This window comes from Megalops cyprinoides, chromosome 19 (assembly GCF_013368585.1).
Source record: "Megalops cyprinoides isolate fMegCyp1 chromosome 19, fMegCyp1.pri, whole genome shotgun sequence".
Lineage (NCBI taxonomy): Eukaryota > Metazoa > Chordata > Actinopteri > Elopiformes > Megalopidae > Megalops > Megalops cyprinoides.
The window spans coordinates 15,038,671-15,103,160 of record NC_050601.1 but is presented as its reverse complement, the minus strand read 5'-3'; the positions used below and the strand labels follow the sequence as shown (position 1 = coordinate 15,103,160).

Genomic DNA, 64,490 nt, shown 5'->3' with positions numbered 1-64,490 from the left:
TTCTTAGTGGAAAGCCCACAGAATAGACAAGGGAGAGAGACAGGACTTGGCAACAAGAAGGGGAAAGACAACATCCAGGAGATTGACTCCACTCGACGGTCAAAGAATGATTCAGGAGGCAGGAGGGAAAAAGTGATCCCATCAGCTGCTCAGAAAGAGCCTGTGTTCAAGCATAAGCTAGGGAAAGGAGGGCCTAAGGAGGAGGAAGACCACAGAATTGATAAAACCTTAACCCATCCAAGAGAATCGTGCCGGAAAGCTGTGCAACCAGCAGACAGTGGGTTGCTTTCTTTGCCAACAGTAGCATATGACACTCAGAAGGCAGTGATGTTCAAAAAAGAGAGCAACCTAAAACCCAGAAGCAGCAACAAGCTTACCCAGAAAGAGGCCCAACACTCTCCAACAAGTCCAGAAAGGCTAGAAGGAGAAGAAATAGCACACCAGCATTCCAGCAAGTCTGAAAGCACTCAGGAGGAGAGCTGGACCAATGGGGCTGTGAGACAGAGTTGTGTGTGTGGTGCGACTGGAGTGTCTTTGACTTGGACAGTTTGCGGGGTTGTTCTGTGCCCAAAGTGCCTGTTAGCGCATGTTTATTGCAGAGTCTGCCCTGGAGTGGAGGAGGTTAGGGGCATCAGGGGCACTATGAGGTGGACGGAGTTACCCCTCAGTCTACCTGGGCACACCAAGGACACAACCTTGAAGATCACCTACACGATCCCCGACGGTCTTCAAGGAGTAAGGGCCTTAAATCATTAATGACACTTTACATTACATGGCATGATCGTCATTTAGCAGATGCTGTTATCCAGAGCAACTTACATAAGTTACAATTTTTTACATGTTACCCATTTATATAGCAGGATATTTACTGAGACAATTCTGGGTTAAGTACCTTGCTCAAGGGTATAACAGCAGGGCCCCAGTGGGGAATCAAACCACCAACCTTTCGTTTACAAGTCTTGCTCCTTGCCATTATGCTACACTGCAGCCCCATCAAAGAGTCAGGGACTTAAATCATTATTGACGTTGTACTCCTTTTACATCCATTCTTTCACATTCTCCTCTGTAGTACCACTAGACCAAGAGACAGCAGTTATGATCCAAAAGGGTTGTGGCTCAGGCAGGTGTTGCATCTCTCCTGAATTTCCAACACAAAACTTGTTAAGTGCTGGTGTGAAAATGCAGATGTGAAGAGAGCTCTAGCCTTCTCCAGGGGCTAGACAGAAATCATGAAGGAACGTGTAGAATCATAAAGCAAAAAAAAAAATACTCCATCAGGTTTAATATTTTATCTGATGTGGGTTTAATAGTCGTGTGCAGAAATTTATGGATGCACACTTAGAGCAAGTGATGTCTTAAAAACCCTTAAAATAGCAGTTTTTATCATTGACTCATGCAACTCTTCCTGTCAAAGATGCTTTCTCAGCTCGTATACATTTCACCATTGCTTTCAAAAGGATGTCTGGCCCAGTGATCCTATGAGTCAGGCAAAGTGAAATTTCTGAATTCCCCCTTCTGAGCATTTGCCAGTAACTGGGAAGTCACAATTGCTAAATCCTATTGTCTCTTCCCTCCCTTCCCAAAGGTTGGTCACCCAGCTCCCGGGGATCCATTTCAAGGGGGCATATTTGAAGCCTACTTGCCTCTCAATGAGCAGACTCGGAGGCTGCTGCCACAGCTGAAGAGGGCATTCACGGAGGGCCTACTTTTCACTGTGGCAGCAGGTGACAGAGGAGGCCGAGTGGTCTGGGAAAGTGTCCCTCACAAGACCAGGGTGGATGGGGGGAAGTCAGGGTGAGTGGAGTCCGCAGATCACACTCAATGGGAATGCATCCCTGAAGACAAGGGGTGATACAGCTTCTGTATATTTTCTTTGGGTCACAGCTACTATTCAAACCACAGAGACAAATGTTACTTGTGTAGGACAGGTTATTTACCACAGAGGTGGATGTTTGGAAGAAAACATTGTTTTTTGGTGATTTTTCGAATCTTTGGTGTTCTTGGATCTACATTTATTTTTGTTTTGGAAAAAATCTTGTAATGAATTTGTCACCTTAAATCTCACTACTAAGATTAGCTTCCTCCTTGACCAGAAGGGCTGTTATCAAGTTCCTCTGTTATCAAGATTGCTTCCTTGCAGCACAAGGAATCTTAGAAACAGCTGTGTTCCTCCCTCATTGAGTAGCTCCTTACTAAAACAACAGCAGTGAAAATACTCATGTGAAATAAAACCTTGGAAGCACAACAGTTGTTTACCACCAGGACTCATTTTGGAATTATGTATTCAAAATGGATTATGGATTTTGCTTGGTGCTGTAATCCATTTCAGAATTTATATGAGAAAGCCCATGCTAGTTTACCCCTTCTGTGTACCCATTCTTACCTGTGCTCTCATTCTTCTCCACTACAGGAATGGCTACCCAGATTCTGGGTATCTCAGACGTTTAACTGAAGCTCTGAAGTCTCTGGGCATTGAGGATGGTAGGGCCATGTCTGAGTCTCAAGACAAGACCAAGAAATAACATTCATCACAAACATGCATTTGTACAATTTTTTCCGATAATGTGTGCATTTTGTCAAAATCTGAAACGGTAGAATGAAAAGTTGTGAATCTGTTTTGTAAATGTAGCATTTTTCACTATGTCCCTAAAATTTCAATTAAAAATTAAAGTGTTTATATGTCTTCAGAATTTGTTGTTGAACTGATTGTCATGTTTTGCTTTGAAAGTGTATTGAAAACTGTCAGGAGGATAATAAGAAGAATGATGGTATGGATTATTGATTGTTGGGGATTGCTGTGATGATCTCATTACATTTAGCAGCATAATTAACTTGGTCATGTTCTATGCAGTATAATTTTCATCCATCAAAGCTCAATTCAAATGATGAAAATACTGTAGCTGATTAGCCGATTTTCCAGGAAGCCCTATGGATGTAACAAACAAAATTTCATCAGGAACAAAACTGTTAACCTTAACACTGTATGACCACTCTACATCTGAAAATAAGGACTCTCCTTGGACAAAGCTATCAATTGGACAATGTAACTAAACAAGACATTTTTATAGGTGTGTATCACATATTTGGTTGTGTTCTTTAACTCCTTGGTGCATATTGTGTGCCCGGACCAAAACTGGCCATTATGGAGACATGCTGCTGGTCATTGTTGGCCCCACATCCTTCATTTCAAATAGTGAACACATCTCAAAATTATATGCTCCCAAAAACTCAAAAATATATTATTATTTTTCTTTTGAGTCCTCAAACTATGGTGAGGAAAGAATAGTGAAATAAAGACAGTAGTTACTTAATCTTTGTGTTAAGCTTTTTATTAATTGGAGAAAACATGTAAGGCATATGGTAACATTACGCAGATAAGCATTACAAGTTCTAGTCCATGTGAACAGCACCGCACCACGTGGTTGACCCGGATTCAAGCACAGAAGCAGCATTTCTTCAAAGGGTTTAAGTACTAAGCGGACACATTTTGTACATGGGAAACGGATAAAAATAGCTTTTAAAAAAAGCGCACACACACAACATGAGTGGGAACGAATGTGAAAGTTCCTAAAGCACACGGGTGAGTCTGGACTGCAGAAGTGACCCTGAAACGCTACGGCAACATGAAGAATGTTTCATTACTCTCAACCACAGGTCAGTAACACACACAATATTGTAAGCAAAGACTTGGGCAAGCGACCCTGTCTTTCATCTGCAATAGCAAACGTGATTGAGCTGAAAAAAAAGGAATCTGATCTCCTGTGACTAACACATCTTCATACAGGAAATGACCTTGGTGCAATACAACTGCTCTACGCGGTGAAAAAGTACTTAGTGTAACTTCTGTCAATTTAACATGACTCGGTACGCTTGTAACACACCAGCACACACAGAATCCTTTCAACACTGCCATAACATACCAATGTCACCTTCTGGCAGTGTTTCATGCTTGTTGGGAAGTACCTGTGACAGGTTTTCACTGGTGGGGAGGGGCTGCAACTGAGATTGTGCTGCAACAGATCCTTTATTTTTCTCATTGTTTTGCATCTACACCTTACACAGACACGACTGGCTTAGCAGGGAGAAACTGATGAGATGGAACCAGACCGTGACCGAAAACAACGAACGCTGTACAGTCACTCAGACGTGAGCTTGAAAGGTTCTGACATTTGTCTGACATTTCTGATCTTGCATGCAGACTACCAGGAACTGCATGCATGAAGACAGACAACTGCATTTTAGAATGATGCGCATCACTTAAAAAGGAAACAAATAAACAGAAAAAAAAACTAGCAGCCAAAAAACCCCTGGCTGTGGTGGTCACTGATCCTACACTGAACCTGGATGAGCTTCAGTTGTTTTCACATAGTTGTTGGGTTTAAGATTATGGTTGGATCAGCTTATCTTTGGTGTGTTGTTGGAGGCAAAAAGTACCCGGAGCCCAGAATGTGTGGCCTGAAACAATGAACTCTGGATCTATCAGCGTATTTGCGGGTACTTGTAAACAAGTAAACACAGAATCTCCAAAAACACACCAAACACTACTTCACAGACATACAGATGTTTGCAAATATGTTCCAACAAAACGGTATCTGCTGCATAATTTAACATTCAGTTACTGATTGCTTTAAACTGATTTGAGCTAATTAAAGGTACACATCTTTTTTTTTTCCTCAGAAAATGGATTAATTTCAGTTTCATACTTTCTAGAAAGACTAGAAAGGTTCCATGCAGACAGCTGAGTCACTGTGGTTCTAACTGAATGCAGGCCTAGAGGTTCAGTCTGAAGCAAACTGCTATTCAGGCTGACTCCTGCTGCAGGCTCACAAAGCTGGAAAATCCATCAGGCATTAGGAGTCTGGGGGAAATTGGATCATCCAGCAGATCAGCACTGACCCTTCTGGCATCCAATTGCACTCCTACCCCACCCACCTGAACCACACGGCCCAACTCCTAGCTCATCTGGCAGCCATTTTGTTTCAATTAAAAGAGGAAAATTCCACTTACTGCATAAAACAAATCATGCTGAAGGCATCCAAAATTTCACCCTTTTTCGATCCAGATGTAAATAAATCTTATTTTTTTCTTTCCTCCTTGTTTTTAAAGTCGAAAACGACAAAGAATGCCGTGTAATGGAGGAAAGCTGGAATGTGTCGAACTGGCCATGACTGGATATTGAGATTAGCTTCCTAGCAGCTGGGCTGCAGTGGTGACATACCACCGCAGCTGGAAAGAGCATCTGCTTCCTCGCTTGCATTACTGAGGGACTTGGACCTCATCCTGACAGCGACAGGAAAAGGATGCGATGGTATGGAAGCATGGCATGCAACGAAACGCTTCAGAGAGGAACGCGCTGGAGCTCTTGTACGCTTCGTCTCGCCGCGGCCGAGCCGCACGTCAGCGTGCGAGCGCGCTGTGGTGACTCACCCTTCACGCACCCACACGAGACAACATTCACTGTGGCACCAGCGTGCAGTTTTATGCTGTAGAAATACATAGGGTTACCAAGTGCCAGAGCCAACAGCTTTTTTTTTTTTTTTTTTTTTTACTGTGAGCTGAACTGGAGGCAGTGCAGTGAAGTTCCAGAAGGATGAAAAGTAAGAGGAGGTAATCTGGTATTTGTCAGAGCTGAGGCACAGGGAATACTTTGACAATTCAATGGGGGAGAATTACAACAATGGCACCAAATTTAATGCTAGTAAGAGGGTCAGCCAACATAAACATTTGAGAGAGAAACCATACAGGGTGCAACTTTTTTTTTTTTTTTTTTTGCACAACGTCATAAAAAAGCATCCATGTGTTGTTTAGGCAGCAATTCAAATACATTTTAGAAAACAAAAAAACTTGATTTGGCTTTTTTTCTGTGTTTTTTCTTCAACAATTGGATAGTTGTCACCAAAGCAATGCCAGAGGATTTCACATACAATTTGGCACAATTTGTCAGGATGATAAAGGAAGAAAAGTATCGCTTTAAAGGAATGTACTGTAGCAGGTCCCCATTAAGTGCACGTGACATTGAATTCAAAAATAACAATATAAATCACAACATCCTTCACTTTAGCACTTGTTACTCACAATATACTCGCAACAAAACCACTGTCCACAGGAACACAGGGGAAGGCAGCAGATCAGAACAGAACATAACTGGACAAAAACACAGTCACTCCCAAACCCAGGGGTGGCAGTGAGACTCCCAATGCAGAGCACTTTAGGCCAATCCAGGTTTTTACAGCCACAGGCTAATGCACACGAACAGCCACTGGGGGCTTGTGTAAATGCTGGATGTTTGTTATCTTCGTCTGAGTGAATCAGCAGGCACTGGTGCATGTATTGTGCAATGCGATTTGCTGACAATATCCTGAATTTGCAAAAACCTGAACGGACCAGGGTCAAACTGCCATTCGGAGTGTGAGTCAGCCCTGGAAGTGCAATACGATCAGCGAGAGGAGTGCAAAATATCCAAACCAACCGTCTTCACTCAGACCTCCAACCAGAAAGAGAGAGGAGGACAGGGAAGGGGCAGAGAAAGAGAGGGGAGAGAGAAAGGGAAGATGCAGCGGAGGCAGAGGGGCCAAGGGGAAGAGCGTTTTAAGACCTGAGCACATGCACAACTTCACACACGTATCAACGCACAGGTAACTCACAAAACATGAGTGAAGACACTCGTGCTAATACAAAAGGCAAAACACTTTCTTCACAAAGTCACTGGGCAGACCTGAGCCACCGCAGACCAAACAGAGCCAGACTCACAGACAGACAGACCCCGCAAAAATATTCAGTCAGAGAGTGGCTGAGCTCTCACATTGTGTGCTTCTTGCAATGTAATGACGTGCTATTGTTGTCGGGGCCACTTCAGACTGGACCCCTTAATGTTTGATGGTGGGGGGAGGGTAGGAAGCGGAACTGATAGACTGGTTTGAACTGAGGTTTATATTACCACCTTTTACCACACACTGCTTGGAATAGTCCCTGTATGTAACACTGTATGACCGGTTTCTTATCTAAGGCAGTGCAAATAGCCTCTGACGTTCTCGCTGGGCAAACCTGTGCAGCTCTCCAGAGAGGGAGGCAATGGGAGGGAGGGAGACCTCACCACCACCTCTGACGAGCTGGACGCCTGTTGCTATGCCGACCAGCTGAGAGAGACAGAGAGAGGGAGAGAGAGGGACAGAGGGGGAGACGAAAAGATAAAAATGCGAGAGAGGAAGAGGGAGCGAACGACCGAGGAAAGGCGGGGTGGAGACTGCCCACTAGGTACACGTTTTTGTTTGCCTCTCCACGGCCGCAGCAAACGGCAAATGACCGGTCAATGTGACAAGATGTGAATATTACGGGAAACAGTCCGGAGGGCGGACTGCTGGAGGAGGACAGGAGAAATGGGACTCAGACATAGGAGATATAACCACATTCCTGCCTTCTCAACATACCAGCATGTGCCTAACTTTAGCAAATGACTATAATGAGCAGTAATTTCTCACCCTGTATTGGCTAAAAAAAACACCATAATATGCAATGGTGAATTTGTCATCAAGCTGGCACAGCAGCCCATGGACAATAAAAGCCTGAGCTAGAGGCTGATCTCAACTAAAAACGGAAAATTCCACCTTCACATTATAGGGCAAGAGAGACAATGTCATTTGATCAGAGAAGAAACATGATAATACAGTGAATACGGTAATACTGCCGATATGAATATAATACAGATACACATAATTCTGTGATACTGATAAAAGCAGGAGGCAATTATGAAAAAGAGATGGACGGTTCTCATCAGTCAGCCGGCTATTACATGCTGAAGTCTACATGCCAGCTCTCCAGGCTGGAAGCCAATAAGCTCGCATGCAAGTAAATGTCTCTGGGCAGCCAACAGCCAATCATCTGCAGCATTAATTTATCCACTGCTATATCAGACATACAAGGTCCTGTGTGGGTCTTCAACAGGACAAGGAGGCCAGGGGCAGAGCTAAGTGGGGGGGGGGGGGGGGGGGGGTTGTCTGTCTGTGAGTCTGGACCAATGCTTGTCAAGGGAGGGGCAAGGTGGATGATGGGATACCTTTGAGGTATGAGGGGAGGTCAAAAAGGTATAAATTCACCGCAGAGCAGTCTAAACCAATTTTAAAGGAGTGGGGGGTCAGGGTACTGTGCAAGAGGGAGTACAGTTGTCACAGCAACGGTCATCAGCCTTGGGCCAGGATATCACCCACTATCCTTGGGGTTTTTCTGTTTTAAGTGAAGAAGATTGAACAGTTCAATCAATCAGAGCATTACAGTCATTTTCCTTTTTGTTCTTATGAAGTAAGGTGAGTATTTGATGATTAAAGAGCTCAAGCGTAATTATAAGGTGAATGAGTGTGAGCCTTAGAGGGAAAAATTGATTCAGAACACTTAGAAACCCGGTGGATGGGTGGGAGGCCTGAGACCAAAGCTTGGTTGCCATGACCAGAGAGGATATGGGGAGCTGAGAGTTGGTCTGGGTGACTTGGACTGCTGTAAAATTAGACAGGGACCCTCCCCCCACCCCCCAAAAAACAATACCTTGCCCCCCCAAAGAGGGCCTCCTAATTGCCTGCTTGAGACCCGTAATTCTCAATTTTCCTCCTTCTTGGGCTCCTCTTTCTTCTTCTCCTCCTTTTTCTCCTCCTCTTTCTTGGGCTCCTCCTTCTTCTCCTCCGTCTTCTCCTCCTCTATCTTGGGCTCTTCCTTCTTGGGCTCCGGGAGGAGGATCACCTTGCCAATGTTGTTTCGCTCCTGCATCCTCCGCATGGCGTCACCCACCTGGGGGAGAGCAGGGGCAGAGCAAGAGTCAGCGGCTTTCCGAGTCAAAGCATGTGAAGGAGAGAGAGAGAGCGAGCGAGTCACTGAATGACACAGTGAATGAGTCAGTGTATAAGTGAGTGACTGAATTAGAGAGTAATTGAGCGACAGAGGGAATGAATGAGTGAGTAATGATGAGCGAGTGAGTGAATAAATGAGTGAGTAATGATAAGCGAGTGGGTGAGAGAATGAGTGAGTGAGAGTGAGGATTTTTGTCAGGATTTTCACTGCCATTGATCCAGGGATCTCAATGGCAAATTTGCTCCATAAAGCCCCAAAATGAGTAGACAGACACTTCAGAGCCTGACTCCATCAGTCTCCATCCCAACCCCCCACCCACAGCCAGACCACCTAGCGACCAGTGCCACGGCAACAGCGGCCCATCTCCTAGCAACAGCAAATCTCTGAAGCAGGCCCCTGACGACCGTTAGATACGCACATAGAGAGAGGTGGAGTGAAGGAGTGTGGGGGGGTGCGCTCTCCTGAAGGAAAGAATGCTTGAGAATAGAGGGGAGGTCTTCAGAGGTGTGGTGTGTGTGTGTGTGTGTGTGTGTGTGTATGGGAATGAGGGAGGCTGTAGAATTGTACTGTCAAGTTGCTTAATTATGAAATAAAAATGAAGGTTACAACAAGCGCCGCCACTGTAACTGCTGCATCAAGAAGTAGCTGATCTTGAGGTAGGATCTCTCCTCCACTTCAACAGCCAGTGCAACAAATGGAAGTTAAACATCACATGACAGCTTCAACCTCACCTGGCGACGTTTTTACAGATAAGTGCATCAGAATGAGTTTCAGTGGTAAGGGTCTTGTTTGTGTATGCTTTATATGGTTATCTAGGTATTTAACAAAACACACAGTCCATGGAGGTCACCATGGCAACAAAAGAGAGTATGTGTGTGTGTTTTTTGAGCTTGTGTGTGTGTTGTGCGTGTTTGAGAGTAAGAGAGACAGTGAGAACGAAAGAAATAAACAGAATGAAAAATATAACAATGTAAAGGGAGTTCATTGAGAGCATCCGTTGAAAGACATTCAACAGAGATGTGCTGCCCTAGCAGCAAGGTATATAGCGGATTGATACTGGGTGGTGGTGTATGTAATCCATGCATACACTTTATGTTGGGTTTTTAGTTAAATTCTTCTTCTATGTTTGTAGAGTGAGTATGAGAGAGAGGAATGCGCATTAATTGGATCTGTTTGTTTGATCTGACACACTAACACACGCACATACACACCCACTCGGTTCCCCCACTCTCACCTGCTCGAAATGCCATGTGGAGTCCACCCTGGGCTTGACCTTGCCCTGGTTGTAGAGCTCCAGCAGCTTGGCCATCACCTGCGAGATCAGTTCAAACTCCCCGTCCAGATAGCCGAGGTGGTAGCCGCAGACAGACTTGTTAGCGTGCATCAGGCTGAGAGCGTTGATGGAGAACTGGTTGTACCAGGTCTTGGCCACGGCCAGCAGGTTCTTCCTCTGCCCTGTCAGCACGTTGGCAGCACCTGACAACGGCAGACGAAAGGTTTAAAGTCCCTTCACCTTCCCATCAGTCAAGCCTCATTTACAACCATGCTCATTTGTTAAATGCACCTCTGAAATGCAATTTGTAGGGTCTAGGTTAGTCAGCATGGACTGGCCTCAGATGTGTGTGTGTCTGGCAATCAGGGCAACGAGTTGGCTAATATTAAGAACAGTGCTGCTACTTTGCTTGTGCCAGGTCACCAGCCTTGGTGTTGTCCGTCAGCTGATGGAATGACCATTATTGTCACCTTCCTCTGGAGTGTTCGTAATACTAGGCAAGTTACTTGCTGTTGTAATAGTTTCTTTTCTAATTATTTATTCAGAAATTTGTTTTTCTTGTCTGACTGCAATTGAGCTTGCTGTAAGGTACACCATGACCAATGGGATGACATATTGAAAAGCTCTGATATTGGCAACATTGGAAGCATGTACGTTCAGAATGTTGTGATCAGCTGTTTTGTTGCAATCTTAACTAGATTTCTGGAGCATATGATGCTACGACAAGGGCACACAAATGTTGAGACGCTGCCTCTGCCCTGGCCTTTCTGGGCCCCTTTGGATTCAGCATTATTGCCATTACCATTCAGAATCAGATTCATTAGCTCGAAGATCTCCCGTCCCAGTTCTGTCTCTCTTTCTCCCTCTGTCTCTGACTCTCTTCTCTCTCTCTCTTCTCCCATACACTCTGACCACTCTCTCTCTTGCCCCAGTTTCTGTCTCTTTCTCTGTCCCCATATTCCATCTTCCCCCTCCCTCCCTCCCTTCCTCCCTCATTCTCTCTCTATCTCTCCCTCCCTCCCGCTCTCTCTCTCTGTCTCTGTCCCTGTCCCCAGATCCCCTCTCCCCCCTCTCTCGGGCTCTGCTCCCCCTGTAGACAGGGGACAAAGGCAGCTCACAGAGCAGAGCGAGCTGGAGAAGAACCACTGCGCTACATTCAGACACATTCCAGGTCGGGGGACAGAGCGGCCATTGTTTGTCGGCGCATACTTCTGATAAAGTGCAGGAGGAGATGGGGGGAGAGCCGTGAAGGGAGGGGAGGGGGGGGGGGAGCAAGTCCATGTTCACGGTGCGAGGATATGACCCTGTTTCTTTGTGGTTATCTCCTCGGCCTACCACTGCGTACGTGCAGCTCTAAGCTCAATGCCTGACAAAAAACCCTCCCACAGAGACTATATAGTAGTCAGAGAGCTCAGTCTTAGATCAGGGTATCTTTATACCCCGTTTTATAAGTATGCAAAAGGTGCATGTCAGCCTGATTTATTAATAGGCACTTAATAGGGGTCGGACTCTGAAAATTGATCTGCGCAGCAGTGGGTATTATCATCCCATAGAACAAGTCGTGTTGCATTTTCAGTGTGCTGCTCTGCATGACAAAGGTAGACAAGCAGCAGCTGCTCCCATGGACCTGGTGTCCAGGCCTCTCGCCTCAGGGGTGGAAGGCTCAAAGGTGCTGTCTCTCACCGTAAGTGATGAGCTTTCCCATGGGCTTCAGCAGGTTGAAAGCCTTGTGAGTGTCAGAACCTCCTAAGGGGTCCAGCACTATGTCCAAACCTAAGAGAGAAAGAGGGAGTTAGACACACGCACACACATACAAAGAGAGAGAGAGAGAGAGAGAGAGAGAGAGAGAGCGATACAAAGGAAATTTACTTTAAAAATTCTACTTCATCCAGAGCTCCTTGCATTGCAGGGTATTCATCACAACTGCCCATCCTGCATGCAGAAAAAAGCAGCGCACTGCGCTGGCATATCTACAGCCACCTGTCACAACCAGAGGCACACTGAGTGCAGCCCATAAATCAAGCTTCAGCTTTAAGGTAATTTAAGTCTAACTTGGAATGGTTAAAATAGTTATTTATCGTGTAATCGAATTACACTCTGGGTGTGGAGTCCTAAACAAATCATCTATTCACATAACAATGCAAACGAACCTACTTTTTAGTTTTTTTATTTATTACTTGTTAACTGCACTTCTCAATATGTTTTATAGTGTTGTACAGCTACACCATTTTTCTTTGGGTACACAGATATATTTCCTTCCCATGTCAGTAAAGCCTGAATTTAGCTCGGAAAGAGAAAGGGACAGAGTAGGAGAGAGAAAATGACAGGCAGAGAGAAAGAAACACAGAGAGAAAGGGAGGGCAAAAAGAAAGGCAGAGTGCAAAGAGACAGACAGGCAGAGAAAGAGGTACAGAGAAAGTGAGAGCAAAAGAGAGTTATGTAATGTTTATGCAGTGTGCATATTGGAGAAGGAAAGAACTGCGTTGCATAAAGGGAGGTAGAGGGAAAGTTGGAATATCTTATATATCCTGATAAGGGAAAATGTTGTTCAATTAATGGTAATTTATATGCATACCTTTCCTCACAAAATAACCTTAAAAAACTCAAAACGTCAATTTTGGAGCCATGCAGCCGACTTCAACCAGACTCTTCTAAAAAACCAGATGGGGTTTTTAGACATGCTCCTATTGGCCAGATGTCTACTGGTCATTGATCAAAAGATCACAACAACTCCCACTTAGCTTTTGTTTTAGCAACAGAGAGGTCTGGCAGAGAAAGCTTCCAAATTAGTCCCTTGAACATAGCCACATCCAGCTATGACACCGTTTGGTTTATGTGCGAAAGAGTTGTGGTGCTCTTGATTGTAAGCAACATGCTCGGATCAAAGTACAAAATAAATCCTGGAGATGCAGCTGACATTGGTTTAGAACAGTGATGGACAAATTGCAGGTCCTGAACAACATCTGGATCAGGATGAGAGGCAAACAGCGTTGTGATTATGATTTATGGTGGATACTATCATACAGAGCTCTGCTATTGCACGACTCTCTACTCCTGTATTTTTGTCGTTCTGTATTACCAAGTCATATCAGTATTGTCACATTAACAAAGGTTTGTCAGCAGTTCCTTAGGAGTGGCAATTGTGTGATTATGAAATTATGATAACTTCACTTGAGATGGGCTGCATTAAGAAATAATACCTGGCTCAACGTGTGGTGTCGCCAAGGAAAAAGCTTATATAAACAATGGTTTACACAGAGTTTGTGCCTTTTAGAACTTTAATTCCCATGTTTTAAGATTAGGATGGGATGAAAGCTAGACACATCAGCACATAACAGAGTTTTAAGAAACTGCAACAGTAAATAAAACAAAAGTTAAATAAGATACAACCATTTACTTTCTGCCAATACAAGTAAAATATGGTTATGAACAAAAAACAAATGCCATCTAATATAGGCAGTGGCTGGCAATACTGTACCTGAAATAGGACACTGTGGCAATGGCAACTGTCAGGCTATAGGACCTGAAACACGAAGCTGCAAACTCTTACCTTTGGGGCTGATCTTCCGGATTTCATCCACATAGTCCCGTGTACGGTAATCAATGGGGTGCGTGACCCCGCCCTGGCTAATGGCCTCGTGCTTGCTTGCCGACGCCGTGCCGAACACCGTCACATCCTTCACTGTGTGACACAGCTGGGTGGCTGCGATGCCCACACCGCCTGGGGAGGGACACACGGAGAGGGATGTGAACTAGGAAAAGAACACTGAGACTCAGACAGAGTGCAGGAAAAGAACACTGAGACTCAGAGAGGGTAAGGGAAAAAGAACAGAGAGACTCAGAGAGAGTGAGGGAATGGTACACAGACTCAGAGAGAGTGAGGGAAAGGAACACTGAGACTCAGAGAGAGTGAGGGAATGGTACACAGACTCAGAGAGAGTGAGGGAAAGGAACACTGAGACTCAGAGAGAGTGATGGAAAGGAACACTGAGACTCAGAGGGAGTGAGGGAATGGTACACAGACTCAGAGAGAGTGAGGGAAAGGAACACTGAGACTCAGAGAGAGTGATGGAAAGGAACACTGAGACTCAGAGAGAGTGAGGGAAAGGAACACTGAGACTCAGAGAGAGTGAGGGAAAAGAGAAAAGAGTGTGAAAGGGAATGGAGAGAAGTGAACATTGAGATTCAGGGAGTGAAAGGTGAGCAGTGGGACTCAGACAGAGAGAGAGAGGGACAGGTTTTTACAGGAAAAAGGTGCCCATGAACGTCTGAGACATACATGCCAAGTGATTTTCATGGCAAAGGACATTTGATTTATTTTTCAAGTAGTTCAGTCCTATTCTTTGAGTGTGACCATATTTGCTCACATTTGTTGATCTTGGTGCAGAATGCTAATGTATGTTTCCTCAAATAAACAAATGTATATGGATTTGGTGCAGCTGATGAAACAACAAATAACCAAACCCCATTGAAGTATTTCTGCAGGAAATGTCAGTGCATTATGTGCTGTCATAGTCAACTAAGCAAATAACACCACCATTATATGTTACTCTGAGATGGGAAAAACAGATCAAATGTAATTATTTCGTGTCCATAGTGAGGAGATGTAAACAGTTATAAAACTGAATGCTAGCAGGAATGAAAGACCCATAGATAAACACAGACCTGAGAAAGTGACCATTGTCTCTTACAAGGTACTACTGTTTCAAAAATGCCTTTCCCAAGGGGGGCCTGTGCTGCCCTCTCCAGGGAATCTGATTTACTATGTAGCTGAGCTATTTGAATCACAAACTCAGGAAAATGACAGCTGTTGTTCTATGCAGAATTGGGAAACACACAGTAACTCAAGTGACTGGAGTTCATAGATTGGGGTCCACGCGCACGGCATAACTTCACAATCAGAGTCTTTCCTTCTCCTATTGCAGCATATCACACAAGGGCTTGTGGGTAATCACAAGAGACCTGTAGATCAAAGTGACACCGAGATTAAATGGTGAGATTCCACAGGAGACGTGAAGCAGCGAGGCTGTATAAACACACGGGAATTAGACGTCAACGCACGGTCAAGAAGTCAAATCAGGTTTTGTTAAGTGACTTATAAACCAGTTGCCGGGAAACCAGAAGAGACCTAATACAGCTTGAGGCCCTCAACTGACAGAGGTCTCTCAGGGTTGGCAATGTCTTACAGTGAAGTTTTTTGCACCTTGGACAGAAAATGGAAAAAGGGAAACAAACAATGTTCAAAACCGTTTGATTTCTGATAATACATACTAAGCACAAAATGAATCACAAATGCAGAAGAATATTTCTGATGTGGAATTTGAGTTAGAATTTAGAAGCGTGAAAGACTTCATTGTAGGTGTACCATTTTTTCATGTTACATCAGATTTGAATCAACCTTTCCAACATCACCCCTCTACACACCAACACACGCATGCGTGCATGCAGCACGCACAATAACATTTGACTGGTTGATTTAAAAGGCATGTGCACACTGGCACACAGGCACACACACTAAAGAAGGCAGAAAAATAGAAGATGAGGGCCTAAGAAACCTGACACAGTGACCTTGCATGAAAGGGGAACAGACATTCGTGTCAGAGTGACAGATGGATGGCACTGTCTCTGACCCGACCCATCATCCATAATATCTGAGCTGGACAGGGCCGGCTCCACCCTGGTGACATTTAGTCCGCCACACCCATTCTCCCAACACTGAGCCAAAGCTTTCTCAAAGCCTCCTCTCACCTCTGCAGCACAGCAGGAACGCAGGAACCCGATCACATCTTCAGCCAGAAGAGACCTCTAACCTCAAGATGTGTCTCGCTTAAGCTAAAACTAACAAAACTGCAAGAGAAAAGACTTAAATCTTTCTGTGGCAGGTATTGCCAGTGGATGGGTTCGTGACCTTGAGGAAGGCTTTAACGGTATTGTCTCTTCTTGTCCTTTAAAAGGTAAGCCATGTAGTTGCCTAGGAGACTGAAGTATCAGGGTGGTGAGGGGAGCCATTTTGTTTTATTAGATTTTGCTCCCTTGGGTTTGGGACACAGCGGATGTTGATCAGATGCTGAGCCCCTGCAGCTAGGAGGGAACATTGTTCCCAGTCTATAACATCATCACCGCTGAAATAATGGCCACCATTTGTATGGGACATGAAGCCAAATTATGAATCCAGAAACTGTTTGTGTGTGTGTTTATGCGGGTGGGGCTGTAACACATCTCACATCTCCCTACAAGATGTCAGCATAATGAAAAAAGTAGGGATTTCCACTTAGTTTATTCATATAATGCAACAAGCAGCCATGAAAAGATTAGTAAATGTGCAAATATAACATGTACATGGTACAGTGCCACTCAGGTTACCACTGGTGTCCACAGGACGTCAGTGAGAACAGAATGATGTGTGGAGTGTATGTGTATGTGTGTGATACTGCAAGGTTAAATATCATTCAATGGAGTACCAGTGCATAAAGGGAGGGCCTTGTTTTTTTATTCCTACACTTTATTCACTGTGTTCCCCTTTTGCCAGTCCCATTTCCCTTCATATGCCTGGTATAGTGAACCAGGACAGAGGAGTCACCAGAGAGGTGCACCATGGTGGCCTAGAAGACAAACTGGACTGGCTGTGCCAGCTCAGTCAGCCTTCCTGCTTCCTTCCATGTCTCTGCCGATCACATGACCCGAGGCAGCAGTACCAACCCCCCTCGTAGGGGTGGGAAGATTGACACAGCCTTTCATCCACTAATCTCTGCAAATATGTGCACTGATTCAATCAACCCGCTGCCCTTTATACCTGATCTCTTTCTTCCTCCTTCCTCCATTGTGCTCTCTCTCTCTCTATCTCCTTCTCTGCCCACCCCTTAATCTCTCACTCTGCGTCTTCCTCTCCATCTCCATCACTCTCTTCACCCTGACACCGTTCCACAGGGAAGACGCTCTCCATCCCAGACTTGGCGGGGTGATGACTTCCCTGAATACCCTCCACCACATGCAAGAAAGCAGTTGGGCAAATTCCCACAGCTAATGCCATTCGTTATGGTTGGATTCGACTGAATTGTTTACTCATGAAAATTAACGCACGTCAAATATGGTTTCTCAGCGAGGGCCCGCAGAGGGAGAGACCACACAGTAGACTCTCTGTCTCTTTTCTCTGACACCATTTGGCCCCTGTTCCTCTGTCGTATCAGCGTGACCTGCCAAGCTGAGGCGGAATTTCCCCTAACCCAGCGGAATTCAGCCCGATGTTGCGCCAGCACTTCCACACCCAGAGTTTCATGGGATACGAACATGACGCCTGGCCAAAACGGGGAGGAGTCTGATCGGCTTGAGTTTGGGCTGCAGGTGTTTTTTTTTTGATTATTGGTGTGATATGGACTGAGCTCTAGGTTACAGACCATGCAGATGTGTGGATGTGTGGGTGTGTGGGTGGGTGGGCGTGGGGGGGATGATGAGGGCCGCGGGAGAGATCAGCAGGAAGGGAACGACCGAGCCCTCAGCACTGCTGGACCGAGGAGCAGAGGCGTTCCCCCTGATCGGGTCCGGGGGGGATGCAGGGTTTTGGGCTGATCTGTCCTGCGCTACAGCTCCAACAGCTGTGAAATAGCGGCTCATGGGGCTTATTTTACTAGCATTCGTAGCAGCTCAGTCCAAACTTCCACTCGCAGGGGAAGTCAGGATGATCCAAAGCATTCCTTCATTACCTCATCCCATTTCATATTCCGTGGTTTAATTATTTCAGTCTCTGAAGGCCTACCATCTCGACATACACAAGAGAGGGCGATGATCATGTTTTGAACAGTGACAGCCAACAGTGACCGATGATACGTGCAATAAAAAGGCAGAATGATGCATGTTTCCCTTGGTGAGTGTCTTCCTCATGAATAAATGTTGCTGCTGCCAAGCTCTGCTCTTTGTAACCTCAACTTGGATAGCAGTTTGTTGTAGGGATTAGGGATACTGTCTCATAGTCAAAAAATGCTGCGAGTTCAGATCCAAACTGGACCACTGCTGTTGTAGCGTTGTGCAAGAGTTAACCTAAACGTTATAAATTCCTGGTTTTATAGAGTGATAACACATATTAAACAATGCAACCAGGATAAGGACATCTGCTTACAAACATTAAAGAATGTTCACCGTATTCTACACACTCTATCTCATCTAAGGCTGTGTGCTGTAGAGAGGAAACTCCTTTTTAGTCATCCGGCGAGGCAAACTCGCAAACATCCGGTGCCAGCGGCGAGGAGCCCGCTAACTCCCCCGCCTTGATTTCCTGAGAGAGAACCAGAACTCTCACATGCTCACAGCTGCAGCCGGGGCAGCTGAACCAGGTCACGTGACTGCAGCAGCGCCGCGCGAGGCAGGCTATTGGCTGGCTGGACGCTGCGCCCATTTCTGTCTCCTCAAACTGTCTCTATCTCTGCCCGCTGATCTGCTCCCACTGGGCTGCTACAGGCATGGGGAGCAGAGGGAGTGTCGTGCTACAAGGGGCCGTGACACAGCCTGGCTGTTCAAAGAGCTAAATTACTGTTATCTGGTGTCCTTCCATTACTCACTGCGGGGCGTTTGACCCGGACAGCGTGAGATCCAATGGTAGATCTTCTTTAGTCACACAGGTGTACTACCAAATGACAGTATGGATGTTAACTGAAACAATAGTTTGGTTTACTGGAGCCCTCGCCCTGCAACTGAAAGGCAAGCCATGCCGCCCTTTGTCCCGCTGTTTGGCCCTTAACATTTCTGAGATGGGCTTCAGCAATGGCACCACAGTTGAGCGGTACTCTGCATGGTCGTGACTGTGCCGCCGGCCGCTTCAAGCCACGGCAAACCAGATCAAGATCACGACTCAATGCTTCAGGGTAGGTTTATAAAGGAAAAAAAACACACACAGTAACCGTTAGGCGGTTATGTTTCTCATCGCAGTTGTGTGCTTGAGACAGGGCAGAACCAACAGCAGCGCGGCGTGCTCGCTCTGCGGGCACGGCAGGTGCAGCCGGGCGCCTCCACTCACCCATGCACAACACCAACAAACTGTCTCCCCAGCAGAGGCGCAGCAGGGCTTTACGGCGCGTGTTTTGGCAGCCAGCAGCATGGAACTTACTGCAGGACCCCGTCCCTCACACAGCTGCGCCCGCCTTCAGTTCATGTTTCTGTACGTCTCTCTGCCTCCCCTCTCGCTCTCTCCTGGCTCACCCCCGCTTGTTCCCAGTCTCTCGCCTCTCAATGCAGCGCAAGGCTCGCCAGCGCATGCCGAAACAGAACGAGGCCGGGGCGTGGTCAGGGGAGCCTGGGGACAGGCCTAGCCGGGGCGCTCGGCCCAGGTCAGGGAAAGGCCGGAGGAAGGTTTATGTTGCAGAGAGAACCGCGACGGCCGTCCAACTGTCAAGTGCGTCTCTCCCCTCCTTTCAGAAAAACAAAAGTCCTTGAGGCACGCACACACGCCCTCGTGACGAGGTGTTGTGCAGCCGGGAGAGGAGCGCCGAGCCGGGGTGTGAGACGGAGGATGCAGATGTGCGTGCTTGGGGAGCGTGGGCGGGGTGAGAGGAGAACAATATGGCATTGTTAGGAGAGGGGATGGGAGCGCCGAGGCCACTGGAGTTTGGGGCGTGTGCCTGCGTGTGCGTGCATGCGTACAGCAGGGGGTTATTTGGGGCTAGGGGGGGCAATAGAGTTTGGACGGTCCAGGTCGGCAGAAGCCTCACTCGGTGGCCACGCCTAGGGAGCCCTTGGGTCTCTGCCGAGAGGTTTACGGATGCAGCTGGCCGGAGGGCTCTGAAGCGACCCGCGTCGCCAGGGCGATGGCCTGCGCAGCCAAGCATGAGGCTGTAACTGTCACTGGCTAGCGCACTGCGGCGCGCTAGGACTGACACATTGCACTACGACGATGGCCCCTGTGACTGAGCACGGCACACTCATGACCATGTTTGCACTCATATTCATTCATACAACCAATGACGCTAAGATTTAATCTACTGATGACAGAGCTCTGGAATCAATAACTCAGGATCCACCATTCCAAAGTATTCTCTATTAACTCTATTAACAGGAAATATGGTTATGGACCAATAACAAATTAATGATGACAAACAGAAAATACAGTCAACATGTTAATTCACTATATGGCAGCATCTCCCAAACCTGTCCTGGAGGACCCCTTGTCCTGCATATTTTAGATCTCTCCCTGCTCCAAGACAGCTGATTTAAATGATCAGTTTGTTACTAAGCAGCTTCAGGAGTTCATAACGAGTTGATCATTTGAATTAGCTATGTTGGAGCAGGGAGAGATTTAACACATGCAGGACAAGGGGTCCTCCAGGAGAGGTTTGGAAAACGCTGCTATATGGTATAGAAATGGGCCAAGCAATGTTATGTATTGTCAACGAGACGGCAGCAATATCTCATCAAACACTGCACCTGCCACCAGTGTTGTCCAGTGCGTGGTATTGATCTGTAGCCTCTCTTACGACTGCAGACAAATCAAATGCGTCTTCCGAATTGAGATATTAATCCTGACCATGAGATTAACTGACCAATTTCCCTCTTTACCGATGGGTCCAAGAGAACCTTTGTGCTTAATCACGATACTTACACACAATACTGACTCACTTGCATAATCACAAATACTCTGTATTCAACAGATATGTGTTGAACATTATACAGTACAACAAGCTGGATAAGCTATACTTCTACATTTTCAGTTATTGATTACTTGGAAAAAAATACCTGCAAGGTTAGTTCTAATTAGACATGGATTTAACAGATATACACTGGTTCTACACCCAAATGCACAAAGCTCTGGAAACAGCAGCGTGCTTAGCAAAGTGCGAGTTAGATTTGACATACACACGTGTTTAAAGAGTCACTTCTTTCCATTTGACGCTTGTCTTTCATGGTTCATGGACTGACTACAACCTTTGTATGTAAATAACAGAGCTAGAGTATTTTGGATCACACAATGGCTGCTCACCCTCTGCATTATTCCTTAACTTTGTCTTTGTCTTACCCTCCAACATAAATATTTAGATGGAATGTGTTTATCAAGGCTTTATTATTTGTGAAGGTTGTCAAACCTGAGCTGATTCTTGTTAATAAACATTTTGGCCTTGAAGGAAAGTTAGGATAATCACTGACATGTATATTCTGAGTTTAACAATGTATTACTGTTACATTACTGTTAAATTACACTGATAGTGAACAACATACTCAGCACTGGCTATAAAATAAACAAATGCAAAAATATCTTATATATGTCTGCCTTCTACAATCTTTTGAACTGGCTGTGGCAATTTTGACAGGCCTCCATTTTACCACAGCCTAATGTATGCATTAAAACAACAGTAAAATCTAAACAAAATGTAAATCTACACACATATGCAAGAACACCCACCTGTGGGCACAAACTGGCAGACATACACAATTATGGAAACACACACACACACACACGCTCACACACACATGCACTCAGCTGTGGGCACACACACAGCCTCTCAGGTACCCTGGTGACTGCAGGCTGTGGTCTTGAGCATGAGGCAAACTGGCTGCTGAGGTCAGAAGACCAGCACTGACAACAGCATCCAGTCTAGCACAAGACTCAAAAGCAGTGAGATTACAACATACCATGTGACCACGAAGTCATATGATTTACCCCATGTTTCCCTGGACAAAGGTGTCTGCAAAGCAATAGAATAATACTTATACGGTAATAGCTAGGATAATGAAAAGGGGAGCCCATCTATAAAGACCAGTCCAGAACAAGCTGCCCCTCTCATGTGTGCTCAGATAAATCAATGAATAAAAGCACTTCAACTGCCATCAGTGAGGCTGTCAAGCAGCTGTTTCACTCATACTTTTATTAATCCTCTGTAATGTCCGGACAGCTGGGGTGCATAGACTGAAACAGGCCACAGAGGGGAGGGTCCTACAACTCCCATTGCTGGTTGCTCTGTTTTGTCCAAGGGAAATTTTAATATCCATTTCAGTTAGGCAAAACATTAGACAAGGTCTGCTCTCCATGCTATGAGCTAGGCTATATATGCTTATACCATATCCATGCTTCGTCTGATATTTTAACAATTTTTTGTCAAGTCAAGGGGCATGTAGCCCTGCCCTTGTGTTCAACCGTAAACACTTCAACAACAGGTGTCATTGAGACACACAGTGCCTCTTTCTCACATCCAAACTAACCTATATGCTGGCCTGAGTGACCAATCCCCCTGCCCTCATCGTCTCATTCCCCGCACACACATACACACTTTGGGTAGACAGGCATTCTCTCTCTTTCTCTCTCTCTCTCTCTCTCTCACACAAACACACTCACGCACACACGCATGTGCAGGCACCCACTTAATCATACCTGCTCACTCACACACAGATCATCACAGACAGAGGCATACACTCATGCAAACACACAGGTAAGCACTCACGCACTAAGTGCAAGCAGGCGTCCAGCCACACATTACAAACTCATGCCTGCGCAGACGCATCTTCCCTCCAGTCTCACACGCCCCGCCCCCTCTCCTTTCCATACACCTGGGCTCAGCTCAGGCCCTGGTGAACACGCCATCAAAGTCAACTCTGAATCCTGCTTCCTTCTGACCTGTCTGTGCAGCTAGCATTGTGATGGCAAAAGAGCACATCCGAAGGGGCGTGTCCCAGTTAGCACAAAGCTTATAGTGTGCAGCTGTTCTGCAGAGAAGACAGAATCAAACCTTTTTTTGCGCATCGGAACCAAAAGACCGCCACACCCCCTACCTGCAGCCATGTGGACCAGCACGCTCTGGTTGGGACGCAGGTTCCCGAAGTCGAAGAGCATCATGTAGGCCGTGATGTAGTTGACCGGGAGGGCGGCTCCCTCCTCAAAGCCCATCCCCTCCGGCATGATGAAGGTGTGGCTAGCCGGCACGGTCACCACCTCCTGCCACATCCCGCATCGGTTCAGTACCAGCACCTTGTCACCCACCTGAGAGAGAGGACAGATACAGGGGGAATGGGTCCATTATAAGGGTCTCATTATAATCCCAAAACAAGGCTTTAATATGAGCAATATTATCAAGTTAAAGCTCCTTCGATGGCTACCCATTTATAAGACCAGGCTGTTCCAGGTGTATTAGATCATACATGCAGATGTTTGCTTTATTTTCATTATAAACAGTTATTGGATGAGCAGTTGGCTTTATCCTGGGAAACTGGCTATTTACATCTCATGAAAATTCAGATTCAGACTGTGTACCTGCATGTTACAGCAGCAATCAATTGCTGTCATGGGTTACCATGTATACATGAATACCTTCTTATTGGTAGAGTGGGCACGTTTGACAGATTCAATAATCAGGACGCCTGACTGCTGCTGCACACTGCAGACAAGGGCTGCGTTTTAGCGACCCGATCACAAAACGAGGTCAAGACGACCACACTGATGTGATTCATTGAGGCAGAAAAAAAAAAAAAACGTTCTCAGAATCTACCATGGAACCATTTTCACGTTGCATTTATAAAGCGAGAGCACAGCCTAATCGCTCTTCCACACCACTGACTGAAATGTGGCTCCAGTACCGCGGTGGCACTCTGCTGCCCCTTGTGGCTGGGGCTGGACCCCTCCAGTCACTGCACGGACCACTCAACTAACAGCTTCTCTCTGCTCACCCCCAAAGAGAAAGCCACACTGTAAACTTCCTGGTCGCGCCTGGAAAAAAGGGGTGGACCGTTAAGGGGGCACAGGAAGGAGCACCAACGTCCACATTCTGAAGCCTCTTCCTGTTTTGTTTTTCTAGCTGCAGGGAGTCAGCCCTTTCTCCTCTTCCTTGTCGCCGAGACAAGACAATAGGCAGTCTACTCTGCTGGCAGGGATCCTGCACGAGAGCCCGGCCAAGTTCTTCCCTACCGCAAAAACACAAAACAAACTTTCTCTTCCTGGGGAAAAACGCAGAGCTGAGTTTTTTTTTAAATGGCTGGCAAAGGGTAATGCCTATGCACTCCAATTACAGAAGTCTCTCTCTCTCTCTTTCTCTCCGTCTCTCGCTCATTGCATCTTCTGATATTCATTGCCCACAGGATTTAATTGGGAAAATGGCATAGATCGATTGGCAGGGGTTTTTGCAGCATATTACTCAAAATGGACTGACTCACAGACCTCATTTGTCCACATCAGCATATATTTATGCGGACGTCATGCACGCTGCCATCTGTAACACTCCAGCAGAGGAACTGCGCTCACGGCAGGAACCAGCCAGTCGCATGACGCTGGAATACCTCTTCACCAGGTAATCTAGGGCACCTACATTTTCTTCATGGGTTTCATTTCAAAAGACTTCGGCTCTTGAAAATGAGGCCATCTGCGGAGGAATTATACCATGTGGACAAAAACCTGCACTTGGATCAGGCAGCAGTTGGTTCCATTAAATTATAAGGATACATCGCTCAAAAGTCACAACACACAACTTGCCCACTGCCCACAAGAACAAGGATTGTCTATCAATGCAGAATCCCAACATTTCCACACACCATGCCCATGAACCTTTCCGCCGAGGCTGCAACACAGGGGCTGTCAAACACAGACAAGTCAGTGAAGAGTGCAGGTGTGCGGGCCCTGCCTCCACTATTGGACTGGGCAAGTTTAGATGATTCCAGGACATTTCCAGTCATGAGCTCTAGCGCCCCCCGGAGGTGCACACCACCCAGATTCACAGCTCCCCTGCCAAACTCAGGGCATGGGCAACCTCGGGCACCACAGTGCATTTACGCTGCAGGCAGAACCTGGCACCAGTGCACCAGTGATGCAGCAGAGACCAACAATAACGTTCTGCGGCCCATACTACAGGCACAGAGCAGCCCGAATCCCTTTTTATTACATCTGCCTTTCTCATTTTTGACCCTTTTTTATGGCCATCTGTCAATTCTGAGAGTACAAAATACACACAGAGAGCGAGTTCCTCCTCTCCAGAAAGGGGGTGGTAAGGAGGGGGGAGGAAATACCAGACTGACAATGTGGGACAGAGGAACATAATTGAGAACATATGGGGCTAGATCCTAGAGGAACGTGCACACTCCGAAATCCAGGGGTAAAAAAGTGCTGATGTTACGACAGAACTGCGGGCCTCAATACAATTCAGGAAATTTACATTTCTTTTTTTTTCCACTTCCCTGCGCTGGTCAAGGGTTCATTTCAGGTGATACTACTGAAGTATTAAGCCATTTTCAGCAGGATTTTGCTGGATGTCAGTCTTGCTCACTCTACCATAGACCATGCATGTTCTCATTCTGAGGAGTTTGGCCTTTATTGCGTTGTCTTGTATTCATATTCAGTGTATGGGGAATTTTAGGTGGGGGACAAATGAAGCAGGGTGAGGCGTCTCTGTGCTGCTCTACCCTGGCTCACATCCGATTTCCCCCATGCTCAATTATCACTGTGGGTCTGTTCAAGCCGCAGTGATCTCACGGCCCCAGCCAATATGTCTGCCAGCGTGACAATCAGGCCAAGTTTGCACTTGTCCCCATTCCGCTATGCTACATGGGTGGTGGCAGGGTTCAGTCTCACCGAGCCTGCAGAAGGCATGCAGACACCAGGGAATAAATGACAATATCCACTGTCATAGTCAAAGTCAAACATCACTGCATCCTTTATTACTTGAACAGATGTAGATGCAGATTATCCTGGGCAGATTATGAAAAGATATTCTTAATGCACATAGCTGAGTTTTCCAAAGAACAGTCGGGGTCTTATACATTGATATATGACAAATGGCCCTCCTGGGATTTGAACCAAACTGCTCCACAATGGGGCTATGCAGCAAAAAAATTAACTACACAGATCTGGGCTCAGCTGGCTTGCCAGACCAGTGCAGTGCTCATTTTCTTATAGCCCCATTTGACAAGGAAATAAAATGCATAATCTAAAGACAAAGCTGCAGGAAAACCTCATTAAAAGTATCACTAAAATTGCCCAGGTTTGCATCTTGAGACGCAGAGGGGTGTATAACAGTACATTCAACGAAACGGTCTGATAAATAAAGCTAGGAATTTTAATGAGATGGCAGGCAGATTGAAGCGCGATGAAAGAATAGTGTTGTGACAGCACTTTATGCAATTCATCCGTGCATCCTTCTCTGCTGCTTCGCAAGGGCGCACATCAAAATAAAGGCCAACTTAATACAAAGCCGATATTGATACGATTATTTTGAAGACAATGTAACTTTTTCTTACACAACAGTTTGGGGTAGTGGGGACCGGTAGGGCCCATAGCAAATTGCCCTGCGCTAACGTGTGCTGCTTGCCTGGTAGCAAGAATTGACGGGTAGGTGGAAACTACGCGATACCCCAGTACACTGAAAAGATGTCTGAATTAACACGTCTATTGTAGCGGTTGCTGTTGCCAAGGAATCAGAAAAGAGAGCAGACAACGCATGAGTCATCCTACAGTTTTTAAAACAAGTATTCATTGGAGAAATGTGTGAAGGCTTCGTTTTTCACGAGTCCTATTCTTGACATGTTCATTACTCCTTCATTTGAACGTTTACGTTTTAAATGCCAGTGGACATTTTACACCAGGCCCGTGCTTAAATTCCAGGAAAATGTTTCTTGGACTTTGCTTTAGAAATTTAATCTTCTCTATCAAGTCATTGTTTTTAAACGAAATCGTCCATGAATGAAAAATGCAGAACGCATGTGGGAGTTTCCTTTTCGCAGGACTAGGCTGTTGACAAAGAGCGGGTCTGTAATTTACATTTTCTTTTCTCGTGGCGCGCCTCGCCCTACACGTTTGCTACGTGCAATTTGGACTCTCTCCAACAACAATAGCAACTGTGCAAGTCACGCAGCACTGCATACACACATTTACACCACCACTATATGAATTTGGGTCAGTTCATCGAAAAAGCAGGTATTCCCTTGAACACATTCATGAATTTTCTTTAAATTCTCTACGCCTCGCTCCTCAGAACTAATCGAGTTTTAGGATGGGAAAAGAGCGCTAAATGAGATTATCAGACAGCTACACAGCAGGTTTGCTGTCGTAAAAACCTACAGTTTGGCAACTGCCAGTCACATATACACACAGGAACACTTTTTGTGTGCGCCCAACGGTGCGTTGGTAGCGTTAAACTCACTGTTGTTGAAGCAAATTCAACAATTACGTCGTCATGTCTGGAAAAAAAACACTCCATTAAACTAAGTGCGCAATTCAAAGAGTTTTCTATAGACGCACAAATGTCAGCGAAACACGTCTGAAAACTACGAAGTAATTTGCCAGTTGGCATGTCACGGTGTTGCAGATCGTTTCATTCAATTGTTCATAATGACCGAGGAAAAGTTTATACGCAAGAATAGAAAAAAAAAAAGATAAAATGGGGCACTGGAAACTCAGCGACCCTAGGATATTCTGACTGAACAGAATATTCTAACAGCATCACTCTACCAGACAATGCCAAATGAAATTAACATTTTCTATGAACTGTACGGATGCAGCTAGCATCAATAAACAATGACTAAATAAATACATAAACTGCCTTAAAAGACGTGTGAAAATCGCAACCACTTGAAATCAATAGTATGTTTTCAGTGAGTCAATCGCACGGTAATATGTTTTCACAATAACAGGTTATATTGGAACAATAAGCTAAATGAGGAGACAATATGAGAGAGAAATAGAGGCAGGGAAAGTGATTGGGGATGAAAGGATGCGCTTACTTTTCTGTCCGTTACTTCTTCGCCCAGAGCCTCAATCACCCCGGAGCACTCCATACCGGGCGTGACAGGCGGGGACGGCAGTCGGTCGTACAGCCCCTGTCTTCCCAACAAATCTGCGAAGTTCAGACCGCACGCCTTGACCCTCACCAGAACCTCGCCATTCTTCGGAGCCGGCTTCCCCTTCTTCACCTGCAACTTGACTTTGTCATAGCCTCCGTGGCCGGAGAGGACCAGGGACCGGTAGGTAAAGACCTCCTCCTCGGGAGCCTTCTCTGTTGCCGCCGCCGCTGCAGCCGGTGCAGCTTTGGCTTCAGCGGCCGGCTGAGACTCCTGTTTGGACTCGGATGTAGGCTGTTCAGCTGTTTTGGATTCTTGCTTTTGTTCCTCGGCTTTCTGCTGTTGAGCAGGTGCGTCTTCGCCAGACATCGTATAGCCTACGTTGCTATTCTCTGGAAAGCAGATGATGGGGATTCTTTTTGACTTCTTGTGGTCTTTGTTCGTTTATGTGTGTTTTAGAGATCTGCTAGATATTCTGAGTCTGTTTACGGCAGTGTCTGACAGGAGAAAAATATATGCAAAGAAAAAAAGAAATGACCAGCGCAACACACGATCACTGTCTGCACAGGTTTGCGATAACGAGAGCGAAACCTTTGCAACGGCTTAGCTGGTCAGAGACTGACAGCTCTGTGGTTTGACTAACATTGGGAGTTGGAAGGGAGGGGGTGAGCTGCAAATCCCGGAAAACGGATATCGAGAAGGTGGAACGATGGCAGAGTTTAAAGTCATAGACACCCGAGCACAGTGAGAGAAGAATTAAAAATGAACTCAACAGAGAGTAGATTACATTATAACTAATAATAATGACGCATTGTAATTAATTATTATTATTATTATTTTTTTACCAGGAGCATTATGGTAATGTAACAAAGTGAAATGTAACGGCACAATACACAAACTGTGTTATACCATTTTCAGCATTTTCCCATTCTAATGTGCCATTGAAAAGAAGGCAAATCTTCAGGGGAATACCTATTCATATGATGCATATGCATATACATATGATCCTTCTGGGAGGGTGGGGAAGGGGAAGGGGAAGGGGGATCTATTTTGGAATATATGATATTTGTCAATATATGATATTTGTCAATATTTCAAATAAGAAGTGTTAGTAAAAGGTGGGTAGAAAGAAATGGGACACAAATATGTGAAATCAAGTGTTATTTCTGTGTGACATCAAGGCTACTAGCAATGGAACAATAAGTCAGGTATAGTGATGGAGGAGACAAAATATAAATGTCCTCAAACACATGCAGTTTAGATAAGGAAGAGAGCTGATTATTCTTTATCAATACGTACGTTAACATCAATATCAGTCATCGGTTTATAGTGTAGCGGTTCTTACGCCCAGTCTTTGGCTTGGGTTGTGATGCAGCGTGATGTAATGTAGAGTAAATGTTCAATCAATGTGTATTGCTGCTTGGTCATGATTAAAGATGACTGGGTGACTAAAGTGGTTCACATGTGACAGCGTTTTCAGAAGAAATCTTGATCATGAGACACTTTGCAACGCTGTTTAAAGGACCCTGTGACAAAGCCATCATGTGCCAGAGCTGTCCTTTCACTTCCCAAGAATTTTGGTCTGGATAAAGATTTCTTGCATTCTCATTCACGTCAGAACAATCCATGGCCTCTAGGCTGAATATACGTAACTGTACATGCACGCACGCAGACACACACACACACACACACATACACACACACACACACAGCTGGAATGTTCACAGCAGGAAGTGAAACTGCGATAAACTGCACTATCCCTCCAAACTTCCTCCTCTCCTATCCTCTCCTCTCCTTTCATTGAATTCTGGTTAAAGTCTTGGCCCCTTGGCAGTAGAAGGCTGGACAGGGGAGGCCCAGAGGAAAAGGCTGTTTATATCCCCCATTCTACTGTACTGGACCGGAACCCTCAAAGTAGACAGGATACATTGTTGCAACTTCCCAATGCCATTGACCTGCAAACTGGAAAGGTTTCCCAAGTTCCTGCTGTTGCACATAGTACAGACTTTACATTGCACAAGAAATGAATAATGAACAAGTGTGGGCAAGATGGGTCTCCAAAAGTTTCTGACTGCTGCTCAATCTGATTGGTCGCCTTCTGTTAGTGCCAGTAAATGGCATGTTCTGTAGTTTTGTGTGTAGTTTTTGGTGTTATGTCATCATGGAGGAAAATCAGCAGGCCTGACGACAGACATCACTGTCATACCAGGGGACAGACCAGAATAAAAAAGATGAGTGACAGCATGTTATATACATCATTTGAATATCTCCTACTGATGATAATGTCCTGTTGAAACTCCTGAATACGATCCATCTAACTTAATATGCCAGACTTCACACATTACACAGTCATCATAGTAAAATATAATGTATTCGACAAATCACAGAAATAAGCAGAAATGTGTGACAAGAATGAAAAAACAGATTTAATTTCCAATTAAACTGACTTCTACACAATGTTCAATGAAGACTCTGCATTAGCACTTTTGAACCTCACTGCCACATAAGCTAAGCTGCCACAAATTCTGTGGAATGGTGAACAAGCCTTTGATCTTTGGCAGTTATGCGAGTTGGCAGTCAGTTAGCCTCTTCCCCTTATTTATCCAATTGCCACATCTGCTCATTGTAGACAGAAAACAAGGCAGCCATCTTAGTTGTGAACAAAGACTGGTTAGCAAGGTAGCTACATAACTAAGGTCCTAACCAAAAGGTTAAGAATAATCCTAACATAGCAATATAACTCAACAGTCTGTAAAAAGATATTTCTGAAATACTGCAAGTAACAGGTGCTGCTGCACAGCCGCTGTGCTGTTTTGGAGGCTGGTGCTGCCATGCTTAGTTCTGCTGTTTACCTTTCCACCCGGGGGAGCACATGCTAACAGAGCAAAGGAAAATAATGGTCGATAAGATGAGATAACTATTTAACCACTTTTTAACCACTGTTCATGCCATGGGACCAGGTACACCATGTATTGTACCAGTAGGCATTGGGTGGGTAGCTAGCTTGCTTTGTAGCTACATCATTAGCTACATTGTTTCATATTGTACCAGTTTTCCGTAAATCATTGGCTAATAAACAATCAGGCTGAATAACTTAATGTCTAGCTAGCTTAGTTAGGAGTTAATTCAGCTCTGTACAATGAACACCAAAAAAAATTAAGCTTACAAAACATAAGGTGCACATACTTATTCTCTATACGTCAGTAGAAATGCTTGCAAAAATAAGTCTGCAATTAAAATTAGTGATACCAAACTAAAGCAAAATTACATAACACAGCCTGGGCCACATTAGCTCACACAAACTGGAAAAGCACTATCCAAAAGAAAACTTTGTTTCCTAAATTCTTTCATGTAAGTCAGCTGTGTTTTTTCTTCTTTACCATCTCCAGAGAATATCTTTAAACATTTATGCCACATTCTAACCAACCAAGCAAAATTCAATAATAACAATAATAATAACAACAATTGTACAAAGTGGTACAAGTATGATGTGTTCAAGTAATGATAAGAAGAAAATACTAATGATAATAAGCTGTTTCAAGATAATTGTGATTTATCAGCAACTGTGGTCTAAGAGACCAAGGGGTGGTTATTGTTTTTTGTACAGTTTTGTAGTACTTAAAACACAGGGTGTGGAAAGTAGCCTATGAAGCAGTGGGTTCACAATGGTTGGGAAGGTTGTAATATTACAGTAAATATAAAGAGGTAACCATTTACATTAACTCTATCTACATACAGCATTTATAAAACATTCATAAATATAACATAAAAGCCACATACATCATTGTTAAAGCCTTACAATATTCTTAATATAACACTTTATTGCTCTTTTGTGAAACATTTGTAAGAGATACAATAATTATTGCACCATAGGCATATTTGATATAAAAGGATTGCTGACTCAGACTCATAAATATCACATTCATAGTCATTAAAGTACATTACATTATTGTCATTTACCTGGCTCTCTTATCCAGAGCGACTCACACAGTGCATTTAATAACAGGGCACCGCTAACCGCACATGAATGAGCATCAGTGCCAAACACAGTGCTGAGATCACATCATGTGTGCCTCGAGGATAAGAGACACGGTCATTTAATAAGACTGCTTAAAATAGCTCCATAACAACACCTATGCATAATGATATACTGTGTGACACGTTTCCATTGAAATTTACTGATTTGCATGGCCGGACCTAGAGGTGGGCAGGGGTGGGGGAGGGGTTGCCCACTCAAATTTTAGCATTGCCCACGCAAATGACTGATCGTTGTTCTGGCCAGAAGCATGTGTATTAGTGATGTGCAGTATGTGAACGAACGAATCTTTTTGAACAAATCTTTGAGGTGTACTGAGTGTACTGAATCACTAGTCTAAAAGATGTGATCTTGTTTGTTCCTTCCCCTTTGAAAACATGTGCACTGATTAGCTGGCATAGCAGCTATAACTCTCCCTCCAGTGGATATTAGCTATGCAGTCTGTCCATGAAGCAGCCTATCACAAAACTGTCTAAGCAGTACATTCATGACGACAACTAGCCAATGGCTGAAATACTAAAACACTCGAAGCACCTCCTATTGGCCATCTTGGCACAGCGGCTCAGTGACTATGCTGACCATGGTGACTACAGCACGCGACTGACTCTGGAAGACTCGAAACGCCCCCACTGTGTACTGTGTACTGAATGACCTGATGTACTGTTGACAAGTTCTCAGTACAACGGTTCATTCAGACTCAAAAGATCCGGTGACTACAAAGACTCTAAACTCCCTCTACTGACCTGATGTACTGTTGACAAGTTCTCAGTACAATGGTTCATTCAGACTCAAACGATTCTCTGACTATGTTGACGATGAGACCCGAAATGCCCCAAAATGTTCTCAGTACAATGGTTCCGTACGACTCCAAAGAGAACAGGGTGAAACACCCTCTACTGACCCGCGTCACTGTTAAACAGTTCAGTAAACTACAGTGGTTTTGTGGATTATTTTAATTATGATGCTTAGACTACATAATATATTGTAGCTGTTGATAGTTAGCTGCTGCTGCTGCTAAAGAAGTGTGTATTCCCATAAATCTTTTTGATTTTGTTGTTAGCTTTTCTTTATGATTAATGTTCTTTCTTTAAGACTTTGTTATGTAGGCTATGTTACTTTGTTACATAGTTATGTTAGGTCATGTGTTTATTCGGTGCGTTTAATGAACTACCGTATGTGTGACAGATAGCGGGGGCAGTGACATGCCTTCACTGTCATATTACGATTTGAGCAGTGACTACAAGTATATTAAAATGTTTGTGCTTGGTTTGTTCAAAAGTTGTAAAATGAAATTTTTTGTTTCGGATATAAGCGTGCCTCTTTTTTCCTCAGTGCATTTTCTTAGTTTTAGCAAATGACATGTAGTTATTATAGGCGTACACTTTAAAATGTGGGGTTCTGTTACCTTCCTAAAGACAAAGTATTTTGAGATGTTTTTTTTATTCTGAAATAAATTTTCTGAAACAGAAACTTTTTTTTTCAATGAAAATGTAAAAATCTTCCTCTACTTAATTTTTAGCTAATGAGAGATGTAGACTGCTTATTATTATGTAACTTGACTAATGAGTTGAGTTAGGAAAAAAAAAAAAACATTAGTCCCAAATGCCAGCAGGATTTGGCCCCGCTACTCAGTGGGGTCCCCTACAATCTTGCCTGATGAACTGTAGTGGGATTACCAACACTCCAAGATGTTTTTAACATGTGCACTTGTATTATTATAATTCCACACCCCTGAATACATTTTACAACATTTCTGACTCCCCAGGAAAAAATGACATCACGATAAGAACAGGAGTCTTCAGGAAAACAGCAAAACTATTTCTTGTGCTGCCCTCTATTGGTCACTAGTTACAATTACTAACTTCCATTCAGACGGGGTCAAAAAAAGGAAAATGATTCATAAAGGAGCACATATGGCTTGTTCTAGTAAGCTTGAATCCTGACAAGCTGTCTTATACAACATCAGTTCTTTCCTACTCATGAAATATGAAAGGCTTTAGCTACAGCAGCACAGCTGATTAGCTAGTGGCAGAAACAGTGTTGGGATTAATGTGGGGTGGCAGTGTAGCATAGTAGTAAGGAGCAGGGCTTGTAATGGAAAGGTTGGTGGTTTGATTCGCTGCTGGGGCACTGCTGCTGTACCCTTTGGCAAGCTAGTTAACCCAGAATTGCCTCAGTAAATACCCTGCTGTATAAATGGATAACATGTAAAAAATGTACTCTGTGTAGGTCTTTCTGAATAAAATGATGTAATTTATTGTGCATTACTGGGTCAAGCACATCTGATTGCAAAGCAACTGTTGAATTTCCATGAGCTGTAAACACCTTTATTTGAAAAAGTCAGCTTAAGCTATGACATTAAACTGCTTTGCTGATTTAAAAAAAAGAATTACAGACTCACAGGTTTGCTGTGTGCATTAAGGACCTTCACCTAGAATGTCAATATTCAACAGACAGAAATAAATTTGTCTCCAGAGAGCATCAATCACTCATTGTATCCATTATTGACCTGTTATATTTCCCAAACTGTTAAGTACTGTATTTGATACTGTATTTACGGTACATTTTAGTAGCAGTACCACTTCATACCAGGAGGTGTCCATAAAAGCTAGGGTATGGATCAAGCCGGTCGTTTTATTTTTTTTTTTTTAGAGAAAGGGCAACAGCATGGACCACGCCGATGTTACAATGACGCAGGGGCGGCTGTACGGCGTACCTGCATGATAGCGCTAAGAGTGGCAGTTTTTTTCTGTTCTTTAAAACTCATAGTCATGGCAGAGCTGCAGCTGGAAACACGGCTCTTTCGACATTAATAGTTTCAGCAAATCGTTATTTTTTCCAATAAGGATAGTTTATAATCTCCTCCTCAAGGCGACAAAAGAGAAGTCTTAACAGGGATACAATGGAAGTGTTCCGTCCAACTGATGAAAAGATGCAGTAGCACAGCAACAGTGGAGCTTGTTCTTGAAAGTAAAAATCAGGTGTTACCTGTTTCTCTCGTTTTACTTTTTTGCAAATCGAACTGATGGCAGTCAACCAATCTTGTCATTTGTGCTTTAAAAATACATCAAATCTGCAAATTATTCAGTTGTTTATTGTGACACGTTACAATTTCGACACAATATGACTATAATTCCTATTCGTGTGCATCCAAAGGCTTCAGACAGCAAAGGTAATTTACCTTCAATTAAATCCAGTGTTAGCAAGTATCAGAGGTCGTGGCCATGCAGGAGACACATCTTAAGATGTGATGTTATTTTACCATTCCAATCATACTGCACAGATTCAGAGCAACAGGTGAAGAAGCACGTGACCATGGTAACTTGATCGTATTGACGCATGAATCGTGTTAAGAACCAAGAGATTCTCACCAAGAGGTATAACAACAACGTTGACGACGACGCACAACATACTACTCTGCCTCTCCTGCAACGAATACCATTACCAATAATGCAACAGTTTTATTATTTCGCTTTCTGACGCAACTAATTGCGCACCAGCGGTGACACGCGCTGAGCACAATTTCCAGGTGAGCAATTATAACCCTGCTGTTGTGTCAAATGCCTAGAATAACTAAATGAATGCATCAATAAATAAACATACATACCAACTCATCCTCCCGTTGGGTGCCAGGGACTGCTGGGCGTGGCCAAACGAAAATTTGAGTTTGCAGAAATTCAAGCCGCGTGCTCGGGAGGCAAAGATGCAGCTGCATAGTGCATAGTGTCACCGTGGGAACCGGAGGCTCAAGGGGTGGACATTAGAGGACAACAGAGACAGAGGGAGACCAGGAGAGCGCACTAGAACCAGCGCGTACTTTGGGGGGTTTACATTTCTTACTTTACCTCATTGCTATCGGTTGGTAAATGAAGAGGCAGTGCTGCGAGAAGATTACACATTGACTGGAAATCATGGAGAGTAAAGGCAGCCGTTGCAAAATCGTGGTGGTCGGAGACACGCAGTGTGGTAAAACAGCACTTTTACATGTTTTCGCTAAGGACTGCTACCCTGAGGTAAGGTTAATGTCATTAGCGTGGTTTGTCATATAATTGCATGCCACAATAACTGGAAATATAGCGTTGCCCAAACTGGCATAGTATGCACGCATACTGTCAAATCTGATTAAATCCACGGAGATTGGCGTCTTGGATTCGAGTGTAGAAATAAGGAACAAATTCTGCATGTATGCTCCAGAGATATCAACCTTGACGTGGCTAATGGAATACCAGTCTATATCTAGCTGGTCAAGTTTCCTCTACTGATAGCACGAAACGGTCGCGCATGTGTGCGTAACGGTGAACTATTCTGCTCAGCGTCTCCGACGCAGTGGAGTATCATAACGGGAAGAAAATGACGTAAAACCCACAATGTACAGTAAAAGTACAATTTTATTACTGTGTGATGTAGTTCCGTAGCTATAATTAGATGAAGATACCCAAGGGAAATGAATTGCGTTGAATAATAACTTGATCTGAATGTTAGTTTGTAATTGAATCCGCTCGGAAAACCAGCATAGGGAGAATGAGACATTTACTTACTGATATTGTGTGCACCTAAATTGAACGTGTGCTGCTATAGTAGTAAGTTAACATGCACGGTTCTGTATGTTCCGTTTCTTATTACATTTTTCCATAAGGGGCACTGAGTTTATATTAATGTCAAATTTGTCTTCTAAATATTATGTGTATGCATTGTGACATTACAGGTCATTGTATTATATCCAAATATTACACGTGTTAAAATGTCCATATTTTGTCTTTACTATACTACAAAGTGATGTCATCATCCCTGTCATCGTAATGAATTCTAACAGATTCTAGAACACGGTGTGTTTGGAAGCCATAGGCTGACCTTTAACGCTGTAAAAACGTCTCGTTTCAGAATTACGTTCCCACGGTCTTCGAGAATTACACAGCCAGTTTTGAAATCGATAAACAGAGGATTGAGCTGAACATGTGGGACACGTCAGGTAAAAAAAAACCTTTCGGGGTCTGGTTTCTCAAGTTTCAAGATAATGTCACATTGTGGGGTTGCCTGCGCACCGATAAATGGTCAATTTGTAAAAGCTGTACGGTAAAGTCCCGGCGCCAATGTGAACGGTAGAAGCGGCGTCATTCAGAATGAAAATACTTCAGGGTGGATTGTGCATTGAAGGTGAACAGATATCAGAAGACACTGATGCAGATACAAAGGAACGTGCTTATTTGCATCTTTGAAAAAAGAGTTTTTGTTGTTCACTCTCCCCTGCTTTATTTTCACGCCCTTCTTTCATCTGAATCGCATACATGCGTTTCGACTTTTACAGTCACCTCAAGGACTTTAGGTCGATGCTTTGCTTTCGGCAGTTGCTCTAAACGTCATTTTTTGCGGAAAACCAGAGTGTCAGTCATGCAGTATCTCCCAGCTGCCTCTGCATTTCCCATTGCTTTTGTGTGTGTGTGTGTGTGTGTGTGTGTGTGTGTGTGTGACTGGATGCTCTTTTGCTTGGTCCTGGGGCCAGGCCACTGCAAGGGGATCTGGGCTGGAATGACTAAATCATTTCCTGCGTAGTCTTGCGCAGTCCCCTGTTTCATTAACTCCATGACCTTTTTATATTGTAGAACTTCTGGCAGCAATGCCTTCACACCAATGTCTCCTAAAAAGTGGGTATGTGGAAATTGCATTATTATATGCAAGCATGCCACACTAAAGCAGCTTGGTGTTTTACTGTAAATAGCTGCATGCTGTATGCAAGCAGGACAGAAGGTAGTGGAGCTCTGGGTAAATGTTTGCAGTACTGCCTTTCCCGAGATTAGATCTGAAGAGTCCACACAAGAAACAAACCACTGTGGAGCATGTTTTTTTGTTTTGTTTTGTTTTTTTTCCCAGGGCTGACGGGTTTTGATATTGAGACAGGAGATCTGGTAATGCTGTCTTGTCTCTTCTGACATTATCTCAGGGCTTTTTCTTCTAGGGCTGGAATCTGGAATTTGATTTGTGATTTGTGAGGATTTCGTGGAGGATTTCTTGTACATACAGCCGTTCCCTTTGATGTTGCGTTTTATCAGCTTACTTTCAGATAGGTGTTAGGGGGGCTTTCTAGGAAATGGGACAGACCCTTTTCTGACCCTGAAAGCAAATCTGCCCAGCAGTGATAAGGAGTCAGAGTCAGTGATTAGCCTTTCAGTCTTCATCCACAATGAAAAGCTTCCCCCCAGAAAATGACATCATCTTGCCAGCTTTAAGCTAGACACGTCTGTGTGTGTGTACGTGCGTGTGTGTGTGTGTGTGTGTGTGTGAGACAGGATGGTATTGATGTGTAAAAGAAAGTGGTGAGTGACAATGAGAAAACAGAGCTCCGCTGTTCCCAGAGTGCCCTTGAGCCTGGATTGGATAGAGTCCCGGTGACACGGGTGCTCCCAGCTCCCCTGCTCCAATCAACTGGCAGTAGGTATGTCTGAGGTAGGATCACAGTCAGTCACAGTCAGTCAGTCCGAGTATTTGTGTAAGAGGAACAGTGACGAACCGTTCGATGCAAATTCCCCCCAATCCCAAGATAGCAGTGTGGCATGAGAAAATTCCACTCATCTGAGTCTGGAGTTTTGTTCCACCCAAGGAATATCTCCTGAGAGACATCGCGCCAAGTCCAGTGGCTTTTTCCAACTCCGGTGCCGGTCTTTGTTTACATTTGGAGATTTAATACTGAGTTTTCCTCTTCATTTCTAAAATGACACAGCACTTGTCCAGTTCAACAGCCTTCTTATCAAATCATACATACGTGTGCCTATTGTATCATTGTAAAATACTTTCCAGTGAAATCATTGCTTGTACTGCACAGTATGAGACCCTTCCGTATTAAAACAAGTGCTGCCAAAACCATGTGTCTCTCCAAGCATTTCTCATGGAATCATCTACCGGAAAATAATACATAAGGATACAGACACAAAAATGAAAAAAGCATGGAAATATTATGTCCCCGAGCAGCAGCTGTAATTGTTCTACGCAACCTGCTGCTAATTAGTTTTGCATTTGAAACATGACAAGTTGCAAACAACAAGTTAAATGGTCACTGTTTTGCTCCAATTATGAAGTTTCCTTGTGTTTTATTTATGTCCTCATACTGCACACTACTGCAAGTACAGATCTCAAACCTGTGTGTGCAACAATTCATCTAAAGGCTCTACCTGTTTCAACTGATTTCTCTGTTATATTGCTTTACAGGCTACAGTAGCTCAGAGGTGAACTTTCCAAATGGGGGTTTTGAACCACATGTGAACTAAGTTTGTGTTTAAGATTCAGGGAAATGATAATTGTTGCTCATGTGTTGTTCATTTTAGAATGTTCCTCTGTGCATTTGTATAAGGGCCTTCATTTATTTCTATTTTACATTACATCTGATTGCATCACATCTTACAATTTACATCTTCTTAAAATTTCTGTGTGCAGTTATTGTAAGTGAATCAGCTTGTCTCTCTCAGTCAGAAAGTCTCCTAAAGAGTGACCGTGTACATAAATAATGAGTCTACATCACTAGCTATATCTCATGACAAGAAGACAATAATTGTCCAGTAATCAACCAATTACCTAATAACCTAATCATTTCCATGTAGTGAAACAGGTAAACAATGTACATATTCAAGCACATATTCTGTGACTAGTAGGCAAGCACACATTGCTAAATAACCAATGTAATTGCATTAAAGAGTATGGTTTTGAAAAGAGTTAATGGCCGGGGTCAGGCAAAGGATGAGAGTGAGGAGAGAGCTGATGCAAATAGGACTAGGGTCAAATTAGGACTAGGGTCAAGAAAAAATATTAAATGTGATGGCAATTACAAGAACCTCGAGCTAATGTTTCACATTAGTAACTGTGAAATGAGATATAGTGGTTACATAGAAAAGTGCAATTAATTGTGCACATAATGTTACCAAATCACTTACCACAAAGACCTGCGCTATGCTAATGATCACTTCCATCACCCAACTCACAAAAGCATTAGGAAACTGTAATTATGTCTATATGGCGAATATAAACAAGAGCTCCCACCTCTATTATCATCATAATTATAAAACAAGACTAATTTGAAGATGCAAATCAAGTTCAGACAAATGAGTTGGACTGTAAGGACAAAGGTGTTCTTTAATGATGATGTGTTACCAGAAAGTGATAATCGCATCCAGGATGTGTATATTCTGTTTTTAAAACATTTATTTATACCAATTTTTTTTGCACTGTAATTGTGTCTCCATTAGAATGTTAGAGCAAATTATGCATACGGCAATTGAGGCAATAGCTCCCAAATGCTGTGCATATGTAATGGCTGCATTATCAAACACCTAATTAAAGCGTAAGTTGACCAATATAGCAGTGAATGTGTGCCTGCATTTTTGGGATGAAGAATGCAGTGTACATTGTACTTTATGCTTTTTTAACCGTTGCATATGCATTTACCTGAGCAGACTTGTAATGACGGTAGGGACAGACATTAAAAGCATAGCTGAAGTCTTAATGCACATACTGGCCATTTTATGGTTTATAAACTTGGATCACTGTATACATATATATTCACATATACAACATTCAAAATCGCTTTCAGGATCGCCTACAGACTCGGAGAGTGTTTGATTGAGTATGAAATCTCTCCAGCATTTGTGCAGTGCAAGATCATCAGTTCAGATTTGATTGATTTCTTTACATGACTGACAACAGTAAAATATAAAGTCTCCCACAGCTTGCAGTGTATCTGCCTATATGATACATCATTATGACTTAATAAATAAATTAATTAAGTAATAAATGAATGGTAATACTGGCTGAATTTCCTGACATCCTTATCATGCTTTACATGATGTCCTATACCTGGCTTAACTTTTTACCTATATACTTCAGGGACCCAGGAAAATGACTCCCATGCAAATGGTACATTTGTACCTATGAAGAAGTATACAAGCATGCAAGTGACCGTGTCTGTGTCTCTTCTGTGCGAAGTGGAACGCTGGTGCCTGAGTGTATGGCTGCATGTGTGTGCACCTGTGAGTGAGTTAACGTGTCTGTGTGACAGGCTGCACCGTACATGCGTGTCTCAGCATCCGTCTGCGTGAAAGGCAGAGAATGTAAGAATGTGCGCGCGAGTGTCATTGCTTTAACCCCGGCGTCTCACCACCGGCACAGTCTCTGGGGAGAACGTTACAGGCTGCGTCCTCTGTGTCTCTTAAAGCCAGTTAGTTAGCACGCTGTGAGCAGGGTGCTGAAATGACCGGGAGACGGAGGACCCCGTGTAGGAGAGGCCAGGGGTGAGGCGCTGGGAGAGCCAGCCGCGCTGACAGGGAGATGCTGTAATTAACGACACTGTCACTCCCTCCTGTTCAGAGACTGTCAGGCTGAATAACTCAGCTATGTGGCTATGTTTCTCTCTCTCTCTCTCTCTCATTTGTCACACATACACATTGACACGCGTGACTGACACTTTGAGCATTATACTAGTTTACCTCTCATGGATTCTTTTTTCTTCTATTTTACTTCCAGCAAAGCCTGTGATTAAAATGTGAAATGTATGCTTCCAAATGATCTCTTAGTGGTTTCTATCTAACATATTCTGGACTTTTCTTCCTGTCCACTCTTTTTTTTGCCATGTCATCTACATCTCAAAGTAGCATAAGTTATATAAACACGTGATGTTTGTGCATCATACAATATACTGAAGCACACACACACAGAGCTAACTTTAGGAGTGCACAAGAAAGCCTTGCAGAAGCATGCCTTTGCATATAAGTGATCTTTTGTGTCACAGCCACTGAGCAGTGCTCTACATTTCAGGCATCTGGTGGTGTTCACATGACATCCCTGTCACACCCCCCCCCCCCCCCCCCCCCCCTTAAAATAGAAAAAACAAACACAGAAAGAACTGTTTATCTAAGCAGGGCCACTTCCGTTTACCTGTGCAGTCTGATTGCACCTCTGATTAAGTTTAGTCTGCAGAGTAATTTCAGCAGTTGGAGAGATCCACAAATCACAGGCCCATGAATCGAGGGAGATCCAATAACCTTGGCTTTTTTTTCCCTTACCCCGTTGATATATTGTATGGTCGCAATCATGAATTATACCAGGTCGTTTTCTTGTAATAGGAATGCAGATACAGGCATGTGAGTGTACGCTGTGAAGTCCCTCTTCTGCTCCAGACTTCTGTATGAATTACAGGCAGCTTGCACAGCCTAATATGGACAGCATGATGATGAATCTCAGGGGGAAGATACTGAAAGATAAGCACAGGGTGGGAAGGGGCGAGGTTTCATTTTCATGACATGGGAGCGTTTTGGAAGGCATTCATGTTGGCTATTACAACCGCTACACACACAGGTATACATGGATTTTGGAAGCACATGAAAAGATGCACCCCAAATGTCACACATACCCAGCCAGTCAAGAAGTGTGTGAGTTTCTGGATTCAGCTTTGTGTACAAGAGGGCTTATTGAGCTCACTAGCGAGGCTGAACAACCACTACAGTCTTTGAGTGACATGGTAGTGAGATGAGAGAGAGAGAGAGAGAGCTGTTCTTCTGAAGAGAGAGCACAGGTCTTCTGAAGATATTACAATCAATAGGGGAAAGCAGCTGGCCTGACCTGGTGACCCAATAATAATGCTTCAGCTGGGGAGGGGTGAAAGGGTGTGGGTGTGAGGGCAGCGCACACAGAAGCCGGGTCACCCAGCAGCTGGGGACATTATCTCAGCTGAGGCAGGGGATAAAGGTGGTGGCAGAGCACGCTGGTGCTAATGTATTCAGGGGTGAAGGGAGATCAGGTTTCACCAGAGCAGTGAAGGGAGGAAAAGAGAGGAGAGCACCTGCTTCTTCTACTACACTCTGGTCCCTTTTTCACTGCTGGTCCCATAATGGAGAGTCCATGCATCAGGCTGGGATGGAACCTCCCTGCTGGGGTTAGACTATGACACCGAAAGAGACAGAGTCATGGGCAGAATAAGAGACCTGCTTGGTTCCTGCCATTACTGCAGCTTAGCTGGCTGTTAGCCTGTGGCCTTGCAGACAGCCATGTGTGTCAGTTTGGAGGGCTATATTGAGTTTATCTCTCTGTATTTAAATGGACTGCAGCTAGTGGGCTTTTGTGAGGACAATGTGGTATTTTTCCACTGAAAATAAACATGCCAACTGAGGACCAAAAGGGAATAAAGTGATGTATTGAACAGCCTGGTTTTGATCACATTTTATTCACTAACACTTTAGTATAAAAAAGATCAAATAAACGTATTTAACCACCTACAATGCTGAGATTTCAATATAGTATAGAGCTATACAATGTGGTCACATGCCCTTGTAATACCTAAACTAAGACATTGTTATAAGACAAACTAAGGCAGTTATAAAATAAGTAATAATGCAAAGTTTTCAAAGAATGTGGCCCCCTTCAATCAAACTGCACCTCTGGACATCCTTAAATCAAATTGAACCACTGCCCCTGCTTCCAGACCCCAGTTCACTAAACAGTGGTGAAGCAAAACCAGGCCTTTTCTGCCTAATCCCAGTTAGTTTACTCAATGGTAGAGACGAAACTGTTGCTCCCAGTCATAACACACACAGAATTCTGGGACGCATAGCTCTTTTACCTGTCCCCAGGCAGCTTCCTGCTGAGCACAGATCTGTCGCCTGCTTTGATCTCAACGTTCAAACCCTCATGTGACCGCAAGCTGTGCTCACATAAATTCGGTTCGCGAACGGTAGGAGGGAAGTGACCTGGAAATGGCAAACCCATCTCACTCCGCACCACAGAGTGCAGCCTAACACATGTTCTCACTGGCCCCATCACGTAGGCATCAGTTTATTTATAAAGGGGATCAAATGTACTTCCAGCTGAAGGCATTCTTATATGCGCTCAGTAAGTGGTGCCTCTCTGTATTACTCACCTACCTCTTGAGGCCTTCAGTGAACCATAGGGTTCCTAGGAAGGATGATAAAAGGCTGATATAGCCAAATCCACACAATCTAGGTGGTACCTGGAAGGAGCATGTACTGTATCTGCTCTGTCTGGGTCTATGATCTGTCCTCAGCCATATTCAGTCATGTTAAGGCTTGAACTGCGCCTTACTCTCCCCAATCCATGCTGATCAGTTCACAATGAGCTACCTGACCTCTTAACCACAATCCTATCCTAAAATCCTACCCATACTCACCACTTCCTGAGCTGGTAGGGAAATTTCTTAGGCTTTTAAAGGTGAAAAATGCATTTCATAAAAATCTGTACACAACACCACTCATAATGAAGGGTGGAAGTTTGGCATCTTATTAAAGGATGTTTCAATCCGTAGTACATGAGTGATGGGGACTTGATCTACCCTCCACTCCTCCCCTCAACAGAGTCCTAAAAATCCACAGTCACTCAAGGGCAAACAGAAGATAATGACTGGTTGTACCATAGTATTTGTCTTCTATGTTAGACAGTAGTTGACAGTGAAAGCAGTGATGAGATATGCTGCCAAATCAGAAACGCTGGACCTGCCGTATGTGGATGTGATCTTATAAGCTCCTCCAATGAATTTGTATGAATACCCAGCCTATAACTTCGTCCTTCCTTTCTTATTTTTGAGCGGTAAGACCTGCATCAGAAGTGTAAATACAAATGGTATGCCATGAGCTCTGATTAGGATCTTTTACTCTTTGACCTGGAATTCACAGGCAGTGGCCACAGTTCATTTGCAAGCAGACACCATATTATGAAACACTTTCAGTCTAGAACTTTGTGCCTAGGGGGCAGTCTTATTCAGTTTGGGTTGGGGAGGGGGGTTGTTTTGTTTATGCTGCTCACTATTTGATATTATGTCCCTCCAATTTCCAGAAATTAATCGAAACTTTTAAACAATTGGCTTCACTGCCAAATTGTTTGTCATCCGAAGGGGGGCAGAGGACATAAGAGCATCCTCTTTCTCTCAGTAGAGTCTCCAGTGTGGCCAAGATCACACACGTCCAGTGTTGTTGCCGGCCCCCTCAATTTGCGCACATTGATTGCCAGACTGTCAAGAAATGCAATTTCACTTTGAACGTTTTTTAACTTAGAATACTATTACAGAATTCAGGCGAGACCAGTCCCCTTGCTTTTTGATCTGGGCAAAACAAATTTAGAGACAGGAAAACAAAAACGGGGGAATTGATTTCCTGTGCGGTGCTTTAAATATAAAAGGGATTTTGCACACAGTGTTTTACATTTTAAAAGAAAAAAGGAATGAATATGATCGCTGAATGTTTTCCCTGTTGAGCTCTTTAGAGCGGAATCCATTACTGTATGGTAATCACATCACACTGATCTCAGAATTACTTTGACCACTTCCTCTGAAGCCGGTTTCTTTGTCTGTTATACATAGTGTGCATTGTGTTTATATTGAATGCTTCTGATGAGATGGAGGGAAAGGTTTGTAGCTTGGGCTCAGAAGCTCTTACAGTACATTTATTTTCCAACCTGGCTTCAACTGCAATTCACTGTAGCCCATAGGGTTTACAATTCAGACTCAGCAGAGTCATTCTGGATCATTTCCTTACCTGCTACTCAATTTGGCCATACTCCATAAAAGAAGCAATTTTTTTGTCTGTTTTTCACTTGGTTGACTGAGGAGTCAGGAAGCTTTCATTTGCATTTGATTCATAAAAGAACAGTTTGGAAAAGAAATATCTGTATTTTGTATTATTCTACTTCTGTGAGAAAGTGTTAGAAAACTGAGAGAAAGTGTTGATTTTGCTGGATTAATTACTCACTGGACAACTTCTGTTTACAGAGTCATAGTGCAGTGAATGCAATTGGACTGACTACTGGAGAATGCAATTCCCCCTAAATAAAAACTCAAATAGTAGCTGCATATTCCTTATACAGTCAGGCATGGATAGACACCTCAGAAATACAATAAAAACCTCACACAATCAGACAAACAGTATTTAACCACAACCCAAGTGTGTAACCATATAGAATTCAGAGAGTATCCATTTTTAATTCTGTGTCATTCAAATGCATTTATTCATTCATTAATACATTCACCTATGTTTACAATGGTTCCTATGCATACATCACTGCGTGAGAATATCTACACATTGACATTCATGTGAGTGAGGGCTGGGGCCACATGTGTGTCCCCTTGTCAGCCTGAAAATGATTGACAGTTATTGTGAGATGGTATGACAGTGCTCCCAGCATCTACAAACACATATTTAGTTCCTCACCAGTAGTTCTGCTGGACCAACAGATGAATCACCCACACAGAGGAATACAGTTTCTGTTCTGGCCCTCCCTTTTTTTAATGCGAGTTCACCAAAATGCATTGTGCAAGCCTTCCCTCATATCAGCCTTCCATGGCTTCCATGCAAAGACACCTTCTCAGCATTAGATTGAAGCAGCACAGTAGTGGTTATTAGATTTCTGGCTATCACACCTCCAGACCTCATCCTGTTGTGACCCTGGAGAGGGGTATTCTCTGCGAGGCACTTGAATGATTCAGAGTAAAACAATGAGAAGGCGATTAATAGAACACAGGAGACTATCCGCTTGCAATAAGCTGGACATCCAAGTGTGTGAAAGAAAAATGGGGAAAGACAGAAACAGAGGAAAGGAATTAGGGTGAGCACCAGAGAGAGGTAGAGAGACAGGAAAGAGGGAGAGTGTCAGAGCGAGGGAGAATGGGAAAGGGAAAGAGTGACCATGATAGACAGAGAAGGATAGAGGGAGAGGGAATGTGGTGCAATAAAAAGCAAGGAGAAGACATGAGTCAGAAGCTCAGATGGAGTCACAGCATGGCACAGAGAGGGACAGGCCTTACAATGAAAGGCTGAAATTCAATATGGAGGCATCTCTGTAGCCCTTCCCTGACTGCTGTCTCATGGGAGCCTTGGTGGCCCTGGTACTGCACTTGCCATTGGGCTGGTGTTCATACTCATAATACAAACCTGGGTGAATGTCTGTTTTGACCACTGTAACACCTGACACAACTTTTTCATGATAAAACATAGTTTCAACACAAGTGTACTATAGTTGTGTTGGGGCATTTACTTTCTCAAGAACTCATCGAAGCAAGCCTGGAAAGTTTGCCTCTTTTCGACAATAGTTATTTCAAGTACATTCTCCCCCTGAGAATTCACAGTGCACAGAGCAGTAGTCCCAGCAGTTTACCACCACTGCCAAACTCACTATTGCCCTGGAACCCAGCCTCCAATGAAAGCTTTGGACACTTGGAGTAAGAGTTCTAATCCAAATCCTTCCCTCACCTCCTCTTTGTCACCTCGTCCGCATTAATGCAGCAGAAATGTTCTTGATCCACGGACCCCCTTTTCCCTCAGTCCTCGCCTCCATCCTCTCCTATTCAGGACCACACAAAGGGTCCCTTTGGTCCCTCTGGGTTGCTATGATACAGCTGGCGCAACTCGAAATGTTCCGCTGCTTCTTTGAGAGGGAGAACCATCATGGTGTGTGAAATAAAAACCAAAGAACTGAAAACAGATTAATATACATTTCACAGGAGAGGGACAACGGAGCTGCTCACTTGATTCAATTAGCATGTTTATGTCTGTGAATTCCCTGGCCCGTCCCCACTTTCACAGGAAGCCCTCGTTAGGAGGCAATGGGGGAGAACACTCCATTTCCTTCTATTTGCTTGTTATTTTGAAAAATCAGTTTCATTTCACAGTATAACCCAATGATAAGGATGAAACCAGATTGCAGGCCTCTTCCCTTATATTCAGCATCTAGTGGTAAAATGATGCATGATGCAACATCATATCTTTGATGTGGAAAAGCAGACAGAACCAGACATATTCCATGGTTAAATAAACTCTGTCTTGACTTCTTGCTGGATAGGACCACAGCCCAAAAACTTTGGAAACACGCTGAAGAGGCCTCCATGTTTGTGTGTGACTTTGATTGTGTCACATGCGGTTGTTACGAGAGCCTGTTAGATGAATAGGTAGGCTCATCTTGATTGTGTGCAGGAGTGGTTCGTGCTAAGCTAAGGACAGAAGTGACTCTTGGCATCTTAATGATCAGCGCTTCAGTGGTACAGCAATCACATAAGGCCACTGGTTCTCCATTATGGGTCTGCGCTCATTGTCAACGATGCTCCTGACAACCTTCAAGCATAAGAACCACTTTCTTGCCTTTAATGTATATTTGCTGGAATATTATAGTCATGACAAATATTTATAGGTCTTCTTCACAGTGGAGTACATATCCGGGGTGTTCAGATTTCTTTTGAGTCCAAAGGATCAGAAATAGCCACTAGGTCTCAAATGTTAAGATAAGTCAGCAGTCAGCAGTTACTCAAAGTAAAAGTTTAGCTCTCAGTAAAAATACCTTTTATACAGGACATTACATTACTTTATTTATTTGCTTAACAAGTGGGCCTATTCAGGATGAGTCATAGAAATAATGCTTTATGATGGTATACTCAGGGCATAACAGTAATGACACACCTTGGATTTTATTCTGCAACCTTCTGATTAGATTCCTTAACAACTATATCTTCCCAAACCATTAAACTCAAGATAAAGCAGTCTGGCGCAACCCAAGCAAAGAGGGGATACTGGCCAACGTCTTAATTAGCATGTATCTTAGTGACAGATGCCTACAAATTCCCCAGAGCTGTAATGATTTGAGACTCTGGGTCTGGGTTTTGAAAATTTGGTGCTCTGTGAAGTACTTTAAAATGTCACGACATTACCTTAGCTCCATTACCTGAAAAAAACACCCTCCCTCTATCTTGAGTTGCAAGAGGCTAACTATTGGCTGACTTAAGTGAGTAATGTCATGTTGACTTTAATTTCATTGTATAAAGTATTTTATGCATGCCCCCAGCATTAAAGCTGGGTCTCTGATTAGGCTGGTCCTTCTCCTGGCTGGCTTGCCAGGATTGGGTTGCTGGTGACAAAAAAAAATGCTGTAGGCCAGGCTCTGTTCTCTCAATCCATCTCCCCGTCCCTGACGAGAATTCAATTGACCTTTTGTTCTACATGGCACATGCCGCGGATCTGCTTGTAATGGAAGCTGCGTCAGGAGAGGACACTAACCTACTTTATTTGATCTGTTCTGGCCTGCTCCTCCATTACTTTCCTTCTTGTTTCTTAAACCCATAAAGCACGGGCTTTTGCTGTGTACCTTTTTCAAAGAGAGGCAGTTTCGGAGGTGTTTTAGTGGAAGCTGTGAAACATTTTCCAAGTCCCGTACTCTGTCCCTAATGGGTAAAGGCATTATTTTATCTCTGCATGGGTTGTTTTACACACAGTAAAATCTTCAGCGTTCAGGAGAAGCAGCAGAGGCGATTACACTTCCACCTTCAAATTCTATGGTGTAGTGAACATCAAACCGCAGCTCTCTGCAGATGGGAAGACAAGACAATCTTGATTCAAAAGGTGTTTTTACATTTGGCTTCTGTGCTACACATACTGAGTGGGAAATGCTCCCCTAAATTGTATGCATGATATTAACAGTCCCTTACCCTGCTTGTTTACGGATGGAAGTTTAGAGTGGGTGCCGCTCAGAGCCCTTAGCCTTTATGGGTATGTTACTCTAATCATCTGTGTCTATTATCAGAAAGTAAACAGCTGGCAAGGAATTGGCACCATGATACAAAAGTCTTGGTAGGGTTAGCGAGTGGGGGCAGGTCTTATGTGATTACACTGTCATGGGGGTGGCATAGCAACTTCATCACACATCATACCACCCACATTCAAATCTAATAGCTGCTCTGTTTGAAGAATACAAGGTGGGAATTCACACCTTAGAGTTGATAATCCAAAGAGAACTGCTGATTTTTGACTCTGAACACAAACTTGGTCCTCCCGGTCTCTGACAGCTTGTGTTGAGACTTGGCGTACTGTCCTCTGTGCACTCCATATTTCTCATCTATCAACTTGTTAAGACTCCCGAAGTCTGTTTTTCCACATTCTTCTCATTCCCCTGACAGTTTTGCGACTTGTTTTCTTGCCTACTGTGTCTTCCGCTGAAACAACTGTCTGTACGCCTTCACCTTACATCCCTGCGGTCCCCTGGTCTTTTCACCCACCGAACACCTCCCGTCCTCCCCGGCGTCGGTTTTAATTCTCCTCTTTTCTCGGCAGAGTCTCACCCCATCTCATAAGTCATTCAGCTTCTCTCCCTCTCCCTCCCTCCTTCCTCCAGTGCTGCCGCTGTGCGATACATATTAAAGAGGACCACAGGGCAGTCACGGGCATCATGTGTAACCAATTAGAAACATTCCCCTAAAGAGCGGGGAGAGGCATTCGAGTGCCAGGGTGCCAAGCCTAATAGGGTAAAACAGAGGCTGGCAAAGGGCAGGGCTGCGGGGCTGGTGGGGAACCCATGACTGAGCTTGCATACCGCTCATGGGGGGTGATCTCCTGGTGGCCATTGGCTTCACCCTCTGTCTTATCTTCGGTGTGGTTGCTGTGTTGTACAACTGTCGCTCCACAGGGCAAAACATTTCACTTTGATCTGTTGATAAGGTGGTGGGCCAGAATGTACTAATTTCTCCACCTGGTATCACTGTATCAGATAGGAAAGTGATTTTAAAGGGTTTTTCCACATTTTTAAATGCCCATTATTGCTCTGGTCATTTTGCATACATTTTTAATAGATATAGATTGTGCCTTTATTCCATCTTTAAGCCTAATTTTTATTCAGAATCTGTCAGAGTTTGGATCTTTTAGCGCTGTAGTTAAATATTTCATGCAAATGAATGCACAGAAGAAGAGCATTCATTACTGTATGACTAAAGGAAGTGTAAACTGAAACACACACTGTCACCACAGAAACTCCTCTATTACAGTGAGCTGGAACAGGTCTGCTGTAGTATTTTCCAGCCACAGGGTCAGAAAAGCAGCAGCTTGAATGGGTGTGATTTGCCATTGTTCCAGGCTCACTTGACTGCTTTCACAGCAGCTCTTACACAGGTTTCTGAGAACAGGGCGAGCACCCGGCACCATCAGCTGTCCTGGGACAATGGGGCCTCTCTGCTGTAAACCCTCCCACACACCAACCCCATGTTTCCCGACAGGCAGCCATAGTACAACTGCGGGCACTTTTTAGGAAGAAGGCGTGAAAAGAGCGCACTGATCAGCCACTTCCCATCTAGTGTCAAATGACAAATGTAAAATAACAGCTTAGCAGCTTATTTACTTTAAGGATACAGCTATACGTTGTGATGGCTCTTGGTAGTTCTTGGTATATACAAGTGCATTTGGGAGCCATTTTTACAGAGAACGCTGAAAAAGAAGATCAAAATGTTTCATGCATATGGAGATTTTCAGAATTATGAAATCAATATGATGGCTCAACCATTCAAGTGTAGAGAGATGTCAGTTCAGCTCCTGAGTGCAGGCTGATTCCTACAGCTGAGACTTCGGTTCAGGTCTGGGGTGCATAATTCACTGACAATAACCAAGAGACCGTAGCAGCAGAACACAACTGGCTTTGTTCCACAGGGGTAGGATGACTTTTTTTGGCTACTGCTGCTTTGGCACCCTCTTGCATCTTGTGAAGTGCCTGATCTAACTGAGTGTTTGAAATTTTGCTGTTGTGGAGTTGTTAGGGAAGCAAGGGCAGGCTTTGTCGAAGTTTGTGGGGAAAAACAGCTGGGAAGGCACAACTCCCATATTTTGCCTCACCACAACTAAAGAAAACTGAGCACATTTAGTCGGCCCAGACGTCAGAGCTGAAAAACACAGACAAGCAAGGCACACCACCCTAACATCAGCATACGTCCTGGTTTGTTGGGAGACAATGGGTTCATGTTTACTCATCTGAAGACAAAACCAGAGACCTAGCTTGGCTGCTCCTGTATGACTCTACATCTGGTTTGCCTTTTCGTTTCGGTTTGAACTACTTGGTTGCTGCATAAACATCCTTAACTGGAGAAGGCTGCTGAGAGTGCCTTTTAAGGGGAGATCACTTGTCCCCATTCAAATCAACCTTGATGTGATCCGCTCGGCACATAAAATACGGGCCGCGTTCATACCAATCAAAGTTGGAGCACGCAGTCCGGTCTCATTCCTTAATGAGACAAAATCACGTAAACAGGGAACACAGGATTTCGTCTTGCACAACCGACGCTGTGGCACGCGTGTCTTCTTCCCCCCAGGCTGCGGGGCGGGTTCACCTCAGGCTGTGGCTGTAACAGGAGCCCGCGAGGAACGCAGCTGTTGCAGCTGGCGAGAGCGGCTTCCGAGACTCAGACAGATCCATCAGAGCTCAGACTTTCATGAGTCTCCTAATGAAAGCGGCATGGGCGCTAGGGAGGAGACCAGGGATGGCTGTGTGTACACACCGACGCCGCGGCGCTCCGTAAACTAGTTTAGGCAGGATAATGAAAGCGAGAAGGGGAAATGTTGATGGCAGGCTTATTGCTCGTCGGGCAGTGAGGCCCCCGCGCCGTATGAATCATCCTCATTTACTACGTGACAACCGGTCCGGGGGAAGAGGAGCGGGAGAGCGCCGGGGGAGAGCGGCGCGACCTTTCGTTTGACCTTTCTCCTGGCGCATTGCCTTCGTTTTCATCACGCGTACAGCCCTGATGCGTGGGACGGCGTCTGTGTCTCTCGCCGCCGATCTCCGCTAAACTAGGCTGTGATTCTATGTGTGCGAGAGCTGGTGCGCATCTGGAGAAGTCATGCATGTGCACCGGCACATTAGCTTACGTCAGTGTGTGTTTCTACTCTAAGTGTGTGCACGCTAATCAGCTCGTAGGTATTTACTGGAGTGAAGTGTGAGGGTACAATTGCCTATTTTCGTGCGCATTTGTGCTTGCCCATTCTGGTGTGCATCTTTTTGCATTAATGTGCATCGGTCTCACTTCAGTTGAGTTGAGTCCATGCTGTCAAGTGTGGGATTGGGAGTTTAAACCTCCACTGAAAAATTCTACACTTTTTATGCCTTTAAATTAGTGAATGGAGATGTCTTTTTTGAGATGTCAGTCTAATACATACAATATATCAAGATATATTGTGTGCTAAATGATGTACGCAAATGACCGGTCATCAATGTGGACTGAGCCAGTTCCAGCCAGAAGTCTCCAAATGTGTCCATTCTGATGGCACTGAATGGTAATACATCACTTTTCATGCAAGATTAATCCCTTACAATACTTGAGTTGAGTGTCCCTGAGAATATGTAGTTATTTTCAACATTTTTCAAAAAACAAACATGTCAGCGTCAGTTGGACTCGCTTACCACGTTACAGAAAAGTAACAAATGCAGAATTGTCAAATAGATAAAGTGGAAAAGGGATTGGTGTCTGTAGACCAGCAACTTCTAAACATGAAGCAAAACACTCCTAACAACTTTAGTGACGCAAATGGAGAATTATGCAACTGGAACTGATGTAGAGCTGTGGAATTGTTTGAAACCTGAACCGGAGGAATTTGTCTGTGCACAGAATTCAATTGGACCTGACCTTGTGGCACTGACCCCAGCCCTGGTGTGTGACGGCAAAGACCAGCTTTGTGACCTCCCATTCTATCCCTGCTTGGGGCTTTGTTGTGAAGAATGCAGTGGTGACAATGGGACCCAGTGCCATGTGACAGTGACAGCACAGGCACGCTTGGTCCTTTTCGGGAATGTGCCCCGTGTGCACCCTGCCCTGCCCCCCCAGTCACCCTAAAGACCGCAGGAACATATCAGTAAAGTCCTTTGAAACAGTGTATGTACAGAGCAGAAAAGAGCAGTCAGCTCAGAAATCAGATCGCTGCCTTCAGATCTACCCGTGACACGCAAATGTAAACCGTCAGTGTGAAAGAAGGCAGCCCAGTTGATTGTGATTGGTCTGTCCACAGGTTCCTCATACTACGACAACGTGCGGCCGCTGGCCTACCCCGACTCAGATGCTGTGCTCATCTGCTTCGACATCAGCCGCCCAGAGACCCTGGACAGTGTGCTCAAGAAGGTCAGACTCGCCTACATGCACAACCCAATATGTCTCCTGCTCACTCAAAATTCACATCAACACTGCTACATACTGTCACTACTTTACAATGAAACACCCCCCAACACATTCAGTGCTACCAATGCATACACTCACAATGTATTACGATAATAAGAGAATAAGATAATAACGTAATAATAATTAAGGTAATAAGATACCTAAATACTGACTGACTTAACGCCTGTCCACATGAAGATTTATAATGAGATAATAGAGTCGGATGTGTCTTTAAAAGGTATTATTAGCCCTTTCTCCCCAATACACACAGGTGTTTTATATACAACATGTTTCTCCACTCACTCACAAAGAAAACCTGGTGGAATCAGAGGCTCCCCTCTATTCGCTGGTACTTGAAAATATAGGCAGTGACATCAGCAGGTTGTGTGAGGTGACAGCACTACCCGCTGTGCTACTGCGCAGTCCTGTGGTACACAAATACATGTGAATAAATAGGCCTGTGGGTGCTTTGAATGTGTGAATATGTACGCAGGCGATTTCCGGAATTTTAATTGATCTGACACACTGTGACGCGGGCTTGAAGGGTGTGCCTCAGCAATCAGGACAAGTCCTGACCTGTCCTTTTGCAGAGGCCTCTGGGAATCACAAGTAAGCCCAGCAATACTTAAATTTACATTTACATTTATTCATTTGGCAGACGCTTTTATCCAAAGCAACTTACAAGTGAGGTACAATACAACACAAGCGAAAAAACCATACAGAGTCCACAATATTAGAAGTACTGCATGACAAAGTTGCAAAGGTTGGCCAGTAGCCTATCAGACATGGATATATCTTTTGCACACTACAGAGGGACTGAAAGGGTCACTTTCCATAGCAGCCAGTGTAACTTACGTTGATTATTCTGAAAGCTGCTATCAGGCATGCTTTACTGTGGTGCGCTGATGCCAGGATTGGCGTGATGCAGTGAGGCTCTGGGAGTTGGAGCTGTGATGCTGATGAGGGCAGGAGCTCCGGCTCGTGACGTTGGCCGAGTTCGGGTGGGGACGCCGCTTCAGAGTGGTGATGCATAGCGCAGGGCAACTTCCACTGTGCATCCTAGCACTAGTACGGTCAGTCGATGCATGTGCAGGCGTGTTAGTGTCTCTGTCTGTGTATTTTCAGTTTGAACATACCCGTCTGCTTGCTTGCTTGTTCATCTTTGGCAGTTTGGGACAACGGCATGGTGTAGTGGTAAGGAGCATGGCTGGTAACCAAAAGATTGATGGTTCGATTCCCAGCTGGGCGCTGCTGTTGTACCCTTAGGCAAGGTACTTATCCCACAATTGTCTCCACTAATATCCAGCTGTGTAAATGGATAAAATTGTAGCCTACTGTATGTAAGTTGCTTTGGATAAGAGCGCCTGCTAAATGACAATAATGTAATGAAGTGAAACATGCAGCTTGTTCCCCAGTCTGGCTGCGTCTGGCTCTCTATGGGGAGCCTCGTCTTGAGGCCATGTGTCCTTCTCCAGTGTGTGACTCCGCTTCTGAAGTTTTAACTGCATTCCCTCTGTGGGACTGGTGACGCGTTTAGTGGTCAGTGGGGGGCCTTTTGACGCTATTCTCATGCTTTGTACATCTGACTGTGGCCCGCCCTGTCATCCGGCCGGTATTGCTTTGTTGTTCCAAGAAGGAAAAAAATCTGGCCATTCTGTTTCCAGAAAAATCGTCAGTTTGAACTCCAAGGTGAGGGGTGGCTTGACCTTTGACTTGAGGCTGACGCCTGATAATCTCTCGGCAATGCAGGCCACAGAAATCTGCAGTTACACAATTGGTACTCCAAATCAGACCCTTGACCCCCATGACCCTGCCTGCCACAGTGGTCAACAGCTGACTGCGGGGATGGGGTCTCCCAGTGGAGAGACCTGGGGGGAATGGGGGGGGGGGGGGGGGGCTGTAAGGGGTGCTGTCTGCGTGATGAATTCCTACACATTTTCAAATTCTTAATAAATGTTTGGTCACGTATATTTAACATAAGGATTTTGAGATTTACCAAAAAGCACGAAAAAACAATTACTGAGACATTCTCTGCCATTTATCATCATCATTATTATTACTATTATTATTAGTAGTAGTAGCAGCAGTATTGTAGTCATCATAGTATTGAAATTCATAGAATGTCATGAATAACATGTCAGTGACATGACTATTTGATATGGTTTGTTCATGTGATAACTCATGTTATAGGGTATATTTACAAGGCTGAAACCTCATCAGGAGCTAGAGAAATGTTTTTTTATTATTATTATTATTTCCTACCCCTTTATGCAACTCTTTTGGAATCGCCAATTAGATGTTAAGTTCATTTAACTAGGAAAGCCTCTGAACTTGCGCAGGAGCACTGAAGCAAGACGAATGCAATCCTCTGATACACTTGCACACAGCCAACAGCTATTTTTCATACTGCAAGTCCAAGAGTGCATTATAATTAAGTGGGACTGACTGGAAGGTAGGTGCTACTCCACTGATGTCACGCCAACGACTTGCAAGGCACCTCACAAGTGGCAGAGTGCTGAAAGTGGTGTGATGAGGGGACCCTGGCCAACCTACCAATCCCCAGCCCCGGTGGAACTAAACTAATTTGATCTGCTGCTGTGGGCGCCTGGTCACTGTTTGCAGATGAATGACGTGGCTGATTTTGAACCGGAGAAACTCTTAAAGCTGTACTGTTACATTCAAAGCAGGGGAACACAGCTCTTGAATCATTAGGTCAAGCAGCTTTTTCTTCCTCACAGGGAGAGGAATAAAGGTTTAAATCAGAGTGGCACTGTCTTGTTTCAGAGAGGTCTGCAAGTAGGCGTGTTCACAAGAACTGTGCAGTGACCTTATTCCATCTGTCTGTCCGTCTTTCTGCCCATCTTTTCTACCTATGTCTGTCATCTACCAGTGGCAGGGGGAGACCCAGGAGTTCTGCCCAAATGCCAAGGTGGTGCTGGTGGGCTGCAAGCTGGATATGCGGACAGATGTGAACACGCTGAGGGAGCTGTCCAAACAGAGGCTAATCCCCGTCACTCACGAGCAGGTGAGGCAGAGAGGGGGCCTGTCACAGGAAATCTGAGCCATGTGGATGCTGAAATGTGCACAAGAGGACATGATTTTATATATATATATATATATATATTAGCATTGATTTATACATTGACACTTACTATGTTACTGACATTTTGATTATTACAAGTGTGTTGCTTCTACGTCCTGAGTATGGTACTGGATATTGTAGCACTATGCCATGCACTGAGACTTTTGCTGAAATCCAGACATGATTTCAGAGTCACTCCTGAAAAGAAAAAATCAATAAGTGTAAAATGTTTTCACATAACCATTTTAAAAAATGGTACCGCTGTTTGTAATTTAATAATAATGTGTTAAATATACATGCATTAATTTCACATTATCTGGTGGTCAACATCTTGTGTGTGCTAATATTCATTGCATGAATGTACATTAAAGATTAAAGATTTGGGTCAAGTTATGTTATTCTTTATGGGTGTTGGTGTTGACATATTTATATGGTCAACATGCCACAACGTGTTGTGTTTCAATCTTTATTTCAAAGCATAGTTGTTTACCAAAACCTAATCAAACCAGATCATGTCCCTAATCTAGAGGGAGAACACCTGTTCCCTCAATCCATGCAAATTAATCAGGCTTTTGGATGTTCATTTTGTGTCCTGTCTGACACTGATTATTAGGTAATGTGTTGAGTCAAGCAGTAAAGCAAATTGTATTGCCCCCACAAAAGCTTGAGCAAAAGGAGTTTTTAAAACCAGTTGGCAAAAGGACAGTTTCATATAAGTACACAGTTCCTTTTGCCCTTATTTCAAGGCACAATTCTGAGGCTGTTCATTCTGCACTTACCGTAGATCACTGGGTAAACTGTGTTGTCTTCTATGTTGCAACTAACAGCAATCTTAACATAATCAAATGGAAGCTAATTGTTTTCGGCTGAGCTGAAATTGAATTCTCATGCAGTTAGGAATTCACAAGCATGAATCTACAGTAAACTCTCTGAATGATTCTCAATCAGTCTGAAGTGAGCATAAATAGCTTGAAGCGTCACATTTCTCTTCCTCTCCCACAGACAGGCCTTCTTCTTGTCTAGCCCAAGCACACGTGTGCCAGACATGAGGCCTCTGTCCTGGGACGGCACAGTGGCTCAACTCGCATTTTTCAAACTTTCAAATACACAAATCTCGCCCTAATTTGATTGTGCCAACATTTCCATATAAAGGTAACTTACCAAACCTGAACTCGTCAAGAAAAACACACACAATATGTCAATACAGAGTTATGGAGTTAGATGTCAAGTTCTTTTCCTTGCACCTTCTCTATCATTGCCGTGTTGTTAGTCATTTTTCTTTTAGAAGCCTTTCAGCCTAAGCTTTATCAGATTGTCACAACATGCAATTACTCTCCCAATCTAATCAGTACCATCGCCCTGCCACTCATTGCATTACCTCTGCTCAGGGGCAGTATGGTTTGGAGCTGATCAGTATTACTCGCTGGCTGTGCACAGTAATATACTCAATTATTCCCGCCGAAGGTGTAACTAATTTCACACATCTATTTCTTTCACTGGAAGAAAATGTGACAGTTCCAATTAGTGTAAAAAGGCTAGATGTTCTAATGGCAGGTGGTTATCATAGCTGTCACGCCTTTGTCTCATTCTCTTTCCTGCCTCACTTTTGCATTCCTCTATTAACCCACTCCTAGGTCAAACATGCAGAGCTGAGAACACTAAACAGCTTGTGCTCCTTCCTGTTTATTTTTGCAATAATGGCTGAGCTGCTGAGCAGAGACTTCGGAGAGACATCGTGTCTGTCAATGTCTGCATGAATTTGGGGCTCTCTCCTCCAAGATTTCCTATGATTCAGTACCACGACAGAGCTTTCCCAGTAGTGATAGCCTAATAACCCAGAGCAGTGGAAAGGGTGACCTAGTGAACTGCTGCTCTTCTGCGTTATCTGGCTGCTCCAGTTTTACAGCGGCAGATAAGTGCTGAATTTTTCATAATGCTGCGGTTCAATTGTCTCTCCCCGCTAAACAGAACCAGGGACTCTCTGCAGCAGAAATTCCATTTGAGTTTGTGGAACACATTGATTGTGCTGATATTCCTGGATGATAATACTGTATGTTACTGCAGGAAACATATTGTAATGACTACATAATGACTGTAGTTTGTGGGGCTGGAGGGAGGGGGAATGCTATTTTTTATTTTTAATGTGCTAGAATCACAACCAGTTGAAATCTTTTGTAAGACACATTTTCTTTAAGGGAAAAAATCAAATACACATTATGAAAAAATATATAAATGAATATAACAATTTAAAAAAAATCACAATTCCATGCACACAAAAACTTAGAAGAGTTAGAACAGGCTAGCTGTATATCACACAGTTTATGCTGGGTGTGAAATATTATGATGATACAGTACGATGTACAATGCCCTCCATATTTTTCATGCCCCTGACTAAATAGGATTAGGAAACTGTAAAATAAAAAATGTACTTACTGGAAATTATTTCCTGCTTCAAAAAAGTTATACTTTAATCTTGGCATGTATTGTTCACAAATAATGGATTTTATTCAGGAAATCTCAAGGGTCACATTTATTTACATCCCCGTAATTAGTATTTTGTAAATCCTCTTCTGGCATGGATTAAACTGACAAGACACTTCCTTCAGTGTTTTATGAGGTTCTGGCACTGTTGAGGGGGATTTCTGACCTTTCCCCCAGGCAGAATCATGCTAGCTCCTCCAGATATTTTCGGTTTTCATTCGTGAATTGCTTTCTCGCGTCAGAACCACACATACAGGGGACTGAATTTGGAGCTGAAAGGTGAGGCCCTTGTTAACTCTCCCTCTCTGTCCCAGGGCAGCACACTGGCCCGGCAGATGGGCGCGGTGGCCTACACGGAGTGCACCTCCAAGGCGTCGGAGAACAGCGTGCGGGACGTGTTCCACATCACCACGCTGGCGTCGGTCAACCGCATACACCGGCCCCAGCTGAAGCGTAGCGACTCCCGCCGCGGCCTGAAGAGGGTCTCCCAGCTACCCGGCCGGACCGAGCACCTGGACAGCGCGCCCACCATGAGAAAGGACCGTGCCAAGAGCTGCGTGCTCATGTAGCGCTCCCTGCTGGACTGAACCAGAGAAATATATATGTATATAAATATATATATATATATATATATGTATCTATACGAATGTGTTACTGACAAGCTCTATTTATTATCCATATCATTTTAATCTTGGTCTTGCACTGCTACAGAGAAATGAAAAGCGATGAGGAATCCGGACACTTCAGATTTTTCCTCTGTGCGATTCTTGTACGTTGTTTACATTACTGTGGAGGGGATAGGTGGCAGGGAGGATGGAGGCTTTCCCTTAACAGAGCATCTGAGAGGACGTGAAAACGGGACTGCCGGTATTTTCCACATTCTTCATTCAAGGAGTCATGGCCTGGAACTGCCAGCACTCACAGCTAGGCTGGCTGGCTGCGTTTGGGTGACAGTGAAATAGAATACGAGGGGAAGAAATGAATTTTGGGAATATGACAGAACTGAATGGGATCATGAAAACTCGGTGGGAATGAGAGACAGAGACAGAACTGGTTTTATTGTGGGGTGAAAAAAAGGTGACATCACAAGAGAGACAAAAAAGTTGTCTCTATTAATAAATTACAATAAGATGATTATAATTATCGCAAGGATAATATACTGTTGTGGACCTCGGAGGATGTTACATGATGGTCTAACCAATTCTTGAAACCACAAGTGCTTTCAAGAAAGTATTTTAGTATATATATCAATCTGCTATTCATTATGTTTTTGTTTTAACTTTTTTGTTCATTTTAGACCATGTCAAACTTGATTTACTGAGGTTATTATTGGTATCATGTTATTTTGAGACCAGCATTTTGATTAGTAGGGCTGTTTTGCAGTACTTCCCCTGTATCTGTGTGATGCTGAAATAAAACAGCTTGCTCTGCTACAGGGAGGAGGTAATTCATCTCAATTCTTTTGTGTACATGCAGGAATTGATCTCGACCTTGATGGTCATACCATCTTCAGATGCTCATATTGTGATCCAGCCTTTGCAACTTACTGCAAATTAAGCTGAGTAGTTGTTGCCATGGTAATTACTGACTTTAAGAAGCAGCAGCCTTTTAAGAGAAGGATGAAAGAATTGCGGTGTCTCAAAGATGTATTTTGAATTAACATAAAATAAATTGGAATTCATTGAGAGCTGACAAGTCAGGCAAGGTTTGGCGGTTAATTTATCGTTGATGTTTATGCGCTACTCTGCTTTTTGTGTTTTGTATGTGGCTTGAGTAGGTCCTTCAGAGGGTTCAAAAGAACTGGAAAACCTGCCGTACAACTGAGCACCCTCACACTGCAGTCACCTAATGCTCGCTGTGACCTTGTTGACACAAATAAACACATAATGATATGACCAGTTGAAATCTCTTGAAGAGAAAATTTGAAGCACGGTCGATGTTTTGTCACTTTTTTTTAAAAAACATAGTGCTCCCAGTGATTCAGTGACCTCGGTTTGTTGCACCCTGAGCTGAACCCTGCCACTGCTGAGGTTTTCCCTCCGCGTACCGCTGTCTGTGTGAATTTACCCTATCATTTGCTGTTCTTTTGAAGTTGTTTGTCCCAGATTACTTGTACAACAAGCCAACGTCGCCTTTTCCCCTGCAGAGGAACCGACACGCTCTTTTGAGGGTTTTGTTAATAGTGGAGGGACTCTGATCATTGGCACTACAAAGGGTTGTCTGAAGTCTGAACGGAAGGTCAGCTGCCAGAGAAGATCCTTCTCGGTTTGTCAGGATCCAATCTGTCAGAGACAAGACATGCTGAAAAAGAATGGACTGCAAGTACTATATTTAAATCATTGCCATGAATACACACGAGTGTCAAGACGTCAAACACTGTTTAAGTCTGCCTCAATGTAAAGGAGGAGGGAGAGAGAGAAGAGTGGAGGCGACTGAAAGGAAGCATGTGGGTTCCAATGCAGAGGGGACACGGTGTGAGGAGGGATAGATGTCCCAAGAGAGTGTGTGTGTGTGTGTGTGTGTGTGTGTGCAGGCAGAGTTGTGGAGCCATGGAGAAAGGAAGTGCTTGTGTAGATGGTAGCCTGCAGTTGCCCCGAGCTCCCAAAGCTCTTTAAAGCAGTGCCGAGCGCAGGCACTGATCCAGAAACAGTGGCTGCAGCGGCTCCTGGAAGCTTGGCCGGAGGTAAAGGGTGTTGTCAAGAACTCCGCAGAGGGGGCTGCCTCACGAGAGCTCCGTTTCCCACACAAGACCCAGCTCCCTGGGGCATGTGCCAGGGCCAGATGTTGACTGAGCACAGAATTAAGGGGTTTGACTCATAAGGATGAATCATCAGCACTTCCCTGAATAACATGGAAAAAGATTAACGGCTGACTTTGTGTTTTTTTGTGGTAGGGTTGGCTGGAGAAGTGTTTTTCAGGGCGTCTTCAATACCCACTCAGGCAGTCGTTCAATGGCAGTCGCATGCCTAATGCCGTCTTTACTGAATGGCGATGGGTCGTCCGTTTGAGCAAATATTTTAATGCTTGCTTGAGAAGAAGTGGGCTGAAGATTGTGCGCAACATGCGTGGAGGATCGAAAGAGTGCTCTCGGGGCCCACGGTGCCAGCCCATCTCACACATCTGAGCGGAGTGCCTCTACAGCAGGCAGCAACATGCCCAGAGGTGGAGAGCTGGCCCTCGTTAATCCCCCCCCAGCGGTCACACACATGCCTCCTCCTCCTCCACCACAGCCTCGCCTGTCTCAGACATCAGCACACTGATGAGCAGGCAGGCTAACCTGGGTCCATTTTACATCCACCCATTCACAGCTGGGGGTTCCACCATGTAATTCTATATTCACTGAAAAATAGTCCACAATAATCTCACAACTGTTAAAAAAATAAATTTAAAAATTACAAGAATCTTCGATTCGACCACAAGGAATTCTGTACTTCTGCACTGCATCAATATCAGGAGCTTGTTTGACTGGGGATAGAAACTCAATGTGGATCTGAGTCTGTGCTAAAAATGCCGCATTGGCTGCCTGTCTCCTTTCCACAGCTTTCTGCTGGAGATGACTACAAACCGGATGATTTCAGAGGATCGAGGTTAAAGCTTATGCCCACTGCTGTGGTACAGAGGAGGAAATGGATAAACAAATAAGTCATGTAAGATATTGCAAGGAGAGAGAAAGACAATAAGCACAGAACCACTTGTTCTTGCTTTGTTTCACTGCCCTGCTGGAGCAGGGTTTTGACATGGCTGTTATAAGTGCATGAATGGTGTGCGGAGCTGGAGGCCTTTGTGGGTCCCTGTGCTTAGGTGTATGTCAGCAGTGGACATGTTGGTTGCCTCTGGGCTACATGAACTCACACAGACGGTGGCAGAGAAAGTACATGGGACAAACAGCAATAAAGCTGATCTCTGCTCAGACACCCTTGAATGGTGACAATGGTCGGTTTTAATGAGAATCTAAGTATAGCCAAGTTAGCCTGGAGGAAGAAGATACTTACCTTTGGGTTAAATCAACATTTATCCTTGACTCACACTTAAATAAAAAACTTTTTTTTCTACATACACACGAACAAATGAAGTAAGAGATCACAACAATTAATGAAAGAAATTGTGTTTGTTTTCAAAAAATTAACCACTAAAATTATCTCTAGGTGAAATTCAAGGACAAATGCTATTTGAATCCAGTGGTTAGAACTTCTCCAAGTCTTTGCTTTCTGCAAGTTGAACGTCAGCAAAGTGTTCCTCATATTCATTACACTCATTGAATATGACAACATCTCAAGATTCTGGTCCCAACATTATTGTTTGCAAATAAATTAAGGCAATAGAGTGAGGATACTCGTGCTCTGATCCTGCTGTTGATTTATGAAGTGATTCAGAGGACAAGGTGATTAATTAGTCTAGCTTGGCAATTCCCCTCTGTAGAATAAATCCCCATATCAACAATGAGAATGTGAACAGAATGTGGAAATCTGCAGTGCATCTGGGTTTGTTTTGAATTTGACATGTATTGAATGATTAATTCTGAGCGCACAGTAAATCCAGGCTGTGTTTTTTTACAATGAGTCCTCTAATTACAGAAATCAAATTGAGATGAGAGCCCGTCAATACATTGGCATGGCAGCAATCAATTATTTATTGGTGCAGGTAACCCAAAAGCAAATCGCTGACAGAATGCCAGAGGGAAGGGGGAGGGGTTGTATTTAGGTACTGAACAAGCACAATTCAGTTTTGATTGATGGGAAGTAATGTCTCTCTGATTGAAATGCGGAGGCAAAAACTTAAACCTCCAGACGTTTACTCTGTCACAGTGTCAGCTGGGACCAAAAGCCACATTTACTCTTTATCTCTCTGAAGGAGCAGAGTTTGCACAGGAATAAGCAGAAGGTATGATGTGATCCATCAATAAAATTTCCTTTAGTTTATCTGAGCTTGAATTGCTCCTAATTTTCATTAGGAAGGAACCACTTAATATTGTATATATGGTCAAGTCACCCTGAATTAAAGTATCTGTAAAACACATAAATAAACTGCTATGTATGGTTGTACAGACTGGACAGACATGAAATAAACCCACACTGAGCCTCTCTCTCTTCAAAGTATTACTTTTCAGCATGAGGATTTATTA

At 44.0% G+C, this 64,490-nt stretch overlaps 2 protein-coding genes across 2 annotated transcripts; one reads left to right on the top strand and one right to left on the bottom strand.

Annotated features, from left to right (window-relative positions):
* Positions 1-7,976: 7,976 nt before the first annotated feature.
* Positions 7,977-28,465, bottom strand: LOC118794417 (synaptic vesicle membrane protein VAT-1 homolog). Its single transcript, XM_036552668.1, has 6 exons — positions 27,785-28,465; positions 22,856-23,063; positions 13,659-13,829; positions 11,792-11,881; positions 10,070-10,311; positions 7,977-8,775 (listed from the first exon to the last, which is right to left on the bottom strand). Exons 1-6 carry the CDS (start codon positions 28,208-28,210, stop codon positions 8,587-8,589), a joined length of 1,326 nt encoding a protein of 441 aa, XP_036408561.1. The 5' UTR covers positions 28,211-28,465; the 3' UTR covers positions 7,977-8,586.
* Positions 28,466-35,532: 7,067 nt separating this feature from the next.
* rnd2 (Rho family GTPase 2) lies at positions 35,533-59,937 on the top strand. The gene is made up of 5 exons (XM_036553054.1): positions 35,533-35,890; positions 36,759-36,846; positions 53,660-53,769; positions 56,696-56,830; positions 59,683-59,937. Exons 1-5 carry the CDS (start codon positions 35,789-35,791, stop codon positions 59,935-59,937), a joined length of 690 nt encoding a protein of 229 aa, XP_036408947.1. The 5' UTR covers positions 35,533-35,788.
* Positions 59,938-64,490: the final 4,553 nt, after the last annotated feature.

Coding starts and splice junctions, on each gene's coding strand:
- LOC118794417 (XM_036552668.1), bottom strand. CDS start 28,210: ATGTCTGGCGAAGACGCACCTGCTCAACAGCAGAAAGCCGAGGAACAA. Junction 13,830..22,855: donor GCTGGTCCACATGGCTGCAG/GTAGGGGGTGTG, acceptor GTCCCTCCCCAG/GCGGTGTGGGCATCGCAGCC. Junction 11,882..13,658: donor CCGGAAGATCAGCCCCAAAG/GTAAGAGTTTGC, acceptor TTTCTCTCTTAG/GTTTGGACATAGTGCTGGAC.
- rnd2 (XM_036553054.1), top strand. CDS start 35,789: ATGGAGAGTAAAGGCAGCCGTTGCAAAATCGTGGTGGTCGGAGACACG. Junction 35,891..36,758: donor CTAAGGACTGCTACCCTGAG/GTAAGGTTAATG, acceptor GTCTCGTTTCAG/AATTACGTTCCCACGGTCTT. Junction 36,847..53,659: donor GAACATGTGGGACACGTCAG/GTAAAAAAAAAC, acceptor GTCTGTCCACAG/GTTCCTCATACTACGACAAC.